Source organism: Adiantum capillus-veneris, chromosome 8, assembly GCF_014529385.1.
Source record: "Adiantum capillus-veneris isolate H3 chromosome 8, ASM1452938v2, whole genome shotgun sequence".
Lineage (NCBI taxonomy): Eukaryota > Viridiplantae > Streptophyta > Polypodiopsida > Polypodiales > Pteridaceae > Adiantum > Adiantum capillus-veneris.
In genome coordinates this window covers 137,394,268-137,465,901 of record NC_140938.1, presented here as the reverse complement: position 1 = coordinate 137,465,901, position 71,634 = coordinate 137,394,268, and the positions used below count along the sequence as shown (strand labels likewise).

At 41.4% G+C, this 71,634-nt stretch overlaps 3 protein-coding genes and 1 pseudogene across 8 annotated transcripts; all 4 read right to left on the bottom strand.

Annotated features, from left to right (window-relative positions):
* Positions 1-20,645: 20,645 nt before the first annotated feature.
* Positions 20,646-24,484, bottom strand: LOC147453031 (SEC14 cytosolic factor-like). 5 transcript variants are annotated; one of them, XM_086518551.1, is made up of 7 exons: positions 24,268-24,471; positions 23,934-24,192; positions 23,801-23,819; positions 23,597-23,702; positions 23,415-23,525; positions 22,473-22,673; positions 20,646-20,938 (listed from the first exon to the last, which is right to left on the bottom strand). In XM_086518551.1, the coding sequence occupies exons 1-6, from the start codon at positions 24,355-24,357 to the stop codon at positions 22,509-22,511; spliced, it is 750 nt and encodes a 249-aa protein (XP_086374677.1). In that variant the 5' UTR covers positions 24,358-24,471; the 3' UTR covers positions 20,646-20,938; positions 22,473-22,508. The 5 variants fall into 5 exon arrangements, with proteins under 5 accessions (XP_086374677.1, XP_086374675.1, XP_086374676.1 ...); XM_086518549.1 differs by having other exon boundaries at positions 23,801-23,837; positions 24,268-24,469; XM_086518550.1 differs by having other exon boundaries at positions 22,481-22,673; positions 23,801-23,837; positions 24,268-24,469.
* Positions 24,485-26,431: 1,947 nt separating this feature from the next.
* LOC147453030 (uncharacterized) lies at positions 26,432-32,359 on the bottom strand. The gene is made up of 5 exons (XM_086519068.1): positions 32,213-32,359; positions 31,384-31,448; positions 31,036-31,108; positions 26,566-26,596; positions 26,432-26,487 (listed from the first exon to the last, which is right to left on the bottom strand). The coding sequence occupies exons 1-5, from the start codon at positions 32,357-32,359 to the stop codon at positions 26,432-26,434; spliced, it is 372 nt and encodes a 123-aa protein (XP_086375194.1).
* Positions 32,360-48,854: 16,495 nt separating this feature from the next.
* On the bottom strand, positions 48,855-50,563 carry LOC147453029 (uncharacterized). Of its 2 annotated transcripts, none has more exons than XM_086519066.1 (6): positions 50,407-50,563; positions 50,080-50,341; positions 49,963-49,999; positions 49,756-49,861; positions 49,567-49,677; positions 48,855-49,229 (listed from the first exon to the last, which is right to left on the bottom strand). In XM_086519066.1, the coding sequence occupies exons 1-6, from the start codon at positions 50,476-50,478 to the stop codon at positions 49,077-49,079; spliced, it is 741 nt and encodes a 246-aa protein (XP_086375192.1). In that variant the 5' UTR covers positions 50,479-50,563; the 3' UTR covers positions 48,855-49,076. The 2 variants fall into 2 exon arrangements, with proteins under 2 accessions (XP_086375192.1, XP_086375193.1); XM_086519067.1 differs by having other exon boundaries at positions 50,080-50,334; positions 50,407-50,561.
* Positions 50,564-54,850: 4,287 nt separating this feature from the next.
* On the bottom strand, positions 54,851-56,181 carry LOC147453028 (uncharacterized; annotated as a pseudogene).
* Positions 56,182-71,634: the final 15,453 nt, after the last annotated feature.

Sequence of the window (71,634 nt, the reverse complement as noted above, 5' to 3'; positions counted from 1 at the left end):
GAGCTTAACATAAACTTTGCAAAAATCATTAACTATCACAAGCCTCAGTCCCAAGGCCTCAAACACCTTCCAAGGTGGAGAGAGCTAGCGAGGAATGAGGGTAGGAAAGAGGAGGAAGAAAAATTTCATACGAGAAAGAAATAGTTACTCACTTATCATTACTCTTCTTGCTTAGCATAGCATAATAGTATAGTAACGAAGATGAAGAAGATGGCAAGCTTAAGCACTGAAGCATGGCTCTTGGTTGGATTTACATTCCATAGCCAAGAGTGTTGGTGTAGGCTCTCCACTTCTCAACAAACTTGGAGAAGGAGATGGAGCTCTTGTATTTTGCACTCCATAGAATGAGAGAATATGTGTGTGTGTGTGTGTGTGTGTGTGTGTGTGTGTGTGTGTGTGGGAGAGTATACCCCCCCCCCCCCCCCCCCCCCCCCCCGCCCCATGCTTGGTCCATCTCTCTCTCTCTCTCTCTCTCTCTCTCTCTCTCTCTCTCTCTCATTATTTTATTATTTCCTTTGGACATGTGCCCTCTTTTCTCTCTTTTGAGAGAAAGAACTTAATTATTTATTTTTATGTATGTAAATTCTCATTGGACCCCTTTAAAACCTAACCAATAGCATTCAAGCACATCATGAGGACCACATGTGGAGGATCATTTGAACATGTGTCTTTTATGTTTATTAAGTCATTTGGTTAAATGGAATACTTCAAGGACTTTTTCAATCACGCAAGCATGTGTCTTTTATGCTTATTAAGTCATTTGGTTGAATGGAATACTTCAAGGACTTATTCAATCAAGCAAGCATATGTCTTTTATGCTTATTAAGTCATTTGGTTGAATGGAATACTTCAAGGACTTATCCAATCAAGTTGGACTTTCATGCCTCTTGAGAACTTTTCTTTGAATTTAACATGTCAAAAACCTTAGTCATTTAAGCATAAAAATCACCTCAAGCTTTGGGCAAGGTTCCAACAACCACTTTAAGCATCTTAGCACCTCATGCTTGGGTATGATTCCCACCTTGAGGTTAGCCCTAGCTTGCCTAAGGTTGAAGGACTTTTTAACACTAAATTTTGGAGGTTTTTAATGAATTTAACACTAAGGTCTTTTAAGCTCCATTAGGTAGCATTGCTCTTTGACAGACCATCTCTCATTTGGACCCCTTTACCATTGGCCCCGTGTTGAGATAGATCCGTAAGCACATATCTATATTCTAGCCCTTGTTCCCCGTTATTATCCCACATTAAATGATCATTTTAATATGAGAAAATCATTTGGGTTGGCTAGATATTAGATTTGATAACATAGAGACCTATAAAGAAAATCATTTTGGTTGACAACACCTCGGCAGTGGGCTACATGGGTGATTGTGGTGAGACTTGTGGAGCAAGGTGGCCTCAAGATTATTAACCCTAGCACTCATGTGGAGGCCCAATATGTCAACTTTGTGCATTTGGCAAAATTTGGACTCACAACGGGGTCCTTTAAGGAGTTTGACTTAACCTCTCTCTACCAAAACGGGTGCATGGATAAATTTTGGCAAACAAACTCCAAAGTTGGCAGAGGTTTGACAATTAGAATGTCCTCTTCAAGCTCTATCTACTGATATATAGCACGCCATGAGATTCCTCATATTTTAAACGATTCTTTTTTTGATTCACCTATGATGTGACAACTCTGTCGGAATCTAAGTGAATCAAAAAAAGGATCTTCTAAAATATGAAGAATCTCATGGCGTGCTATATATCAATAGATAGAGCTTGAAGAGGACAATCTAACTATCAAACCTCTGCCAACTTTGGAGCTTGTTTGCAAAAATTTATCCATGCGCCCGTTTTGGTAGAGAGAGGCAAAGTCAAACTCCTTAAAGTGCCCCTTTGTGAGTCCAAATTTTGCCTAATGGTAGCTCTCATAAATCAAGGCCAGGCTTGGGCCGTTATGACTAGAATATGATGGACAGCTCCAGAGTATGCTAAGAAGGAGGCCAGTGGAAAGGGCTCGAGGTGCATGACAAGTTGATGGTCCCTCAATAAGAAATCATGAAACTCAGAGGTATGACTGGCGAGCTCACTCAAAAATGTAACAGAGAAATGGAGTCCTTGGAATGAGGAGATTTATCAAGGTACTTCCACAATTCTATATCTTGCTAGTCCCGTTGGCTCTCCAAGGATGGGGGCATCCTTCTTACCCCTTTTTGGAGGAAAGTTGCTAGAAATCTTAATAACAAGGGAATTGGACATATAGAACAACTTTGAGACTACATGAGAAGCTTCTGGAAAGGAGTGTATCAATTGGCTCTCCAATTTAACCTTAGTGGTATAGAAAAATTAGTGATTATCAAAACCCTTAAACGGCTTAACAGGTGGATTTTGCTGAGCGGTGAACTCAAATTTGAGTGTAAAGCTTGGTAGTGGCCTATAATAGGCATTTACTCAAACCACAAACTAAAGATGTATACTTCAACCTTATGGCTTCAAAGGATTGGTTCTTCCCGCTTAACAAGTAGTGGGGCATAAATTGTCTAGAGTCAAGATGGAAGTCAGTTTTGACAAAGTAGGTAGAGAATGACCATAAACAATTTCAAATGGAGATTTATATGTGGCACTATGAGTGGTGTTGTTACATGCAAACTGTAGAATATGCAAGTAATCATCCCATTTCTTGGGTTGAGAAGAAACATAAGCTTTTAATAAGTCAATGATGGTGCGATTAGTGACTTTGGTTTGACCATTAGACTCAGGATGGAATGCAGAAGTATAATCAAGTGCGGTTCCAAGATTTTCAAAAACAGTAGTCCAAAAAGCACTACAAAATCTGGAATCTCGATCAGGTATTATAACTTTAGGAAAATCATGATGTGGAAAGATAGCTTTAAGAAATAGAAGTGCAGCTTGATGTGCGATGAGTGTTTTTTTACAAGGAATGAAGTATGATTGTTTAGAAAAATGATCAATGACAGTCCAAATCATATCATGCTTGTGAACAGTGAGTGGAAATCCAGTGATAAAATTCATTGAAATATGTTCCCAAGGTTTTTCAGGAATAGGGAGAGGGTGTAAAAGTCCCCATTTTTTAACTGTAGTCCAAATCATATCATGCTTGTGAACAGTGAGTGGAAATCCAGTGATAAAATTCATTGAAATATGTTCCCGAGGTTTTTCAGGAATAGGGAGAGGGTGTAAAAGTCCCAATTTCTTACATGTTGCTGCTTTGACCTTTTGAAAAATTAAACAAGTTGAAACATATTGTTTAACATCAGTTTTCATAGTAGGCCAAAAGAAATCACGACATAAGTTTTGAAAAGTAGCAGCAAATCCTCTATGTCCAGCATAGGGTGATTTGTGCAACTCTTCAATGATCAATGTACGAAAAGGTTTAATTACACACAGTTTTTGTTTGAAATAAAGAAATTTTTCTTGAATAGTGTATTCCAAAAATGTGTGCACAAAGTACTCAATCATATTCAACCATGTGGTTTTGAAATCATCATCTTGTGCATAAGCGTCAGACATTAAATAAAATGAAGTACCCGTAACGGTTGATAGACTATTAAGAGAGGGTCTTTGGCTCAAAGCATCAACTACTACATTCTCCTTAGTAGGTTGGTATTGAATTTGGGTTGAAAACTTTAAATGAAGGCAGTCCACTTAATATGTCTATCATCTATTAAGGGTTGAGACAGTAAATACTTGATACTTTGTTGATTAGTTTTGATGATTAAATCAGCACCCATTAAATAATGTTTCCAAATTTTCAAAGCATGTACAATGACAGTCAATTCTTTTTCATATGTGCAAAATTTTCTTCAGATGCTTTAAACTTACTACTTTCAAATGTGAGTGGATGGTTATCTTGCATAAGAATTGCACCCAATATCTTTTCCACTAGCATCAGCGACTACGACAAAGAATGGTCTATCAAAATCAGGAAATTGGAGTACTGGTGCATTTATCAAAGCATTTTTTAGTGCATTCAAGGAATTTTCTTGCAAATCAGTCCATACATACAGAGAACTTTTCTTTAACAGGAGAGTGAGGTAATGAGATTTCTACGCAAAGTTACGTACAAACTGCCTATAATAACTGCATAGACCAATAAAAGAATGGAGTTCATGCAAATTTTTGGGTCTAGGCCATGATTGAATGGCTTCAATTTTCTTAGGGTCTACATAATTCCCTTGCCCGATACAATGTGTTCTAAATATTCAATTTTAGATTGGAAAAATTATCTCTTTTTAGGATTCAGATACAAGTGGTTGTGTGCAAGCAATTCAAATACACGTGATAGATGCTCTTTATGTTCTTGTTCTGATTTATTGAATACAAGAATGTCGTCAAAGAATACAATCACAAAATCTTGATGATCAATAAAAATTTTGTTCATCATGCGTGTGAATGTTGCTGGTGCATTTGTTAAACCAAATGGCATAACAAGAAATTCATAATGTCCTGTTTGTGTTCTGAAAGCAGTTTTGTAGACATCTTGATCAATCATTTTGACTTGGTGATACCCTGATTTGAGGTCAATTTTGCTAAAGATGTTTGCCCCTTTTAGTTTGTTTAATAGATCATCCACTCTAGGAATAGGAAACCAATTTTTTGTGGTGATCTTGTTTAACACTAGAATGGTAACAGGACACCTTGGACACTTTTGTGTCCTATTAAGTGACCATTTTTCTTGAATTATTTGAAGAGTATGAAAATGAATTTCTAGGTGTTATATATCCACAAAGTTGCCTTATGAGCTGAAACAAACTTAGCATTTTTCTTGGAGTATCGATCTCACCATTAACCTTACTCTTACACAACATTTTTGAACCTAAACTATGTGAAAAAACGGGTCCTGTTTTTTGTTTTTTTTCAATTTTTGGCAACTATACCACTCTAAACTTCATGTTTGTGAGGTTTATATGGCTAGAGGTTAGGCCTTCATAGTTCTCAACATGTTTTGATGCTTGTAGGGAGAGCTAAGTGTTAAAATTGAAAGTTATGACCAATTTACAAGAATTGCATAATCCTGTTTTTTGGCCAAAATTAGCACTTTTCTGATTTTTTTGGTGGCTTTCTTGACATCCAAATTCAATTTTGATTGTGTAAGTGTAATGTATAATATAAATCTAATCTTCCTTGAGTTTTGGGGGACCTAATATGCTATATAGCATAGTATATGATGATGGTTGAGTTTTTTGATTGCTGAAGAATACGATACATTTTAGAGTAGCAAGTATAACTTTCTCAATATTGCTAGTTTCTTAGGCCAATTGTGTGTATTTTGTAGGTAGTAACCATATCTAATCATAGACTACAAACTTGGCTAGATATTGAGTAGTTTCTATGGGTTTCTAGAGGTCATAATGCTAAACCCAGTTTTTCATGTTTGCTGTATCTAGCACTTAATCATTGCCCCCAAGGTTCCAATTGTAAGAGATCCATTATCCTTTTGACATGCTCCATGGCTCCTTTTGAATCCAAAGGCCCAAAGGGAACTAAGAAAACATGTATATAGTATCTGTATTGAGCGTGACTATAGAAACTTTGATGATAGGTCCGCAGAATGGCAAAAATGCAGCTTTTTTGTACCTATTTTTTTTCCCAAAAAAAAATTAGTGAGGTAAAAGAAACCATATGTTTTGGTCACCAACCCATTGAAGTTAACGGGGCATTTTATCTCATGTCCTACAAAAATCCCCACTCTTATTTATATGCAATCAACTGTAAGAAATTACTGTTTTGGGCAAAATGCATTGGTCCATCAAATTTGGAGGCTTGTAGCGACCAAGGGATGAGAAAAATTACAAGTTTCTCATTTTTTCCATATGTAGTAGTTATTGAACTATAAGCTCATGAAAGGATTTTTCAAAATGAGTGGATCTACTATGGTTTTGGAAATTTTTCCCAAAACCCTGAAAGGACACTTTTATGTCCTGTTAGGTTACCATTCTAGTGTTAAAGCCATGTAGTCAATACACATATGAAAAGTCCCATTTTTCTACTTAACAAAAAGTACTCGAGCTTCGTATGGTGAACTACTAGGTCTGATAAGGCCTCGATCAAGCAAGTCATTGATTTGTGTTTGTATCTCCCTATTGTGTGTAGTTGGATTTACACGATAAGGTGCTTTAGAAGGAGGTTCACTGCTCGGTATAATTTCTATTTTGTGGTCTTTTAGACGTGAAGGTGGTATTCCGGGTGGTAGATGATGCATGAAACAATTCTAAAATTGTGAGAGAAAATCATAATATGAAGAGTTATGTGAGGTTTCAATTTCAATGGAAATTTGATTTTTCCAGATATGTTTTCCCTTGTTTTTGAATGCTCTTTTGGCTTGAGTATGAGAGGGAAAGTGGAAATTTTTTATGAGCTAGTGTTGCTTGGATGGAGAAATTTTTATTATTATGAGTGAGAGACATGGTACATGTTCTATAATTAATCAACAAATCAAATTCATGACGAAATGGCATTCCTAAGATCATATCAAGACCATACAATGGTGCTACCAAAAATGTACGTGCTTGTGTAAATTCACCAATGCAAACTTCAACAGTGACTTGGGTTTGCAATTAAAATGTTGATTATTAAAAATAGTTTTGACTTTGTGAAGTAAAAAAATACAGAGAGAGAGAGTTGTTGTGCCAATTGTGCAGAAATAAAATCATGGCTACTGCCATCATCTAAAAGAATGGTAACACTTTCACCCATAATTGTGTCTTGCACTTTAAACAAAGTGTGAGGGTACATGAAGATGGGTTGTCATTGTGATCATACTCATGATCATATCCCTCACCGTAATTAGCTTCCACTTCATTGTCGTCGAGAGGTTAACAGTAGCACCATTGGGACAATTGTTGTTGAAGGGTTTTTGGCTTGGATTTTGGGTGACTCCATTGGATTGATCATTGCTCTTAGCATGACTTTTTGGGCACTTATCTGCATAATGACCATATTGAAAACATTTGAAACACTTCACCTTTTTATTACCATTAGATTTTTTAGGAAGACATTGGTTGAAAGACTTTTGGTTGCCTTGTTGCTACGTGTTGTTGCTGTTGCTGCTATGAGGTTGAAAAGAGTAGCAAAATTGTCACATCAGCGTCTCTTGAAAAAGGTACATCTTTGATGTTTGTTCCTGTCAAAGTTAGGAGAGAAAGAAGCTCTCTTGTTACGGTTAGTAGTAGTAGTTTGTTCGATGTGAGAGGTTGTCCACCTTTCTTCTTCTCCGCATTAAGCGCCAAATTAATAGCCTATGACAGTGAATCCGGTTCAAACGTATCTACCTCAGCACCAATTTGTAGTGATAAGCCAGCTATATATTTACGCTTAAATTTCCGGCGACTAACATGTTCAATAGCTTGCAATTGAATTAAATAGTTCCAAAAACGATCAGTATAGCCTTGGACATCTTCATTTTGACCCTGATAAATTAAATCCCACTGGCGTCGTGCTTTAGCTTTATATTGTGTGGGTAAAAATTAAGGCAAAAACAGCTTTTTAAATGCATGTCAGGTACTCTTTTTCATGATGTTTGGTGGTGTTCCACCACAATGCAGCACTACTAGTGAGATGATTTGATGCACATTTTACCATTTCACATTCGAGAAAATATTCATCGTGAAAATAGTCATCTAATTGACTATCCTATGATAGAACGTGCTAGCAAAATCCTTGAAAGTGAAGGCTTTTCTGCTAATTTTATTTTTCTTGGGTGCTAGTGCAGATTCTATGCATGCAGAATGCAATAATTTATCTTCAACCTCTTGCCTTCGCATGCATTCATACATGAGAGATTGTTGCAAATTGGCAAGATACTCAGCAATTGTGGGTGCCTGTTAAAGGTGTGCCACGATTGCGTGCTTTTGTTTTCTTTTCTCTTTTTTTGGTGTGCATTTTTACATTTAAAATGGCTATTTGGAGATATTTACAAATGCAGTATGCAAAATAAGTGAGAGAGAGCAACGGTAGAAATAAAATGTACTTAGCTTAAAGATCGTGTTGGCATCAAGTCTAGCATGGTGATGTGCAAGAAAATTGCCGAAAAGGTGAGAAGTCAGAAGGTTGGTCTGCAAGCGATCGAGTTCGCAGTGTCCAATCTCCCATATCCCAAAAACAAGGGCAATACAATCGGCAATTTATGTTATTGTTCATCGTAAAGTTGAATTGGCAGGGACGGCGGTAGTTGCAAACGGCATAGCTTGAGCAAGCTTTGAAGTGGTATGGTGGACGGCAGTAGTTGCAAACGGCGATAGTTGCAAACGGCGGTAGTTGCAAACGGCATAGCTTGAGCAAGCTTTGAAGTGGTATGGTGGTTGGTGAGAGTGCTGCTGATGATGGGCCAATTAAGGGATGAACATGAGTGGTTTAGTTATCAATGGGCAGCCAAATTTCTCTTGGAACAGCAAAGATTTTTTTTTTGATGTTAAGCGGCCAAAAAGGGGCTCAAGACTAGCTGTTGTTGATTGTGTCGTCGATCGTCCAAAGAAAAATTGAATAGAGTGAACACCCTCTTAAAAGGGAATGGCCTTTAGTTACTCTATGGATGGTTGGTCATGACGTTTTTTTAACCTTCACCTTTTTATCAACTATCACACACACACACACACACACACACACACACACACACACACACACTAAGAGCATAGAATTGACAGAGACAAGTTGTAAGAGGGTGTAAGAACATGGAAGAGAAGACGTAGACTTAATTAGGGAGTACACAGCAAACATAGGATATCTTTATAAGAGAGGGGAGATGGAAAATTGAGAGCATCTACACAAGAAAGGCCTAAAACCATAGCCCCAAACTCCACGGCAACTCTCTTGTGGAGTTTGGTATTTGATATTTTCATTTATAATTGGTGCTGAAATTGGAGGCCCCTCTTTTACAGTTTAGTCGCACTTTCATTATGAGTGGTACACACTACTTATTGCATGACCCTCTTAGGGTGGGTTCTCATTGTCCTATTTACAAAGGATCCATAGTGGCTTATTACTAAAATACTGTGCTATGATAAAATGACTAAGAGAATTATTATTTGTCGGCGCCTCCTCCTCAACTTCCAAAGTTCCATCTTACAAACCATCATGCACTCATTGTTAGTAAAATTCTAATAGACATCACATAATTAATCATTTAAGCCAGCTATCCCAATTGCAGTTAACCACATGCAACAGGAGGGTGCCTAGTCTCGTAACAAAGATTTCATTGGGTTCTTGACAAATTCAAAACAAAAATGAGAAGGTGAGAGTATGCTCATTTCCCATTTTGAGCCGGATTAAAGTGATAAATTCATTTATGCTCCTTGTATTGCCTTCACCAACCCACTTCTCAAGATGGATGTGTCATTGGAAAGAGTTCTTAAAACCTGTAAACAATTTTTTATGGAAAAATAACACAAAAACTTGCAGACCGTGGAAGTGGCCTAAATGGGAGTCAATCGCTCACAGAATGGAACAAGGAGGTCTCAAAATTCTTAACCCAGTTTCCCATGATGAGGCCATGTGCACCAAATTTATGGTCTCATGGGCTAAACAAGACCAAGCTTGGGCTATCATGACCAAAGATATATTAGACGCACCTAAAATTGGTTCGAAAGGTGGTAAGTGAAAAAGGGTAGAGTTTCACGACAAACTTTTAGTGCCTACATGGCTAGCCTAAGTCAAGGTGGCATGTCATGGGAATTGGTGAGGAAGTTTGGAATTAACACTAGTTCTGTAATTGGACATTCAAAGTGTCCTAAGACCTATTTATCTAGTAACTTGTCATAATTATTTGGTGAAGCTAGAAACAAAATTTATAGGTCATGGCCATGCCTTAGGTCAATTATGAGGTGAAGAATATAGTCACTTTTTAATTTTTTATAAAATTAATACCATATTAGATTATAGCGTTAAGTTCTAAGATGAAAAAATCATAAAATTTAATGTAGTTTAAATAAAATTTCCATAGATTGAATATAATTTCTCATCAAAATTTGATGCTGCATAGATTTGAAAGTTTATGGATAGGAAAAAGATTATTATAATAAGAACTTGAGCTTTATAACTCAATTCGAAGACCATTTTTTGTTATAATTAAAAATCTTAAATCTTGAAAACACTAACAAAGAGAAAATATAAGTCTTTCAATGTCTCTTTCATTAACATCATGAAATTATGGAAAACAAAAATTAGGTCTAAAGTGTATCTATAAGCCAACACCCATCAACTAAACATTTTTCACAAGTTCAAACTCATAAAAATCTTGTAGTTTAAGCTTATTTTTCATAGGTTCAAACTCATAGGAATCTTGTAATATAAGCTCATTTAAGAAATATTGTAGTTCATAATTTCTTGCAAACAAACATTCCTATGAAAAAACAATCAGAAAGTTCCCAATTTTGTCCATAGGAGGTATCTATATACAAATAGCTGAGATGATTTGAACAAATCCAAAGGTGAACTTTATTCTAAGGTTAATTTTTTTATAAATAAAAACTAAGAATTTCAATATGTGTAGGTTTTGGGATTGACATAAATCACCAACTATGACTTGCATAACCATGACATAGTATCACCTTAAGTAATGGAGTGGTAGTCTAGTATATATACCCCGCATAAGACTATGCAAGTTTATGTGAACTAAATGTTTTATGTGGTCATTAATTGAATTCACAAATGTTGCATATTTGACCCACACGAATTTCTATATTTCATTTTAGTCTCAAAGAGACTTTTTTCACATGAGAGTCATAAAAATACACCTATTTAAGTAGTTACCATGGATTATTGCATGCATCCTGTTCATTTTTTTTTTCTTAAATTAGGGTACCTGTTCTAGTGAAACATCAATTGTTGTTTTGCATAGATGCTTTTCATGAGTGTAGTTACTATTGAGGTTGTCTACAAAAGTGAGGGATTATAATTTTTATGAGCACTTTTGGTAACATTTTATAAGTTTACAAAAGCATTTCTTCATATCTTTTCTATATCTCATGTACCATTTTATTCAAACTTATAAAAAAAGACACTAAAGCGTTCTTTTTCGTACCAAACTAGTGTTATAAACCCCAAGATATATAGATGCCGCTCAAGTGGCAAAAGATCCACTTGACTTCCTGTCGATTCTTAAATCCTCGGCTATGCATAAATACGCTCACTTGTAAATGATCCATCATTTGGATCAAAAACCCCAAGATGTATAGATCCCAGTTAAGTGGTAAAAAATCCACTTAACTTCCTTACAAAGCTGACAGCATCGACATGCATAAATAGGCTCGCGAGATGGAACTCCGAACATTTGACTCCATTGCATACATAAATCATGAAACCAAATAGCTTCTAATAGAGGGTGACATCAAAGTAAACTCTCCCAACCTAAACTTGAAGCTTCAAAACTATCTCATAGGGGTACCATTAGGCTTGCAATCCATACAACAATGTTGCACAATACTTTATATACCACAAGGCATCACACTGCTTAAAGTATATGCTCAAATAATGATGCAACAACTTAAAATATCGTCATAGGCTTTCAAATGGTTCCCAATTGCATCATGTATGTGCATCCAATTTGACCTCATAAGACAACATCAAAAATCATCATTGTTGTCAACCAAGGCTAGTGACTGCACTTGAGGCAAGAGTTTTCATGTGCAAACAACAAACCAATGTTTTATTGATAGCAAAAACCATAAAATACTAAAAAGTGGATGGTTTGCAAAAGAAACTTCACTATCAAGAAGCCAACATAAAAGGAAAGTATGTATGCCATACTTCCAAAATAAGAAACAAAGGAAAGTATGTATGCCATACTTCCAAAATAAGAAACAAAGGATAAAGTATGTCTGATTTAAAATTCTAATTATTCAAGCTTTACAATTGCTTGCAAATGATATGCACCCAATATCATCTTGATCTACGAAATTAAGCTAAGATTCAAGGGGAGTTGGACTAGCAATAAAGGAGAGAGGTTTTACCTACCATCACTAGGGTTCAACCCCTACAACATGTGGATGCGGGTGTGTGAGCACAATCCTGTAAAACAAGCCAATGCAAAGCATCATATTACTTTTCAAAAAAAGAGGAAAGATAAAAGCTAAGAGGGTGCTAGAAATGTTGCATGAGATGCCAAAGTTTGCACTAATATCAATTGTCAGAAATAAGGCTCCAAGATACATGTGAAAATGGAGAACAAGAATCAGAAGCTCAAGGCCACACAACAAAGAAAGTGGTATTACTAAGTATGCTACTTTTGATACAAAGATAAGGCTTTGCCTTAAAATGATGGACATATATACAAGTTAGGGAAACAAAACCTCCTAATGACTTACTCTAATTCATTCTTCACTAGTTTGCTCATCTATATAAGGTGCAATCTATAAGGGCCTAAATGTATTCACACATATCACTACATTAATATGATAACAACATATCACTACATTAATATGATAACAACATGTGTCCCTTCATTTCAATGTATCTAATTCTCAACCTATACTTCCTTGATGTCTAAAACGTTTCCTTTGTCAATTTTCAATCTACATCATTAAAAAAGAACAAGTGAAGTCTCTTATGGCCTACAAACAAGAAAGGCTCATACAAGAACATAAAATATAAGAAAACTATTGAGATTGTGAAGATTTTTTATTTATTTTAAAGGCTGTGTACACCTATCGTTTTCTTCTCTTTTTTTTCCAAAGTCACAATGGTGAGTGAATTATATTAGCAGATACAATAAATTACAAACCTTGGTCATGCTCGTGACAAGCTATGACGTCTACTAGCAACCCTAGATACATTCGCTTACAAGGGAGGCACCCCAAGACACTAAGAAGGGCTTCAAAAAGAGCCTTAGCTGACCACGCCTCGACTTGAACAAGAATTCATTAACTAACCAGTTGTTGTGGCACCAATTGTCTTGTTGCATTCATCAGAGTTCATACGTTTCCTAATGGCAACGATCACTTCCCTCCTTTCTTGTATGATCTCTAAGAAGCTAGTTGTTTTCAAGGCATTCCTTTTTTGCCTTCCACACGTGTTTGAAGTAGCAATATCTAACAATCTATGTTCCAATAAGTAATGCTTGACTCTTGAATACCTTCCCACCCAAGAAGAGATCGTTCTTGAGGAACCCTATCTTTCAGGTCTTTTGAACCCACTTGCAAATCTTCCATGCCAATCTACAAATAGTCGTGCACTCCTTGGATAAGTGAGCGAAGTCCTCACTGGTAGATCTGCACTGCAAGCACCTATCTGGTCCAATACCTCTCTGGCTAGGATCTTCACATCGGTAGGCAAGGCTCCCCACAAGACCTTCCACAAAAAAACCTTCATCCCAGGAGGCCATTGGGAGTTCCAGATGCTATCAGGATTGACCTTCGTTTGACCATTTCTTGCCCCACTATTTGTTCAGGGGAAGAAACCAATCCGATGATACCATTAGGGTGTTATAAACATCCTCGATTTTCGGTTTTAGGAAATGTGTGTTCATGGGCCACCACGATGCTTTCCACTTGAATTTGAGTTCGTAGTTAGGTGTGTATCTAAGGCATGTACACCTATCGTCTTCTCTTGCATGGTTTGCTTTAGCAAGCCAAAAGAGAAAATACAGTGTCACCTTTGTTGAAGAAAACAAGCAAAGTTTTCTTTTTTCAAACTCACAATAGTGAGTAGATCTGGTGGTTCTACTACTTCTTGGTGGGTGTGGCTACGGACTCTAGATTGTGGTGGTCGGTGATCTTGGCGAGGTGTTGGAACTAGCTTGCTTCCCCACTGTCAAATCCATCTTAGTTTAATAGTTTTAGTAGAATGCAAAGTTAATATTACTTTAAGCAGTTTGAGTTTTTAATTAAAATAGTATAGTGTAGAGTCCAAACACAAAATGAGGCATCCGCTAATATTCGTAACCTATTGATTGAGCCATTCTATTGTAGTGATTGTGATGGAGCTTATGGATTGAAAAGTCCTCATTAGAGGAATCTTTGCTAGACCTATACACAATTATCAAGTCGATAATGCAGTTTAATTTTTAAAAATTTGCTAATGCACTCTATGAATTTTTACGCGATATTAGTAACCAGCGTCGACACAGTGAAGATGACATGAGGCGGAGGTCGAAGTCGACTTTGCAAATGCTACCGATTACTTATACTGTGGTAGAAAAGGCAAGGACAGGCATTGGCCACAGCGGAGAGGAAGATGGAGATGGGGAAGATGACGAAGTTGAACCAAGGGTGGTAAGGTGACGATCGAGAAGTGCTAATACCGCAGGTGCAGACAAACACGCGGGCAACGAGGCTACAACAGAGTGGGCCTTCGATGAGGACCGACATAAATGCCGATAGGGCCTTAAGGCAGCATGCGCAGATCTTGAGACAGAAATGAAGCAAAAGAGAGGGCAGCTTGCCAATGTGAACTGGAGCAGGTTCGATGCAAACTTACCAAGACCAAATTCAGGGTTTTTCTTAAACTTGGTAAGCTAATACCACAAGAAGTTTTGGACACATTCTCACAATAATTCCCACATTGTGACTTACCTCAACATCATGAGCTTCTGCTCAAGAGGCACCGCATACCTAGCTAGGTACGATTGGGGGCAGTGGACCATCGGCCCCCACACCGGGCCTGCGGTCCCCCGCCCCCAATCGTACCTAGCTAGGTTTGCGGTGCCTCCCTCACAGAAGCTCATGATGTTATGCATTGTATGAAAAACATTGAATAAGATTTTGTTTTCCTACATGAGAAAATCTCTAAATCTTCTTGTGTACTGCCTTTTTGGTTCTTTGAGCCCAAAATCGGCCACCTAACATCATCTAGGCCACTCTTGCACGGGTAATGAAAATCTCCCAGCATTGAAAAGCTTGCAACATAAAGCTCCTTTTATGCTTTATCTCGGGGAGGTCACCTCATAAAAATGTAACCTATCACGTGAGTTCAACAGAAGGGTATTTAAAGTTTTTGAAACTTACAAAAATATATATACAGGAGGGCATTATTTTTTCAAATTTGAAAAGAACTTATAGATTTTAAAAGAAAAACGTACATTATATTCCTCACAAAATTCACAGATAAAGGGTTTTACAAACATGTGTTGAACGCACGTGATATGGTAGTTTTACACATAATGAACCCCCCGAGTGCTTTATAAACAAAACCACTTGCTTTACACCATACCAACAGACAAAACAAGAACGTGATGGGCCATTATGATGATAATTATGATCATGATGATGCCAATAAGATGATGATGATGACTCCAATGATGATATTGCTATTGTGTTCAAGAATATAAAGGATTGAATGCCTAAATCACAGTGCAAGAACCACGATGTCCAGTACCATAGGGATACACACGTCTTCAATTGTGGTGCTTTTCATGATAGACTGTCTACATTGGATATGAAGAGGAGGTAGAAAGCAGAGCTGAACCGGGAATCAAGCATAGATAGAGTCCCCTTCACATTTGACTTCCCCGCCAAGGCTTTCACAATCCTTTCAACTTAACTTTCACGCAAGTCAACCTCAAGTCAGTTGCATAATTTGTAGAGCAGGGAGTGTTGGATTCAAGAGACTTGATTACCACTTTGGAGAAGCATCGTCTTGGAAGAGGCATCGGGTCTTGTTATCAGTTCAACACCTGTAGCATTCATGTTGTTCTTAACTTCTTCCCCCTAAAAGCAAGACTACAATGTTGGCTACGATAATACCTCAAGTTGTATGGATTTTGTGCTCAGTCTGTACACCATTCATAATTGCATGGGCAGTAGGACTAGGAGGGGGCCCACAATGCAATAGTTTAGGATTGAACCATTAGGATTCCCACAAAGTGTACTTAGCAAAATTCCTCATGTATCTCGCCCAAAAGAGTGAGAAGCAGGAAACAGTTTTTGAAAGAGAGTGGTGATGAGCTTCTTGAGCACTTCATCGAATGTTTGCTCATTGGTATTCATCTTGTTCTTGTCCCTAAAAGCAAGATCACAAACAAGGAAAAACCCAAAAGGAAGCATTCAAATTTATCCTTCCCTAGGCTTTCTGATGATGATAACGTAGGGAAACTCAAAGACCTACAAAAGGAGCTTGACCATGAGGATAAATTGAAAGCACAAAAGAGTGGTGGTGGTAGACATGATATCAAACGAGAATGCTATAGTCAGCACGGTGGCAAAAGACGTAGAAGAGATGCTGATGCAGATTGTAGTGGGTATGATCTACATAATGATGGATGTTGTAGTAGACATGATTGACAAAAGAGAAGGTATGAAAGACAAAGAGAGCATGAGAGAATATAGAAGAAATTATATCCACATGGATGATGATTGAAACACTCACAAAGATCACGATGATTGTAGAGATAGATGCAATGTATATGTTGGTAGTGATGATGATGATGAATGCAGAGATGGGAGCAAGAGGCCTTTAGAGGAATGTAACTCATGCATGCTTTTTGACACGCAAAAGGGTGACTATGGGTTGAAACCTTAAGAGTACTTTTCCCTCGTTTTGAAGGTCTTCACAGAGCCAACATTGCTTGCTCTGACGTAGGAGTGATGATGGAAAGTTTTGATGTAGTGACCCCTACATAGGCAAAGCTACCTAGAAGCAAGTGTATAGAGAGAGAGAGAGAGAGAGAGAGAGAGAGAGAGAGAGAGAGATTTGGAGCCATTTCTCACGGTTACAGAGAGCAAGAGATGGTAACTCAAAAATAGTGAGAAGCAAGAAAGGTTTGTTGGAAGCATGGCAATAATGAGCACAAAAAACGAAGCAAGAGCAATTGAGATGCAACCACGACTCCAGCTCAACAACACTGCAAGGTACGTTATTTGCATCCGATTTTTCATCCTATGCATTTTCTTGGTCCAACACAAGGTCTACAGAGCAAAGCACAACTTTCATTTCTTATAATTTTTGGAGAGACCATACGGCACTTCTGCATGATTTTCATTATACAATTATAATTTTCACTCTGTGACACTTCATCGCAAGACGAAATGTTTAACAATTTACATTGGTTTTATGTAGCTTGACACAAACATTGTCCTCTGGCTTGGACAATTGATGACACGCGTACACGATTATCAGGTCGGTAGTGTAGCTTAATTTTTATTTGCATTGATGCTTTTTATTGATTTTTAGTTTTTCAATGCTTCCTTAAGTTTAGTTTAGCTACATGTTTTCGTCAGTATTACATGCTCAATCTTGATCATCATATCTATATATCAAATAGACACACACTTTTTTACTCATAGTTAAGAAATTCAACTTATATATTGTAGTACTCAATGCACTATGTACATGTTTATTTTATTCTTAGGTGGTTGATATCAAACTACGTATGTCCTTATTTGGCAATGCATTTCCTATATTGTAACCCAACGTTCTCTTCTACAAAATCATTGTTTAACACAAGGAAAACCCTTTATCCCAACGTTTCCCTCCTCAGATATGTTTTGCATGATCGACAACCAACACAACACATAACTCTCTCTCTCTCTCTCTCTCTCTCTCTCTCTCTCTCTCTCTCTCTCATAAATAAGAAAAAATTGGCTACTCTTGATTTAGAGTAAGATGGGTCTCCAGTTTAAAGATTGACTAGACGATATTACCAAGCTGAATGACAATCTATAAACAACTACCAAAGTAGGTTAAACAGTAGGGTTTAAGTAAATTGATTAAGCTGCAACCCTTTGCTCGATTTAATTGTCTCTTTTAGTAGCCCTTTTGTTGTATACTCAGCTCTATGACACACAACTTGCTTCTTTCCAATGCTCATAAACCTAAGCCGAGCTATATTTTTCGCCTATCAATTGGTCCTACTCATCCCCTCGTGTTTCACAACAAAAGTCGATGTGATAGCAATCACAACCAACTAAGCAAGTAACTAATGTAATAAACATCTACGTATGTCCTATTATGTTCCACAGATGTTCTATAGCAACATCCACCAAGCAAGAATAGTAACTTCAATACTAGACGTTTGATGTCAATTACGTATGTCATGTTCTATAGCAATGTCCACCAAGAAAGACTAGTTTTCTTTTTTAGGCATGTTAAAGGCCTTAGTATTCATGTGGATGAAGAGCGTATCTCTAGTTGTTTGACATGTGTCCTTCAAAGGGGCCTTAAAAGTCTTGAAGAGAAAGATATGATATCCTTTTAAATGCTATTTTCCAAAAGGTGTATTCACTTCTTTTGACATATGAAAGAGATTTTAGAGAAAAAAGAATTAAAGAGTGTATTCATTCATAGGAGTTTGATCCCATGATGTGAAGTATTAGCTCAATGAGTTGTTTTTTTAATATTTTAATTCGCAATGAGTCCTTCATTTAAGGAATTTATATTGGCTCAATGAACTTTTTTAAAAATATTTTGATTTGCAAAGAGCCCCTTCATTTACGGAGTTTATAAAGATTCATTTTATTAAATTATTTTATTATTTCTTATGCTTATTAAATTTATCTTATTTATGATAGCATTTTTTTAAAAAAAAGTTTTTCAATGTGTCTTTTTACTTTATTGTTTTTATTTTTCTTTATTTTAATTTTTTTTTCAAAATATTAATGTGCAATGTGCACCTTTCACCTTATCATTCAAGTGGGACCCTTGACAATATAAATTATTTGTGATTGATAATACAAGTTTACATTATAACAACAAAAATCCCATGTAATTGCAAGCATTTATTTAAACGTACTTTCCATAACTCTCATGCCTTAGTACCGTCTCGCCTTGTTAAGGTGGAGTACACTTGTTAATGTCTTCTCTTGTATGGTTGGTTTTAGCAAAGCCAAAAGAGAAAATATATGTCACTTTCGTTGAAGAAAACTAGCAAAGTTTTACACAAACAACTAACCTTAAAAGAAAAGTTGAAGCATTAAAAATGGAATCGACGAATTTGTTCTGGAAAATTGTTTTGATGTCACAAAGGTATACGTGGTGGGGTGTGATCAAGACACTTGTGTGTCGTAAGGAGCCTTTTCTTTGGTTGGGACCCAAAGGCATCACAAAGATTTAGAAATTTTCTCATGTAGGAAAACGGAGTCTTTTCCAATGTTTTTCATATAATGAATAACATCATGAGCTTCTGCTCGAGAGGCTCCGCATACCTAGCTAAGTACGATTGGGGACAGAGGACCGTCGGCTCGTCCCCTGCCCCCAATCGTACCTAGCTAGGTATGCGGTGCCTCTTTCACAGAAGCTCATGATGTTGAGGTAAGTCACAATGTGGGAATTATTGTGAGAATTTGCCCAAAACTTCTTGTGTTGGGACCCAAAGGCATCACAACAGTACAAGAGTCAACAACAAAAAGTTCCTCACTTAGACGTGAATCTTGTTGAAATTTTTGCATCAAGTGCGTGAAGTGTCAACATGACTACCTACACACAACCCTCATTTTATCGTATGCATCTTTCTCTTCAATGAACTCCATCAATGTTTAAAGACATATATTTCCTTACCTTGCACCTATTTTGTCTTGTTTACTCAGAACTTATCCATCCATTTCAGTAACATGCCTCCTAATCCGTGCTAGGGAAAAATCACTTTTCCAAACATACAAAAATCCTTTCCTTGATTTTGCCAAGAGGAAATTTTAGAAAATTAGGTTATTTATTCACATTTTTACACTATTTTGGGGCAGAATTTCTTCTTTTCCCCTTGCCCTCAACTGACATTTTTGAAATTGAAAACGGCACAATATTAAGCTGAGACATATTTTTCCTTAACATTGTTCCTAATTTGGGGTTTGATTTTACAAGGCAAATTTAAAAGTTTATTGGTGGGATAAAACCAAACTTGTATAGCCAAAGTTGTACTATGATAGTTACAGGATTTTACAAAACCTAGACCCTTGATTGATTTTTGAACTACATAAGTAGTCATGGGTAAAGGGTGGATTTTTGGGTGCAAATCTAAACCATTGGAAAAAGCTTTCCAACTAATGCCACATGGCAACTTAATAGTAATAAATTTTATTTTAAATTATTTCTTTTAAGAACTTGTGAGAGGGTGTTGACATTTGTGTGCCTCTCTTTAAAGAGGGGCTTTTGTAATATATTGTAAACTAAAAAGTTGATTGTTGTCACACCTTTTTCCAAAAAAAGTAACCTTTTATTTCTCTAACAAAGAAGCCTTATGCTAAAAAAAAAGAATTTGTTTTGGATTCTTGCTTTGAGAAAATTAAAGAGAGAGAAAATAATCAACGGTCAGCATTCAATTGAGGAGAGTTGTGTAATTGAATTTTCTTTTTAATGGTAGTGCTTGGTAATAGAGTTATTAGGAAGTTGCCATGATTTTAACTAATTTAAGAGGAAAGATTGTGAAATAGTGGTGACTAATACACTTGACTACTGAGGATGGATGATGATTGAATGCGATTCAAACAATGATTAAGAGGTGGGCAACTTGATTAATCAAAGAAGAGAGAGTAGAATGTGTGATGCTAATGAGCTTCTGATACACGAGGGTTGACATCAAATGTAGACATGATCTGTCAATTGCCTCAATCAAAGCATCGAGTCAAAAAAATTTAGACAGTACACTAGAAAAATGAGGCCCGGCAATCTTTGCAACACCCAATGACCAAATGGTGTTTATCTAGCTTACAAAAGCACATAATATATATTATCATAGACTATATTTGATATTACCCAAACGCTTATGCTAACGCGATGCTTAGTATTGGAACTAGCATTAATGCTTTGCAACATTGATTCAAATAATAAGTCATCTTATAGAAGAAACCTGTTCAGCATTTATTTGCATATCCAATACTAACAAGGTAAGTGCTTGCTATATGAAAGTGGCTTCTTAGGGGGGGGGGGGGGTAACCATTATGGGTCACCCCTCCCCTCCCTTCACTAACTGCACCCTTCCAAGGTGCAATTAGCGAGGGGGGTCTCCTCTTGCATGAGTAACTGCACCTTTTGGGCTGCGACTGGATTACCTTTAAAGTAGCCTGCCTCCTCTTGCCTGTGTAAGCATGAAAGTTATCAAGTTAAAGGCAAAAAGACTCAAAAGTCACATCAAAGTTTTCATGTACAAGGAAAAATTTACACAAAGAATGGCCTACCTAACCATATCCACAAGGACAATGCCACGATGCAAGTAATGAACAACAAAAGGTGGCAATAGCTCCACCTTTGTGTGCACAAAAGTGAGAGAAAGGACTGAGGACTCAAATTAATGTGAGAATGCTTTTCCCTTGACCAAAGGCTAGTGCAAGAAAGGAAACTATGGATCAGGCTGAGACCTAAAGGCAGAAGCCCTTGGTTATGAGCAAATTTTATATATTTTAATGTAAATGCTTCAAATTTTGACCTAAAAACTGTAAGTGTTTTTGTCGGATAAGAAAAATGTTTTTGGCAAGCCCTGTTATGGTCATAGCATCTCGAGCTTTGATCCAAAGAGGTGGACAATAGGCCAATAGCCTCTCATTGTCCCCCTTATTGATTACTGCGAAACTAGCACCATTTCACATTGCAAATTGACTTTCATGAAATTTATTTAGATTTTTCTGAAATGAGAAAGACTAAATAAGGCTCCGAATGAGCCATAGAAAGTCATTGCAGCCTGCTTAGGCAAGATTTTGATTCTATTATAGATCCTAGTGTAATTCTACATATTTATCCACTAAATATCGATGGTATTTTAAACTGCTTGAAGTAACCCCTAATATGCAGGCTTTTCATGATCATAACAAACCCTTTTCCTATTCGATCTGTGTATCTCCCTTTTGATTGGTACCAATCTGTACGCTTAAAATGTGTCTAAAATGGGACTAAATAAACCCTTCCGATGGAACTCCATTCCGATGGAACTCCAGTGTATTGATTACAAAGTCGCAAGTGAGCCCCCCGAGGAAGTAGTGCAAAACATTTTTTCTGCCTTTCAACCTTCATAACCATTCTACTGAGAGGATGTTGATAGGTATCTGGTTCACAAAATCATAGCTATTCATCTTTGTGAAATATTAAGTCTTGCTTGCCAAAAAGCCACTTGATAAAGGACTCTTTTGTTAGACATAGCAATTCCTTACACCAAGGCATAATGGACTCTTTCCCTGTCAATTTTATGTACCCACAAACCAAAGCAACAATTTCTCTCCCTCAAAGCTCTCCTTACAAATTCCCTCCAAAACATCTTCCTAGGACATCTTCATGGCAAGGTATAAGAACAACTTCCTAGGTTTGGATTTGACTTCTCTCCCAAAGGGGACATGCCTCTCGGGCAATGATGAATTTCAAGCGCTTCTGCCTATGTGGCAAAAGCGCAGGCCTTTAAAAATTTCAAGATGAAAAAAAAAATCAATTCCTTTCGATAGTGCCACGTAGGCTCTAGTGCTCGAAATTTAACCGAGGGGAGAAAGTAGAGCTATTACCCTTTAGGAAGAAGCATTGATCTGCTCTATAGCATGCAAATAATGAGACATCGAATGCTCAAGTCAATGACTGCCATGAACCAGAGCCTAAAATCGTAGCATTCAGAAACCTTAACAAACACTTACCATCGTACCTTTGGCATCACTGGCTCCTTTGTGCCATCATGACATAATGGAGCCAGAAGCGTCTGCTGGGGGCCAATTGGGGACGACCGCATCTTGAATTGAAATCATCTCTGTCTTACCTCCATACACTTTAGGAATTTGGTCGGCACCAAACTCCTCGATGAGGGCGTCACTTGCCTTGTTGCCATCCAGGAAAAAAATCTAGGTCAAAAAAAAGGGTAGCAATCATGCATACTTCTGGTTTGGAAGCAAAAAAAAAAAAAGGTAAAAATCAAAGTTTGAGAGAGGCCAAAACTACATACTACCCCTATGTTTCTCAGTTTCATGGCTCCCAAATTCTCTAGAGGGTTTTGTCACAGCGCTTCGAAACTAGCAGTGCTCGCTGGATCCCTAGAGACGAAAGGATACGCAGCCAAAGCACATGATTTCTTGAGCTCTCTCAAACAACAATTGGCGCATGCCGCGCACGTTCCATTCAGAAGGCCAGAAGAAGATTCCTTAAGCTCTGTTAAACAACAATTGGCATATGTTTCACATTCCATTAAGAAGACCATCACAAGAAGTAGAAGGCATCGGCTGGGTACAACAAGTCTAGAGTCCGACACACCTGATTGCCCCTTTTGTGGCACATCCCTTTTTGATGTTCAAAAGGTATGCTAGTTTTAGCAAACTCAGATCTTAGAGGGCCTTAACTATCAAACCTGCCACCTGCTTTGAAAGGCCAGACATTTCAACAACTTCTACCAGCTTTTATGCTTTCTATTCCCCTACAAAGCTCTAAAGGAGAATTCTTGGGCACTACATGTTTTACTTCCCTCTACCTCAATTAAAGTCGAACGTTAAGACTTTGTCAGACCGCATACATATATTTAAGTTTCCGAAACACCTGTGTGTGAGTGTGTGAGTGTGTGTGTGTGTGTGTGTGGATATAGAAGCCAATACCTTTTCTCGTGTCACTTTGTCAATAAAAGGTGACACCATTTTCCAGAAAGATGTGAATATTGAGGGCACCTTCACAAAATACAGCCTCGCCATTCGCTCTGGGTAATAGTTCTGGAACGAAAACGAAGCTACACACTTAAAAATCAAGGCTCACATGGAACAAGGAGAGAGAATCAGAGTACCTGCAAGAGATGGAGGCTTGAGAAAAGAGACTTGATGTCCATGTTCTTGTATCCAATTCCTTCCAAATCCACAATCGTGACATACTTTTCAGCACCGGCCTGAGCACTGAAGAGCAACCATGCACAAGAAATATCAGTTCATGAAAGCCGCATACGGCTTGTGATGTCATGTTACATGCATGCCTTACTCAATCAAACCTGTACCTGGCTATGGTTTTGTCCGCTGCGTACACCACAAATCCTAACTCAACAGGCAAGATCAAAAGAAAGATATCATAAATGCATGGTGTGCATATGCCTATAACATGTGCAGCCTCATGAAAAGCATACATCTTACTCTTGAACTCTTGGAAGTCGGTACTCCTGTAATGATGGCGAGCAATCATGAAAAGAAGAGGGTGGCCCGTCTTCTTGCAGACGCCTTGCAGAAAGGCCTTGCCCTGGGCCAGCTCACTCTCTATTTGGCTCTCTGAGATGAATCCGCTAGGTACAAAGGAAGCTCTCCATGTCTGGTGCTCCGCCAGCATCTTTGCAGCACGAGGCACGTGCATTGCGCGCGCACGCAAGAACCTCAACAGCATGGGGTCGTCGATTCCCTGCATATGTTGAGCGATTTGAATGCCTGCGCAGGAATATGAGTAGGAGCAGAAGGGGAAAGCTGTAATTAGTACCTGCATGGAGACGCCTTGCGCGAGGAGAGAGGTGCGCATCTCGGCGAGCTTCGTCTGCATGCCATCGTCCTCCAGCGGCCGGACGTCCATGCTGCTTGCTACTGCTCCTCGTCTACCTACGAAGGCAGCAGCTTGCAACCCTGGGTACAACTTTTCAACTAGAGTGCTTCGTCAGCCTGTATAAGCGGAAGTGGATAACAAACTGAAGGCGATTTCAATTAGAGAGAGCAAGCACTCAACAAGAGTATACATCCGAAAAGAAGATTGTCGAAATGAAAGGTGAGAGAGAGAGATAGAAAGCACGTATTATTTGTTTTGCACAAACTTTCTTGCGCCAAGTGAGTGTAAGTGATTGAAACGATTTGATGAAAATAGTATGCCAAAAAATTGAAGAATTATGAACGGAACATTGTATGTAGCATGCAATGATTTCTTTACAATGAAATGGACAAATCTTATGTGGAGAAGAGGAGGAGGACTATATTGATAAGATGCTCTTCAGAGTGACGCGTGTGGGGAACTCGTTGATAGAGAAATAGCGCGAAACGAATTGTTTAGCTGAGTGAAGGTGGTTGGGGACTACGTTAGAGTAATTTAATTCTATAGTTTCGAGTAGACCGAGCACGTCTGCAATCTACACGAACAACATACAATGGTGTTTTGTGGAGCAACTAGCCAGCACGGCGATGTCGATGGTGATTTGTCGAATGAGTGTATCCCAAGTGATGTAATGTGGATGCCATGGGGTAGGTGGTTGAACTGGCCATGGAATGAACTCGCTCCATTTATGCATGTAGTGTTTGAGTACCCGCTCTTGCAAATGTGGGTAAAGACAGTATTGGAACTTGTACATTGCAGTTTCAAATTCTGGTTGTTGCTCAATCAGATCAGCTAGAATTGGCCTACCCATTCTAAACTGAAAAGAAAAGGCATTTAAATCAAAACAGTTGATAAGTTGTCATGCCTGTCATAGTTTGAATGGAAACAGAAAGAGATTGTTGTAGGCAATGATCAAAATTATGTGACAAAGACAGTGAACAAAACAATGAAATAAAGACAGCAGAAGTTTACAGCTATACCTTCGTGTTTTTTTTCAAAAAATAATATTTTCTCAACCTTGGTGGATGTCCAGAACAAACGTTATAACCTAATGCAGTTGTTGTCTTGTGTTGTTTAATATAAAAAAATTCTAAGTTTCTAGCTTTATGAATATTGGTACTGGTTGCTAAAGTGGTAATTTCAAAATTGTTCTCGAAAGGAATGTGTGTCTGAATGTCCGCTCGCATTCTCTTCGAAGGATTGCGCTTGTGCTGGCCAATGCGTTTATGGATGTTATTTGTGACTCCGATATATCTCCTATCGTTCTTCGTGCAGCGTATACTGTAGACTATGTATTCTTCCCGCGACGCTGTTTTTTCTGGGGTGGAAGGCCGATGCTTGTCTCTAGTTGTTGATGAGTGTCTAAATCTGCAGTACATCCAGATTGGTTAGGTCAATAAAAAAATGACATTGCTGCGGAGAAGTGAATAGAAGCTAGTGATACTTGTTATCCATACTTGCCTTGGTCTGTTGCAACTGGCTCGTATGGGGAGGCTGGTTGTCCATAATTTATTGCCTTGTGTTCGCTGTAGTGCCATGCTACCTTCTGGATTGTGATAGGTGGATTAGTTGCGTCATGCGTGTGGTTTGCCGAAGTCATGAAATTTGTCAAGATACCGGCACATTTTTCTTGAGTGGCTTTTGAAAGTTCAGCCAAGTCAATGTTGTAACCAAACCGCAGATGCTCCATCGCGTACAATGTAATTCCTTCAGTTTTTGTGTCGAGGAGTTGTTGTGCTTCAACATTACGCAACATACTCTCATCATCCTCGTACTGGATATCAAGCTCTTCAAGTATTTTCTTCATGAGACCTACAGGATGCAGGAGCAAGCTTGTTAGCACTACACATAGAAGGCATTATATTTTCCTTTTCTAATAGTACCTATTGTCATCCTTTCTGTGTTTGGTGTGGCCATTGTTTGGTCTAGAGCTTTATATCTTGCGTCGCACTTGTTCATGAAGTTGCGACGTTCTTGAAAAGTATGGAGCCCCTCAATATACGCATGGGGTTTCTCGCCTGCTGAGTTTGCCAATCTCATCTTCTTAGTCGTGAGGTAAAATCTCTTAGGTTGTATCGCTGATTGCGTTTCCTTTGCGTTGTTCGTATATTGCTTGAAGAGCTGCACAGTAAAATGAGTGATTGATTTGCATGTGTCCACACAGGCAGATGCAAGATCAAAGAAGCGTGCAAAATGTACCGTGTTGTGATCCATTGTTTGATTCAGTTTCCTGCGCGTAAAAAAATTTATTTTGATGACCTCTTGTAGTATTTCTGAAGCATAAGATCTGACAAACGTTTAAACAAAAATGAATGAAGTGAAAAAGGGAAGAGCAGTAAATTTACAAAAGGTGGATCAGAGTGAGCAGGGGTGATAGGGAAGGTGTCTCAGCAATGCAACATATTGAACATGAGAAGTCCATAGAAGAGAAGACAAGCAGTTAAACAAAAATTCCTGCTTTATATAGAAGGCAGTTACAAGGCGATTTCATCTGTTTAAAAGAAACAGGAATTGATACTGAAGAGGGCGTAGGAAACATTCTCGGCTAGAAGTTCAAAAATCTAGATGGTGTGAACATCTCTGGTGTAGGTAGCTCTAGTAAATGTAGTCGGGTTCGCTCAGTGACGCGTGATAGCATCACGTATAGAAGACCAGGGGCGAAAATTTCTTTTACAATGAGCAAGACGTTGGAGTTGATCGTTGCGCCTTGGGACTTGTGTCCAATCATAGCATAGGCGAGAGCTAGTGGGAAAGTGGATTTATGGTACCAGTGCCCATTGAATGTCCGTCTGCTATGCTTTGACCGTCGAAGTGTAAGTTCCTGTTTGGATGTGTCGCTTTGATGCCTCCTTCTTCATCTTGGAGGATTTCGTCTACGCGACAAAGTGATCCATTGGCTGCTCCAATTGTTAAGTCTATGTTCTCTATTATCAGCGCCTTTGCTCCTTCTGCTATTCTGTCAATTGCGTGGAAGTCGGGATCTTCAAGCCATGCTTGGAGCTCAGGGACGTTGTGTGCGTTTGTCTTGAGGCCGATTTGGATGATGTGACTATGCCGATGGAAGCGTTCCAAGAGAAGGTTATTATAATATCGAGCGTCACTCTTGTGTGTGCAAATGATTGTCATATTCCTATCCATGTGTTGATCTATTTGATCCTGTGTTATGATGCGGTCACCGAGCGAATCGTGGATCTCTTTCTTTGTGGGGAGCCTGACTCTTATTGTATTGAGGAACTCTATGAAAGAGATATCTTTTGCATGGCGCACTGAGCAAGGCATAATGTACGTAGTAGCAGTGAACCAATAAGTGGAGCTTGTGATGTGGCATGAGTAGCAATGATCATTTTGATGCTTGCATACCGGCGGCAACTGTGCGAAATCACCGAACAAGAAGAGCTTTTTATCTTTGAATGGGTCTAGCAGTGTGTCGTTGGTGACATTCACAATTTGTTGTACTATGAGATCAAAAGTTTGCTTTGTCAACATAGAAATCTCGTCTATGATAATCGTGTCTGCTTATTTGATACTGACGTATCTATCATCAATTTCGGAGATTGACAAGGGATACTGCTGTGTGCACACCGGTATCTTGAATTGGTAATGGATAGTTGTTGCGATGCTGCTTAACCTCGTGGCCACTACACCAGTCGAAGCAGCGAGTGTGACAGTTTCCCCTTGCATTATGAGTTGGCTTGTGATATATCTTATGAGGAAGCTTTTGCCACTGCCAGGAGTGCCTGTGATCACATGCAGACCACCCTTTGCTGCTGTGAGCTTCTTGTAGATCTCTGCTTGTTCAGATGTCAGTGACGCGTTCTGGATGTTTTGAAGCTTGTTTAGAAGGGCAGAGATACGAGAAGTCGTGTCCTGTTGCTCGTAGTCTGTTTGCACATCTGGAGATTGAAATGAGGTAGCCTTTGTTGAGGATGTCTTCTGTAGTATCATGTTGTGAAATTGGTGTGTTTGATCTGTCGCGAGCATATTTCGTTGTGTATACTCTGTGATGTACATCTCAAGGTCCTCATCTGTCAGTATCAAATTTCTAAGTTTGCACTCAAGATAGTATGACTTGGACGTGTTCTCCGGTGACAGGAGCTGGGATTCGTTTCTAAAGGTGATGCTCTTTAGCAGCACGTTGTAAAAGAAAGCCTCTGGATGATGCCCTGGGTGGAAGTCTGTGAAACGGACTAGTCGGTGTTGCCGCTCCAGCGATTGGCCGTAGGTGTTCGCCTCCGAAATATTTTTTTTTCTTTTTTTCCCTTTGTCACTATGTAATTCTTGTGGAAGTTGTAGAACGTAAGATTCTCCAGACTTTGTGGTCGTGCGCAATACAGATCGACAGGGTGCAGCACGACATCATTGTTGTGAGAAATGATTCGTTGTCATAGTGCCGGGGGTGATGAGTCAACGTATTGGACGGTGTCACTCTTTGAAATGATTGGGATTTGCAAACAATTTAATGCCACTTCTGTTGCTGAGATAGGCTTCGACAGTAAAGAGGCTGAGATCAGCTTAAATTTCACAGTGTCAAGGCCACCTAGGCCTAAGCGCTCTGCATCTTCTGAGCGGATGTTGAGATGACCCATTGGTTCAGTTTTGAGTGTATACTTCAGGAGGTAATAGGACAATGATGAATTGGTGACCCACTGTATATTCATATGTGCACCCCATAGCAGAAGCAGTGTAGGGTGGTACGGTACGGCATTTCTGTCTTCATGCTAGGGCCTGAAGTATTGCCATCTGTGATTTTGTTCGTTGAAGACTGGGTTTGGATTTGGCTGTGCATGAAATGGAAAACCGTGTTTACATACTCCATCTCTTTGACCGTGGTAACAACTTGTACGGCACTTGTGAAGTTGTTTCCTGAGCACTAGTTGTCGGAGGCGGCTCACTTCTGGCAAAACCACAGTGCTGGTTTCTGGCGGGATGTATGCAGTTATCTCAGCAGATAGTTGCTCTTTGTCTTCTTCATGCATCCACAGTATGACATGAGCATGCAGTGATCCTCTATTTTGGACCTCATATCTAACCAAGTGGTGTTGCACACGGCCCAACACACCTTTCGCAAGTATATATTTGGACATAAGCATTTGGAATTTAGTGTGGAAGGTGAGGGCGCATTCGACCGGGCAGTTTGTCCAAGTGAAGGAGGCGTTCAAATGACGTGCAATTAGCTCGATCGTGTCAATCTCAGGCCATCTTGTGTCTGTGACCTCATCGGCAGTGAAAGTCAAGAAGAAATCAGGCATTCCCCATTCGTCCACCATTGCTATCAAGTCCTTTAGGTTCTTGCGGTGCCACGAGCAAGAGCCTGGCATGCTGGAAGGGGTGCTGTACCGAAGCACATGTCTCACAGTGTCCTCGTCAGTTGCTATACGATTGGCCTTCTTGTAGTTGTCAATGTCCCTTTGCAACAAGCTTGTGTGTGTATTGTTAGCCAACATAAGAGCCTGCTTTACTTGGTACATTATGAGAAGGTATGGCTTGTACAGGGTGTAAACGGAGAACAAAGTCGATGCACGTACCTTTACATATACACTGAAGTTGATTTTACCATCATATTGGCCTTTCCCGAAAGGAAACAGGAATGGAAACACTGCCGTCTCTATTGTGATGTCCTTCACGGAGCTTGCTGCAGCAGGCATGCCGTTGGGCTTGAAAGTAACTGTTCTCTCAAGAAATTGTTGACGGCCACGGAGCTGCAGAGAAGCAAATTCGTAAGTATCGCTAGCGGTGAATGCTCTTCTCCTGGCTGGTTCAACGATGTTTTCGATGATACCAAACATCAAACTCGTGTCAAGCTGCGCCATTAGTGCAAACGGTGCGTTGTCTTGTTGGTGCTGAATGATCTTGCTCACACTATCTTGACTTAGTATGTAGAGGCCAAGCTTCTTATTCGGTCGTTCAGCCATCGACATGTACTTCTGTAGTACGAAGTTGTTCTCAAGATTGAATGCAAGTATGTCTGCCACTTGTGATGTAGCTAGGTCTTGCTCTGTGAAGGTTGTTCTATGCTCTTTACTCCATGATAGCAGAGGGTTATCTAATATTGAACGTCTGTCTAGTGTACCACGTGCTATTGTTGTCACTGTTGAGATGGCGTTGATAGATATGTCAATGACGCTCAGTAGTTGTATGTGAAGTTGATTCCCGTTCAGTATTCTTCTTGTGTAGTCTGGAAGTAACGGCACACAATTTCTGCGACGTGCATTGAGTTCTCACAAGCGGAGCACTGCACCCATTGTGTTTCTATTTGTGTAGCCTATAAACTGGATACCAGTAGACTGCTAGCAAACATTGCAACCGATGTCTCATCTGGAGCTTGAGTACAATGAAAAGAGGCACTTCTTTGGATGAAAACTACACCACAAACAAAGCATATGCTTAAAGGTCTGAATGTCATTGCTATTTTTGAACTCCATCGGTGTACTAAATTGACGATATCAATCCATGATTGTGAGCATGGTAGAAATCTAGCCTACTTCTTCATTGAAGTGCGATGTCTGGCTTTCGATCTGCTGAGGTGTATCCTACGCTTTCGGTGATGGTCCATTGACGGCTTCAGTCAGACTCAATCTTAATGGTTCAATGCGATCAGAACCTTGTGATATTTAGTTACTAGTCACGGCTAAGCAACGGATAGTTCAAGCGTTTGAAACAACTATGTACCTGGTGCTGGATTGCGCTCTTGTGGGGTTTCAGACTGAGAAGAGGCAAGCAGTAGCTGAGTTCTTGAATGTCCCTTGCAAAGAATAAGTACGAAGTGTTAGAAAAGTAATAGCACAATGTTTAAGGTTCTGAGAGTAATCTCATTATTTGTATGTGTTCTTTATCTCTTATGTTATAGAAAAAAAAGAAAACGTGCTGGTGTCCCTGCATGGGGGATTTTGCACAGTCCTCCCCAATTTTTATAATACGAGGGAACGTGCCATTCCCACGGCAGCATGCAATTTTCGGTGTGTTCCTTTTTACGGTGTCCTCAGCGTTCAAGATTAAAATGTGGCACTTTGTACTCACCGCACGTTGGAATATGTCGCCGTTGCAAATGTAGAGGAGTCGCGTCCAAGTTTCTCTTGATCTGTCTGCAATGAAACACGGTAGAGTTAGGCCATAATTAGTTGCGCCTGCAGAAACGAGCTAAGTAAGGTAGTTGAAGGTGGACATACACACATAGCTTCTATAATTGCTAGTGAGACCCCTTTATCCTCAGCATGGACACCCCCTACCCGTGCATAATAACTCTACCCTCCTAGACGTTGCACAAGGTGGACATGGTCTCAAAACATCAAATTAGTTATCCATGCAAGATGCACTAGCAAGTAATGAAGATCTAAAGGACAATTGGCAGCATTGTGAAACGAGGAATCACCAACCAAACAATTAGAGTTGATAAGAGGGATTTGGTAGAAGTGTTGTGCGCTGTGACTAGCCTTGGTCTGCTAACGCCATCTGTGTACTCCATGGCCCTCAAGGTCCTCCAAATACTCTTACAGACAACATGCAGTATATCGTATTGCCCCAACGCTACTACCACACCCTGCATCATCGCCACAAACCCTAGAGCATTGAGTTTTAGGGTACCATGGCTCTGTCTAGTGGGTATAGTGGGCGAAGGTGGGCTCGGCAAAGAGACGGTCTTGGCTCACATTTTAGAAGAGATGCAACAATCTCAATGTGCATTGAATCATGTGTCACATGTGGAATTTGTGAATGAAAGCCCTCATAGTATGGGGATCAGAGAGACGCAATCATCCCTGTTGTGGCAATTAGGAGGTCAAGCCACATACTTCCAAAGTGTGCTGGCGGGGAAAGGAAAATTGAAAGAAAGGTTGGAAACTCTACAAACATCAGGAGCATATGTATGCATCGCCATCGACAATGTCTGTAGAGCATAAGACTTGGAAGATCTGCTCCCTGCAAGATTTTCAACTCTTCTGCCATCACTCCATATTTGCATCATAATCACATCATGAGCGACGAGTACAGTGGACATGCTGAGTTCTCACTGAGGGGAAATCCTCAGGTTCTAACATTCAAGCACCATATCTGCAGAGCCACGTGCACTCAAAAAAGAGGCGATTCACCTCTGGCTGCATCGTATCAATAGAGGTATTTTCCATGTACGTGGCAACGAGATCAGCAAACATCTTTCATTTGATATATGATGATTGCCTCAGACAAACAAATTACCCATAGCTGCTGAGAAAATCGATCTCGCAAATGTATAGCAGCACACTGGGAGTTCATGTTAAGGCCGATCAGAGTCACCCACGAGCATAAGTGAAGTGGTGTGACTTAACTTTCCACATGTGAGCAACAGAGACCAACATTACATCTCAGAAAAGCAACACACATACATAATTTGGAACTTGCATACATATACGTTATTGTATGCATAAAGACTCACAACCATCCGGCCATACCCAAACTTGTCAAAAACGACGAGGTCTTGTGATGAATCAGATGTATCTAATGCAAAATTGCTCAAGAGATTTTACAACAGACTTGTAGGCAGTCAATTTCGCAACCTTACAGATCTTTACAACCTTACAAAATTATGACTAAAACCAAGAAAAGAGGCCTTAATAGCTAAGCAGCAGATCGATATGCATAGATCTTGCCTACAGCGTGGAGGAGTGCGACAGCTACAATGAAGAAGACCATGCCGAGGACGAAGTTGGGGTTCATCTTGAAGCCAGGGACGTCGTCTGTGTAGAAACGCAGCATGTTGCTGCCGCCGACGCTTCCATTGCCAAGGGACGTGCTCCCGGCACCGCTTCCCCCAACCTTTCTCTTGCGAGCTCCCACGGTTCAAGTAGATGTCTAGGTTCTAGTAGATGTCTAGGTTCTTGCAGGCTTGGCATGAAAGTGTAGAGTGCGCAGGTGATGGAGAAGGTAGAAAAGAAGACTACACACACACACCAACACACATCGAGACACACACACACAATCGTTACCCTGTAGCAGCCATTCAACGAGCTGCTCTTCTCTTCTTCTTTTTTTGAACTATTATCCAAAGTATATTTACAACATAGTATAGTCAGTGTCCAGCCGCCCATAGCACAATGGGCATATTCTTTAACATCATATTCTTTAACACTCCCCCTCAAGCTGAGAGTGAGCTTGCATATGATGGATTCCCAATGCTTCACGAAAGTAGCAAAACTTCTCCTTTCCAAGAGCTTTTGTGAATATATCCGCAACTTGATCATTTGTCTTCACATACACCAAATCAATCTCATTTGCCAAAACTTTTTCTCTAATGAAGTGATAATGTACCTCAATGTGTTTAGTGCGAGCATGGTAGACTGGATTCTTTGCCAACATGATGCTGCTAATATTGTCACAATATATAATGACACTGTCAAGATAGTCAAAACCAAATTCTACCATAAGTACTCTCAACCATGACTCTTCACATGCTGCCAAAGCTGCTCCACGATATTCAGCTTCTGTACTTGATAATGCTACAGTTGATTGCTTCTTGCTACTCCAACTTATCATACCATTGCCAATGGAAAATGCATAACCACTTGTAGATCTTCTATCCATAAAATCTCCTGCCCAATCTGCATCTGTGTAACCATAAAGACAAAGTTTCCCATTCTTTTCATAAAACATTCCATAACTGACAGTGGCTTTCACATATCTCATAATCCGTCTCACTGCATCAAGATGACTTTTACATGGCTTTTGCATGAATTGACTCACAACACCCACTGCATAACTCAAATCTGGCCTTGTTATTGTCAAGTAAATAAGGCTTCCAACCATCTTGCGATACATAGTGACATCCTCAATGTAATGTCCATCATCAAACAACTTCACATTTTGATCAAGAGGTGTATCAACCGGTTTGCATGCTATCATTCCATACTTCTCAAGCATATCCAACGCGTATTGTCTTTGTATCATCCAAATTCCTGATAAAGTATTGACAATTTCAATTCCCAAGAAATATCTCAACTCACCAAGGTCCTTCATGTTGAATTCTCTCAACAAACTCTTCTTGACATGCAAAATTTGCTCAGCATGACTTCCAGTGAGAATCAAGTCATCAACATAGATAACAATAACGACGATCTCTCCATCAACATGCTTCAAAAATAATGAGTGATCAGCAATAGATTGTTTAAATCCAATCTTCTTCAAGAATCTGGTTATCTTTTCACACCAAGCTCTAGATGCTTGCTTCAAACCATACAATGCTTTCTTCAACTTACACACATAATATGGAAAGTCTGGATGTTGATAACCCTCTGGCTGTATCATATAAACTTCTTCTTCCAAGTCACCATTCAAGAATGCATTATCCACATCCATTTGCCGTAACTTCCAACCGAACATACTTGCCATTGCTATCACCAATCTGACTGTTGTCATCTTTGCAACTGGACTAAATGTCTCATCATAATCAAGACCTTTTGTTTGTGCATAACCTTTACCAACAAGCCTCGCTTTGTATCTTTCCACACTACCATCTGACTTGCACTTGACTTTGTATACCCATTTTGAACCAATTGCTTTCTTTCCACTTGGCAAGCGAACCAAATCCCAAGTGTCATTCTTCACAAGAGCATCCATCTCATCATCCATAGCTGACTCCCATTCTGATTTTCCAATTGCCTCTTGAAAACATGTAGGCTCTTTATGTTGCACACGTGAAACCATGTATGCATAATGTGTACGCATGTAACCGTTGTATGTCAATCTATCAACTGGATAACGTACCCTCTCTGATCTTCTCAACTGTGGTGCACTCTTCTCTTCAACTCTTGCATATGGGGGTACATATTTCTCAATATGCTTACTTCCAGGTGTCCTCAAATGTGGTAAATCATGCTCTTCATCGAGGCTTTCATCTCCAGAACTCTCTTCAACCACTTTCTTCTTGCCTTTCTCGTCTTGCTTCTTATCTCGCAAACGACCGCTCCATGGGTTGACACTTCCTGTACTCTCCTCTGCCATATGTGGTCCTGAAATAGTTCTTGTTGATGGTCCTGGCTTATCAACAACATGACGCACATTCTCTTGCTCTTCATACTCATCTTCTATCATCACTGGCTTTGGTTTATACCATGGTTCATGCTCACAAAATCTGACATCTCTACTGACATAAACTTGTCTTGTCGTAGGATCATAGCACTTGTAACCTTTCTTTTCAACTGGGTAGCCCAAGAATATACACTTCACTGCCTTTGGCTCCATCTTCTTTCTTGCTTCATTTGGTACATGAACATAGCAAACACATCCAAAAACTTTCATGTAGGAAACTGTTGGCTTGATCCCATAAAGTCTCTCATAAGGTGAAATTTCATGAATGGCAGCTGTTGGTGTTCGATTCATAATGTGTACTGCTGTATGAACTGCTTCAGCCCAATATGTTAATGGCATATTCATCTCATTCATCATGGCTCTTGCAATCTCTGCTATGACTCTATTCTTTCTCTCAGCAACTCCATTTTGTTGTGGTGTGTATCTGCAAGTAATCTGTCTTCTTATGCCTTGTTCACGTAAGTAATCATCAAAACTGTGTGACATGTACTCTCCCCCTCCATCTGTACGTAGACATTTAATTTGACAACCATTCTCTTTCTCAACCATAACTTTGAACTCCAAAAATACTTCAAATGCCTCTGACTTTGCCTTGAGAAAGTAAACCCATGTCATTCTGCTGTAATCATCCGTAAATGTGATAAAGTATCGACAACCATTTGGTGTAGCATGATCACAAGGTCCCCAAATATCTGAATGAACAATTTCCAAAGGACTCTGGCTAATTCTCCCCCTCTTTGGAAATGGTAAACGAGATTGCTTTCCAAATTGACAAGCTTCACAAACATGATCAAAATTCAATCTGCCAAACTTTGGTAATCCACGTACAATTTGATTTGATTGCATATGCTTTAATCTTCTAAAATTGACATGACCGATTCTCTTATGCCATAAATTTGCCCAATCATCTTGAGTGGCTGATTTGTTTGCATACATACCACTGTGTAAACATGGATCTCCAGCTTCCAATGAGAACAAGCGGCCTTTCTTTCTTCCACGTGCCAATATCTTGCCTGGTCTGCCGTTGTGAAACTCCTCTATGAAGCAGCCATAACGATTAAAACGGACTTGCAACCCTTGATCTGTCATCTGTCCAACTGATGCTAAATTCTTTGTGATTGAAGGCACATATAGAACATCTCCCAATGTGTTGTATGTCCCGTCTTTTTCTAGCAATGGAACTGAACCAACATGTGTAATCCGATGCATAGTATCATCACCTGTAGCGACAAACTCATCCTCTTCTAACTTCTCTTTTCTGTCAAACCATTCACCATGATATGTCATATGATTTGTGGCACCACTATCTAAATACCAATCATCTGTATGATGTGGCTCCACCATGCTTCCAACAACATGCTCCATAGGAAATAAATGTCCACTCGATCTATTGTCATATATATTTTGATCATGAGGATTGTATCCAGCAAAGTTTCCTCCATGTCTGCCATAACCTCGGCCTCTTCCACCACGATCACGATTTTGATTTAGCCTTGTGTAACATTCTCTTTCAAAGTGACCATAAATGCCACATCTGTTACAATATCCATCTCTTTGAGGATGTACAAATCGTCCACCTCCACGTCCACGAGTTCGGGCTCTCCCCCTGCCTCTTTGGCTATAATCGTTGTAACTTTGACTTTGTTGGTTTTGCCATTGACCTCTTCCAACATTGTTTCCACGACCATAGTTTCCTCTTCCACCTCTATTGTTTCCACGACCTCTAGAGTAAAAAACCTGATCTCTGGAATTGTTATTTGATGTAGAAGGACCTGACTTGCCTAACTTCACCTCTTCTTGCAAACAAAGGTTTACTAACTCTTCAAAATCAGGCATGTGTCCTCGAACAGATATAGATGTATCCAATGACTTGTATTCCGGTCCCAAACCATTCAATGTCACTGAAACTAAGTCATCATCTGGAACTTCAACATTAATGCTCGCAAGATCTTCCTGTATTTGCTTTATCTCTGTCACATAATCTGATATGGATCTATTTCCTCGCCATACACAATGTAACCTTTGCTTCAAGTGAACTTTTCGTGGTTCTGTATTGGAGCTGTTCATTCTTGCTAGTATCTCCCATGCTTCCTTTGGAGATTGAGCCTTCTTCACATGTGGTATAAAGAAGTCACTAATGCATAGTGAAATCCAATGCATCACTTTCCTTGAATTCTCGATCCACTTCTTGTAAGCTTCTACTCCTGCTTGCCATGTTTTATGTGCTTCAACATTCTCTCTATTTGGTTCCAAACCAACCTCTGGACACTCTTGTTCACCTGTAACATAATCCCATAAACCTTTGCCCATGATAAAGTTCTCCATCCTGTAAGACCATATGCTGTAGTTCTCTCTGGTCAGCTTCTCTCCAACAATCTGTGTGACTTGAGTTGAACTTTCTGCCATCTTCACTCTCTCAATTTCTTTCAAAGGATTTTGACAAAATTTCGGCAGAGTTTCGTTTGTATTTGGACAATATCTCAAGTGACAATCTCAACCAAAGTTCTCATAAACACTGACATAAAATCTCTCACTGCCAAGGGAAAATCCACTGACTCACTTTGCCACAGACTGACTTAGTACTATGCATAAATACTCTAAAACAATGTCCACATGGACCTGTATGCAAATGCAATCCATACGCTGTCCTGTACCACATATCCATACATCCACCTTCTTCCCATAGTCGTAAACGACATATGAGGTCTTTCGCGGGGCCAGTCGGGGGTTCGCTCCAGTACCTAATCCACCTTGCCAAGGTACCAAAGCTCCCAAGGCAAGGCTTCAAAAAACCTCACTCGACCCTCACAAAGGCTGCAGTTTTCCAAAATACATTGACCGCATATCCATACATAACCACAAAGTACTCAATCTGACAATATAACCGCCTCAACTTCTTCCCACAACCTTTCTTACATAGGCGGCTGTCCATAACGGACCCACAACAACCAAACATAATCTTTGATAACACAATATCATGATGCAGAAGCTCTATGTCGCTCTCCAAAACCTGTGTAAATGCTGAATTCTTCACCTGTAACCTGTAAATCTACTGCTGAGTGCAAAACTCGACATCTCCTATGCTTGTGTGAACTGGCTGTTTGCTGCAGAAAATTGCAGATTTTGGCAAATCTGAGTATGCCAATGCGTCCGGAACGCCCAAAAACATAAAGATAGACTCCTGGATCACTGTATTCCGAGTTCGGGTGAGGGAGTTATGACCAAAAAACCTCTCTTTTTTGCTGTTTTCCAGAGCTGCGGAAACCTGTGTGTTGACTGTAGCTCCTCAAACTGAGCTCTGATACCACTTTGTAGAGTGCGCAGGTGATGGAGAAGGTAGAAAAGAAGACTACACACACACACCAACACACATCGAGACACACACACACAATCGTTACCCTGTAGCAGCCATTCAACGAGCTGCTCTTCTCTTCTTCTTTTTTTGAACTATTATCCAAAGTATATTTACAACATAGTATAGTCAGTGTCCAGCCGCCCATAGCACAATGGGCATATTCTTTAACATCATATTCTTTAACAGAAAGATGCTTCAAGTAGATGTCTAGGTTCTAGCAGGCTCGGCATGAAAGATGCTTCGCGCAAGAAAAGCAACATACATACATACTTTGGAACTTGCATACATATACGCTATTGTATGCACAAAGACTCACAACCATCCGGTCAAACCCAAACTTGTAAAAAATGACGACGTCTCGTGATGAATCAGATGTATCCAATGCAAAATTGCTCAAGAGATTTTACAACAGACTTGTAGGCAGTCAATTTCGCAACCTTACAGATCCTTACAACCTGACAAAATTATGACTAAAACCAAGAAAAGAGGCCTTAATAGCTAAGAAGTAGATCAATATGCATAGATCTTGCCTACAGCGTGGAGGAGTGCGACAGCTGCAATGAAGAAGACGCTCATGCCGAGGACGAAGGTGGGGTTCATCTTGAAGCCAGGGACGTCGTCTGTGTAGAAACGTAGCATGTTGCTGCCACCGGCGCTTCCATTGCCAAGGACTTGCTGCCGGCACCGCTTCCCCCAAACCTTCTCCTGCGAGCTCCCACGGCTCAAGTAGATGTCTAGGTTCTAGTAGATGTCTAGGTTCTTGCACGCTCGGCATGAAAGATGCTTCAAGTAGATGTCTAGGTTCTAGCAGGCTCGGCACGAAAGATGCTTCGCGCAAGAAAAGCAACACACATACATACTTTGAAACTTGCATACATATACGTTATTGTATGCACAAAGACTCACAACCATCCGGCCATACCCAAACTTGTCAAAAATGACGACGTCTTGTGATGAATCAGATGTATCCAATGCAAAATTGCTCAAGAGATTTTACAACAGACTTGTAGGCAATCAATTTCGCAACCTTACAAATCCTTACAACCTTACAAAATTATGACTAAAACCAAGAAAAGAGGCCTTAATAGCTAAGCAGCAGATCGATATGCATAGATCTTGCCTACAGCGTGGAGGAGTGTGACAGCTGCAATGAAGAAGACGCTCATGCCGAGGACAAAGGTGGGGTTCATCTTGAAGCCAGGGGTGTCATCTGTGTAGAAACGCAGCATGTTGCTGCCGCCGGCGCTTCCATTGCCAAGGGACGTGCTGCCGGCACCGCTTCCCCCAACCCTTCTCCCTGCGAGCTCCCACGGTTCAAGTAGATGTCTAGGTTCTAGTAGATGTCTAGGTTCTAGCAGGTCGACATGAAAGATGCTTCAAGTAGATGTCTAGGTTCTAGCAGGCTCGACATGAAAGATGCTTCGCGCAGCCAAGACAAAGTTGGGAGGCAACTATATATATATATATATATATATATATATATATATATATAGAGAGAGAGAGAGAGAGAGAGAGAGAGAGAGAGAGAGAGAGAGAGAACCTGAGGCCTTTTCAACCGATTGAACACAAGGAATAAAGTGATGAGTAAACAAACGCCATTAGACAAAGCAGGTAGCAAAAAGAACCAGAGACCCATGCTACTCTGTAAAACTGTGGATAAGGGGGGGAGAGAGAGAGAGAGAGAGAGAGAGAGAGAGAGAGAGAGAGAGAGAGAGAGAGAGAGAGAGAACATGAAGCTGAGAGAGAACCTGAGCCTGGCTGTGAACTCTGAAGGGACCTGCGCACTGTGGAGAGCGTACTCGACGTAACTGCGCACTGTGGAGAGCGTTATTAGCTTTTGAGAACCTGAAGCTGAGAGAGAACCGAACTGTGGAGAGAGTTATTACTTCGTTATTAGCTTTTCACGGCGCAGAGCTTTTGTTTTAGCGCTGGAAATAGCTGCCAGCTTCACGGCGCAGAGCTTTTGTTTTAGCGTTGGAAATAGCTGCCAGCTTTTGACGGCGCAGCTTTTTTTTAAGCGTTGGAATAACTGCCACGTGGGTGAATGGGAGGGGAGAGATCTGAAAATCTCCACTATGCTAACGAAGTAACAAGCTTTGCATTATTATTATGAAGGCAGCGGTCACACGACCTCACCCGAGGCACAATTAGGCATAGTTATCGCGTCGCTTTTGTGATAATTGTGCCTTATCCATCATTGCACAAGACGGCCCCGGGGCCTCCACTGTGGTGTCTTTACCTCTCCTTTGGGCGAAGTAGCTCACACGAAGCTTTGAACAAATTCTCACAATAATTCCCACATTGTGACTTACCTCAACATCATGAGCGGATGAAGCTGCTTCTACCACATGTTTTTGGGGGGGGGGGGGAAGGGGGTCCCTCCACCTTTTACAATAGTATATATATAAATCAATATTATGAGGTTATTACAATGTGTGTTTGTTTTTGTCTTGCCCACGCAAGTGCAAAGGCCATGTTGATGTAGACTATGTTTGGCCTACATAAGGTCTGTGTATACTCTTCAAACTCTTGGGGACCATTGAATAAAGCTGGTTGTGAGCCATTGTGAACCATTGGATTAAGCATGTTGAACAACCTTGGCAAAGTTGATGTAGTGTTAAAGCAGGCACATATTGTGCATGAGAGCGGTCTGTATATTTTTTAATTTATTAATCCAATCTCAACTCACCTTCCATGAGCACTGCTCAAAAAAAGAGGGAATTACATAGGGTGGGTGAATCAACTTTGGCCTGCGTAAGCCTTAGGAATGCTCCAATTGTGAATAGTTGGATAAAGCTTGTACATTAACTGTGAATAGTTGGATAAAGCTTGTACATTAATGCCACACATGGAAAGTTAATAATGGCAAACTTTTTTGGTTTGTAAAGGGGGCATCAACTAGCCAGTGTCTCTCATGCAGGCCGATGTGACATCTATACTACTCTATTAAGGAGAAAAGAATTCAGGCAGACCTCTAAGCAAAAGAAAAAGCAGCATGTTGTACAAGCGAGGCCAGGGAGGAGAGAGCACCAGGGGCGAACCCTTTTCAGGCGTCCACGTGTCCAAGGCCACATCAGACAATAGATTGGATCTGCGGTGGGGGTCCAAAGAGGGAATCTCGAGGCGAATGGATGGCAGAAAAAAAGGGGCGCCGATCGTCACAGGCACAGGGATTCAAACCCTCGCCACCAACATGAGAGCCCAATGCACTAACTGCTATGCCCGCGATGGCCACGTTGACAAGTGGGCAAACCATAAAATGATAAATAAACTTGGACAAGCTTCCCGCATGTCCAAGTTTACTATACTTTGTCCTAGTTTACCCCTGAAATCAAGGGCTACGCGCGTCTTGTTCCTCGTGTCCTAGTTTCGTTGTCGTAGATCCTAGCGTTGGAGCTTCATTAAAGTGCCTGTGCCCTTTAGTGCTGAGAGGGGGGAGCCTTGAGGTAGAGCTACCTCAAAAAGACCGAGGAATGACAAACTCACCTTGAAACGGAGCCACCTTAGTGAGACGTGGGGATTACAAAGTCTCTCTCTCTCTCTCTCTCTCTCTCTCTCTCTCTCTCTCTCTCTCTCTCCATATCACACAGATGAGAAATAGTGCGATGAAAATCTCCCTCCACAATTAGAGCATAGACAAATGGCAAGTCCACCTAAGTGTAAGCTTAAGCTACAGGTCCCAAGCCGTTCACTCAATGTTTTTGTGCATGAAGTTGACGTGGAAAACAAATTCATGTTATCAAGAAATTGTGGGAAAAAAAAAACTTTTGTCATGCTTTGGGCAACATGTAGACCAATTGTGGTGTTGCTAATGATTTCCTAACTAGAATATAGGCCAACAAGAGAGGTCGAAGAAGCTTTGAGTTGTAATTTTTAGAAGAGGTGAAGTGATAGCTTTCTCCACAATGGACATGCAATCACCTATGCTTGCAACTTGAAGGCATGTGAAATTATACAACAGGTTGACACGAGTAAGAAAGTAAGAAAATTTATAATGAGATGGTTAGTGAGGGGCTCTTGGAAAAAAAGCATCGTGCTTCAAATGTTCTAGCTGATATGTTCTATTCAAATGTAGTCTCTTGGGAGACCCTCTAGAAATATATGTTCTAGTTGAATGTAAGCGAAATGTGTAGGGAGGGTTTCTATCCAAATGTAGTCTCTTGGGAGACCCTCTAGAAGTACATGTCTAGCAAGATGTGGTCAATACCTAGGATTTTTTAGGCAGAAGAAAGAGGAAGGCATCACAATAGATACAATCACATTTGTTCAACGTGCTTCATGCTTGTGGTCACTTAGGTCTAAACTTGCACTGAAAACGTGAGGGAAAAATATGGCATTGCACCAAACAACGAACACTACACTTGCATTGTTAATTGTGTGAGAGCACTACTCGAAGTGATGCCAGTAGTAGTTGCTATGTAGGAGAGACCTTTGAGAGTCTAATCATTGATTGCCAGAGAGCCAAAGAGGCAAGTCGTTGCACCTAAGAGGGGTGGACTCTAAGCATGGAAAAAAACTTTAGGCTATTTTCCAAGGATGCAAAGTGAGGGATTCTCTCCAAATGATTGTACAACACGTAAAGAGGCTTCCCAAGAAGGAGAGAGTTGTTGTGGCTAAAGAAGAAGAACAAGTTCAAGCAATGGTAGGCAAGATGTATTGGATGCTCATCAAAGGGAAGAGCAGCTGCAGTTACCTATGGATTGCACTGGAGAGTTCCTTGGATACGGGTCCTTTTGAGCAGGTATGCTTGGATGCTGAGGTTGATTGGGGGTTTGATAACTCGGTGGGTGAGATAAATAAAGAATCACAAGTACTTGGTGAGAAGGCTTTAGCTAGGATACATGTTAAAGGTAGTTGTGTGCTTTGTCCTCCACTAGATAAGGAAAATTTGGAAGAGCAGGTACATGCGGTTGATCTACGATAAGTAATGGTAGACCCCTATGAGCAGGTGGTGCTAGTAGATCTTTAAGGGCCAGTTGAAGATGGCAAGATCGATGATGCTGGAAATGGGTGCTTTGCAAGTGAGAAGACAAGCATGGAGCCAAAGATGAAAGTGCGTCATGTGCTGCAAATGCGCTCTATAGCAACTGATAAAAATTCCCAACTTGGGGCCAAGATTTCAAGGAGTTTTGTGTGTGGTGGTTGAAGGGGATGCTGATAAGTGCAGCTGTGAAGTGGGTTGTCGAGCAGGTGCATGATTTTCTTGAGGAGGATCTCACTTTATATGGTTGGGAGGGAGGGCATGGTATGTTCAGTGTGAATGATGATGTGCACTCGGTGAGTGACAGTGTGTTTGGTGGTGTTTTTATGGAAGTGGACAGTATGCCTATCGATGCTCGGAGCGGTGGAGATATGCTATGGATATATTATGTAGATGATGGTTGTGCGATGGGATGCAGCATTATGAGTGGCTGTTGTAGGTGGACGGGTGAGACCAAATACAGGTGTTCGCCCAGGTGGTAACCATGTTGTAATACAGGGGATTGGGCAACCTGCTTGAGCAAGTGCGATGGGTGTTAGAAGATAGCTTTTATACATATCGTTGTGGTTTTGGTTGCCAATTTGGTGTTGCAATTTTTTAAGGTGCAGTAAACATGTCTGTGATTGAACATAAATGTTCTACTAGGGTGTGGTCAATGATGGTGCATCCAAAGTTGGTATGTGCTGGAAAGTGTGCTATGCAGTGATGTGTATGGTGACATGTGCATGGTAAAGGGCTAAAGATAGTTTAGGAGACCAAGACAGTGGCAACAAAAATGTATGCTTAAAGTGGTTTTTAGGCCAGGGGGGACTCCAAATTGGGATAATCGGGATGGAAGTTCAAGGTGTCCAAAATGCAGGGAATCTGTCTTGGAATGTAGCACTTAGATGCTCTAGAAGTTGGTCCAGACAACTCATCAAACGGGGCCATGGTGGGAAAGTTATGCCAGTCCAAAGTTAGAAGGCTTTGCAGATCCCCGCCGGATAGGGAAGATCAGGACACATGGCCAAGGACACATGGATAGAGCTGTCAGCAGATAGAATTCAAAAGCTTGAGTTGTGGAGCATGCTTGTTCTTTTGGCTCGCCAATCAGAGCTCATATGGGCAAGTTATGGACCGACGAATTTTGCATGGGGCAAGTTCTAAGATATTTTTTTTGTCTCGGTAGGCATGTCGACACGGATCTTTTTTTATTTACCTAAGTTCTAGAAGGTTGCATGCCATGGGTGGAGTTGGTCAAAATTCATGGCTTGTCGATCGGAGTCATGGGCACCAAGATACGCCTAGTTTAAGTTGGCGAGCAATCACGACGAAAAAGAATCGGGTGTTTTTTCTCATTTTTTGAAAGTGTCATTCGAGGGCATGAGATGGTCAAATTATGGTAAAGTTCTCAAGATCTAGAATCAGCAAGATGAAGTTATGGTAGGGCTGAATGGGAACCTGAGAAATACATGTAGTTTGCGAGCACCGATGGTGTGGGGGAACATGTGCTGAAAATACCCCCTTGGTTATAAATGAAAAGGAGACGTGGCTGGAGTTTGCAAGAAAAGGGCAGGTCCAATACTGAAGGGGAGGTGAGAAAGGGAAAAAGAAGGGGTTTGTGAAGTTAAAAGGGAACAACGCTATTGCTTGCAGGAGGCGCATGTGTTGCACGACAAGAGCTTCTTTTGCTTTGGCTCTATCGAGGGTGAAGCAAGCCCAAGGAGGGGTTTTTCAAGGAAGTGTTTTCGAGCGATGGGAGCTCAAGGGAAGAGGGAGCTCGTGTGTGTGTGCTTCTGCAACAAAGGCAGGAGGAGGGAATCTCCATCGCAAGTCAAATTCTCATGCATGTCGAAGTTGTGCCAACATAACCGGTTGTACTCGACTGTCTTAAGTAATAAAAAGCAATCATTGTCCGCGTTTTGGCATCTTTCCCATCTCTATTCTGCTACTCTTGTGCTTGTGTATGCGGTTTCAAGTGTGTGTTTGTAGGCAAGTGTGCCCCCATCGAATCGTCGGTGTCTTGTGACAAAGAGAGAGAAAGAAGATCTTGGTGTGTGTGGGTGTGTGTGTGTGTGTGTGTGTGTGTGTGTGGGAAGCTGTGGATTGTGCAGTGCGGAGCGTGTGTATTGAATTGTGGTTCGATACAGTGTGGTTGAGTTGAGATGCATACAGGCGGTGGTCTGCTAGTAGGAATGTGCTTTTTGAATATGTTTTTCAAGAGGGCAGGGGTGTTGGGAATACCCTGAGCTATATAGGGGCATTTGTTTGTGTGTTGGACATGTTCCTCATTCCCCCTCTTCAACGGTTTGAGAGATACAACCAAAGCACTGTTCCTACCACCTACATGACGTGAAACAAAAAGCACTTTTTATACACATACGTGATCATAAATACATTGTGTGCATAAATCAGCATGCTAAACATGATGAAACAATCATGGAGCATCCTTGTACACATCCGACAAGTCCATACATGGCCTTTTATGTGAAAAAGAGAGCATCGAGAGGGTAGTTACTCATGATGTCATATGGTACTTTCCCTTGATAACACCCCTACACGCGTAGGTAACCTTATATAGGAAACGATTAATAACTCGAGCGTGGGTCCAAAATAATGTACAATGGGCAGCAAGTTGTATTTTGGCCATAACTCATTGCTTGTGCGGAAATTTCACATGACACCCAAGAGAGAAAATGTTATAAAAAATGATATGTTTAATCTTTGGTTTAAATGTTTTGACCTGATTCATAGCGGTTTGAGAGATATGGCCAAAACAGTGTTCCTAACGTCTACATGATATGAAACAAAAGATGCTTTTTATGATGCACATAAGCGACCATAAATAAACCCTGTGTATAAATCCACGTGCTAAACATGATGAAATAATCACGAATTATCCTTGTACATATCCAACAAGTCCATTCATGCCCTTGTATGTGAAAAAGCAACCATCCAGAGGGTAGTTACTCAGAAAACAAAGTAGAGAGAGAAAGAGATGATGGCTATGGAGTTTAAAGCTTCCTACCGTGCTTTAGAAGTAATTACCAACTGTCAAATGGCTTCTTGCTTTGCCGAAAGAGAGCAGTGATGAGAGATTTGTAAAGGTTTTTGCAACGAAGTCGTTGAAGAACGCGTATACCATGAAAAGAGAAGAGAAGATAATAAGAAAGTAGAGAGAGAATTTTTTCCTTTTGCTTCTATCCGCAAACAAGAGAGAAGACCTTATGGAGATAGTGATGGAGAGCTTGCACCACTATGTATAATACATATGTATTTCCATGCAATAGTAGACGCAATTGTCGACACTGAAAACTGAGCACTCTTGACCAATTTGTAACTTCCCTGCTAGGCTAGTGCTGCCCAAGCTGAGACAGGTGCCCCCTCTTTCGCTTGGATTAGCTGCAATCTTTTGGAGATTTTTCTAAAAACACGACACTGCTTTTGGTGGTCAACTCTCAACCCTTTCCCTTCAATTTTGACAACAAAAATAAATCAATTGGATAGTGCCTGGACATCTAATGTGACCATGACTAAACTATGATGCACACTGATGGCCCGATATAATTATGACTTTTTCGTACTGCCCCAACGTATTTACAATGCCGTTTTTTATAGAAATAATTCTCGCATAAATTTTGTTTAATCTTGTTTTTTTATTGGATGGTTGTTTTTCTATCCAATGGTGAATAAAAATAATATTTTATTTTTAGATCATCCTAAAAAATATGTTGCTTTTTTAAAAACGCCAAAAAGTGCAAAAAGCTAAAAATAGTGTTTAAAAAAAGGTAAAATTTTCTAAGTTTGAACCACAGGTTTTCCTTGTCCACTTGACCAAGGAAGTGGACTTACTTTTCACTAAAAAGCATCATAGCATCCTCGAATTCCTAGATTAAGGATCCATCCCTACGTTTACAAAAAAGCACCAAAAGGCTTTAAAAAGCAAATTGTCCTAAAACCAAACCGAACATTCCTCTAACCTATTAGAACATGAAAACAACCTTGCTGTTAATTTTAAAACCTCTTTTGGAAACCACATTCTAAAGGCATTTACCATGCATTAATGCACGATGCTAATTGGTATAGCTCACTCAACAAACTATGAAAGAGGCACTGGACGGAAAAACGGTGGGAGGGTCATAGAGAAGATCTGGAAGCCAAGGTCGCCTCAATATATGAAGAAAATTCTATAGAAAGTGACGTAGTGAGCTCTGCCGACGGGCGTAAAGATAAAAGAAAGAGAAATCGGGTCCGATCGTTGCTCGGGGTGTAGAATAGCTAGTGAAGACCTAGCCCACCTTTTCATAGGATGTCGGGCAATCAGTGGCATGGTTGGGAAAATATGCAAGTGGATTCAAAGGACATGGCAAATTAAGTTCTTCAAGACTGATCTGTTCTTTGGTAGTAACAGGTTGGGAAGTCCTGCTCTTCTTGTCTGCAATCAAATAATCAGGTACTACTTCTTTCACCATATTTGGAAAGCAAGGAACCGCCGCGTGTTTGAGGGGGTTCTGGTTGTGGCAAGCTTTTGTGACATCATACAAGAGAGCAGAGTAACGATCCACAAGATCGGAGGCAAACAAGCCTTAGAGGACTCAAACAAGCCTCAGAGGACTGGTCTAGACCAATACATGTCATGATGACATCTTGTAATAAGTAAAGCCTAGGAGTGGTTTCTATGTCAAGCAAAAACTTTGTAATCCTTTGACTCTCAAGGCTCGGTCTGAGCTCGAGGTTGGTGTATATATATATATATATATGATGTTCTTAATACTATCCACTCGCAATTGTGAGTTTTGCCAAAAAAAAAAAAGACAATTTTACTTTTTCATGTAAGAATGACTTAAAAGGCTATGAAGGACCGAATTAAGCAATTTTTCATGTGAGAATGACTAAACAAGGCTACGAATGACCGAATTAAGCAAGGTCTTAATCGTATTTAATCATAGATGCTAGTGTAATTCAACATTTTTATCAAGTACATGCCGTTGGTATTATAAATTGTTTGAAATAGTTCATCGTCTTTGTGAAATATTTAGAAGATTATTCTTCCTGTCGTGCATACCTCCACAAGGCATAATGGACCGTCTCTGCGTCATTGTTATGTATCCACCAACCAAAGCAACAATTGCTCTTATGATTTGATTGACCCTTAAAGAAAGCATGCGGTGTACTTTTACTTCCATAAACAAGGGAGGGCTTTGATAATTGGCCAATACATTGAGGATTATTGAAAAGGACCTTGTCGTGGAAGTGCATCAAAGCTCTCCTTACTACTGGCACCTTTATGCCATCATGACATATATAGGTGCCACAAGTGTTTGGAACATGCTTTGCATCTCAAGATGCAGAGTTTGTGGGGGGCCAATCGGGGACGAGTGCATCTTGAATCAAAGTCATCTCTGCCTTACCTCCATACACTTTGGGAATGTTGTCGGCACCGAACTCCTCGATGAGGGAGTCACTCGTTCCATTGCCATCGAGAAAATAAATCTAGATTCAGGAAAAAAAAGGGGCAGCAATTATTTTAGTCTTGAAGGGGGCAAAACATAAGTAAAGTAAAGCTTTGAGAGAAGCCAAACTACACATTCCCCTAATTTGCCAAAGAACAAGACTTCTAAGTTCTCTCACACAATAGGGATTTTCCGTGTAACATCTTGTTAAGAGGTTCAGAAGGCCAGCAAAAGAAGTATGAGGCAATCAAATGTCTCGGAATCAGGTGGGTACATGAGAGGCCGAGAAACCTGATTGCCCCAAAAGAAATGTGTGTGTGTGTGTGTGTGTGTGTGTGTGTGTGTGTGTGTGTGTGTGTGTGTGTAGAAGCCAGTACCTTTTCTCGCGTCACTTTGTCAATAAACGGTGATGCCATTTTCCAGAAAGATGTGAAAATTGAGGGCACCTTCACGAAATACATCCTCGACAATCTCTCCGGGTAATACTTCTGAATTGACAATGAAGCCACACACTTCAAATCTAAGCTCACAGCTGACAAAATGAAACAAGCCCAGAAGCAAGGTACCTGCCAGAGCTGGAGGCTCGAGAGAAGAGACTTAATATCCATGTTTTTGTATCCAATTCCTTCCAAATCCACAATCACTGTGTACTTTTCAACGCCGGCTGGAGCACTGAAGAGAACCCGTGCAAACAAGATTCAGGTCATAGAAGCTGCATATGGCTCATGATCTAATGTTACACTACTGGCTTACACTGTCAAATATGTATGTACCTGGCTATGGTTTTGTCCAATGTATACACCACAAACCCTGGTTCAACAAGCAAGATTGAAAGACAAACATCAAGAGTATGATGCCTATGTGCATGTGTGCCTGCATGAATGTCTTACTCTTGAATTCTTGGAAATCGGTCCTGTTGCCGAGATGATGGCGAGCAATCATGAAGAGAAGAGGGTGGCCCGTCTTCTTGGAGACGCCCTGCAGAAAGGCCTTGCCCTGGGCCAGCTCACTCTCTATTTGGCTCTCAGGGATGAATCCGAGAGGTACAAAGGAAGCCCTCCATGTCTGCTGCTCGGCCAGCATTTTGGCTGCGCGAGGGACATGCATTGCACGCGCACGCAAGAATCTCAGAAGCATGGCGTTATCTATTCCCTGCATACAGTTGAGCGATTTCATGCCTGCGCAGGATAGGGAGGGACGGCGGGGGCGGGACTAACCTGCATGGAGATGCCTTGCGCGAGGAGAGAGGTGCGCATCTCGGAGAGCTTCGTCTTCACGCCATCGGCCATGCTCCTTGGAGCTTGCTGCTCCTGGTCTACTGCAAAGGTAGCAACGCCGCACCGACTACTACGGACATTTTAGGAGAATCTAAGTTGTTCATTTTCAAGGCAGTGGTCACGCGAGGCAGTTATCAGTTACTTTCGTAATGGATGGCCATAGTAGAGAGTAGAGACCTCTAGATTCTAGAAGTAGTAGTAGTAGGTGATTTGACTTCTATATGTCACATCTCTTGTTATGCATGGGCTTTAGCCCATCCACATTTACATTACATGACATGACATTTCATTACAATGAACTTGAAACCCTGCATGGATTCACGGTGCATGCACATTTGCACAGCTTTTATCCATTTGCCATACCACATGGCTTTTGGCCTCTTCCATGAGATGCTGCCTACACCATTGCATTTAACCATTTTCACTTATTCATATGTCAAGCTCTATGCTATAATTTGAGCTCTTTTGCATGGTTTTTCTCTTATTTAGTAATCATCATTCTATTGTGGAGTTGCTCATGATTATCTTCATTATGAACGGGTCTTTGCTTAATCCCCCATAGCTCTATACTCAAATCATCTCTCACACTCACGTAGTATGTTTTGCAAAATGGATGCAACTATTCGCTAGAAGGGAAGGGGGGGGAGACTAAATCAAAATAGTTATCCCCTTTCGTTTGGGTGCTCCCTTTCTTGCACCTAAACCAATATTGGCACAATTACACAAGTGGGTTGTAATGCAATGCAGTTACTTCATGCCGCCCTCAACACCAATAGTGTACGAAGAGCTCTCTCTCTCTCTCTCTCTCTCTCTCTCTCTCAATAGGAGCATATATAGTGTTTTTGTCTTCACTTGGGAAAATTTTGTAACATAATGCTTTTGAACATTCACAAACTCTTTTAAAGTAAACTTTGAGATGCTCTTGGCCCACACCCTCCCCACATTTCAACTCCATACAGAAGAACCGGTGTCACTAACATTCACAATCATCCCCATATATAGTATATCACATGTATCTTTGGTCCATAGGTCATATTTGAATTGTGAAGACTTGGGGACTCTCAACCCCTTAATACTATCTACAATGTAGACTTTAATGACAACCCCAACATGTGGGCAACTTGATGTGCAAGTTTCAAGGTGTCACACACTACTAGATGCCCAATTTGTAAGCTCCAACCATGATAGTAAACTCAAATACGGTTGACACGTCTGAGTTTAACTTTAGACATATATATTGTTGTTGTAGCATTTTGATGAATTGTGTGCGGGTGTAGAGAAGATAGAGCATTGACCTCTTTGAGCTTGGGTGACGCTTTAAGTCATATGTTGGCATCTTGGTGCCCCTTTTATGGTTCGTTGGTGTTGGGAAGTGGGGAAGCATGCTCCTTAATCACCAATAGTTTAGCATTAGGCTATGGAGAATGGAGCCTTATCTTGACTATAGTATTAGGGTTAGGGTTGAAGAGATGGAGATTGGAGTTGGGCTATGCCAAGTGCAAGAGCATAAGGAGAGAGAGTAAAGACACAATGATCATGCTCAAAGTTCAAATGACTCATTAGAGAATAGCCTCTTAAGTAGGCTTACAGCACTCCCCCATAGCTCCAATGTGGAGGCGCGTCCAGTAGGCATCCTCTTTTTCCTTGGAGGGCCCTCCAATGGTAAACGGAACCCCATAAAGCGAGCTAACTCCAGGCACCGCCAGTCAAATTTTTTATATAGCCCGTCAACCTGAGGCGTGACAAGCGAGTTCCAACCTCATCGACACTATGGCAACCCTACTACACAGATTCCAGTGATCTGGCTCGTGTGCCTACTGCAACCAGCCATGCTCCATTCTGCCACTCTCTCTCTCTCTCTCTCTCTCTCTCTCTCTCTCTCTCTCTCACACACACACACACACACACACACACACACACACACACACACATGCGCACGCTGAAGCTCCTCTCTATCTCTCCTGCGCTCAATACACATCTCGGCTACGTTAGTTGCAGAAACTGAAGTCACTCTCTCTATCTCTCCCTCTCTCTCTCTCTCAGATCACTCTCGCTCATCCCCAGCTCAAGGGCATGCTTCCTATTTGTCACAATAAATCCTCTCTTTCATGTTCGCCTTCACCATAGCGATTGTGCACACACAGAAGGCCCCCCACTCCGTTTGCGGTGATCCATTTTGAAGTATGGACACCTTGCATGAAGTTCTTGGCGGCGCGATAATGGCAATTTCTTTAGCTCTGCACTTTTGGGTGTCAAGCATCGGCACACATGGTCTTCCCCCAATCGACAGTTGGTCTGCTCTTTGCGATGACGACGACCCGATCATTGAAGCTACAATTTCAACAATCAATTGCATCATCGCCTTTGCGGTGTCCTACCGGCAACGAAAGAGTTCTGTTGTCGCTGTATGGTACGTCAAACCTCGAAGCCGACATTTCTGGCATACCTTCTTCGACTACACAGAGGGTGACGACATTCGCTTCGAAGAAAACTTGCGAATTCCACGACACTGCTTCGACTTTGTTTGTGCTTTGGTGCAGGCGACCTTCAATAAAAACCGATTCCTCGACAAATAGTAGCTGCAGTGCCCACAAGGGTGCTTACTGTGCAGAGGAAGGTTGCTTTGTCTCTACACATGCTCGGCATTGGAGGGCCGGTCCATAACATTGCTAATGTGTATGGTCTTGGGAGATCCACTGTTAGTAGAGTTTTAGGCAGTTCATTGAGGCCATGATGTGACGTAGGAGCACATTCATTCGTTGGCCAACCACACCACAAGAAAAGCAATTGGTGAAAGAGGGCTTCAAAGCAAAGCAGGGCTTCCCCAATTGTTGCGGTGCAATAGATGCAACGCACATCAACATGGAATTGCCAGCTGGTGAGCTACATGCACATTGGTTCGATAGGAACCGTAATTACTCTATGATATTGCAGGCGGTGGTTTATAGCAGTTTGCGTTTCCTCGATGTCATGTGTGGTATGCCCGGTGTCTACAATGACATCCGTGTGCTACGGAATTCATCATTGTACAGGAAAGCACAAACAAATGTGATTCTCGATGGCCCAACAATTACGGTGGAGCGGCATCGAATTCGAGAATACATTCTAGGAGATGGTGGTTACCTGAGCCTGCCATGGCTTGTCATACCGTTTCCTGCGCTGCGGAGCGCGATGATATCTTGCAACAATTCAACTACAAACTATCAAGTACATGAATTGTTGTGGAGCGAGCATTTGGTAGGTTGAAACAAATGTGGGGTTATCTACAACAACGGGTGAGACAACCTGACGTGGAGCTCTTGCCAAAATTCATTGCCACCTGCTGCATTCTACACAACATATGGGTGGACTTTGGTGTACCGTTTGATGATGATACCATTGTCGACGTGGAGCAAGCTCCACAACCTTTAGGAGTTGCAGTCAGGGGATTAACTACCAAAGATGTCCTGATCGTTTACATGCGAGATGGTCACATGGACTAGTTTGTAGCACTCTGTAATCTATAATTTGATATGGACATTGTTTTGTAGTCTATACATTGCTTTACTGTCTATAATTTGATCTATACATTGTTGATAATTTATAATCCGAATGCATCATTGAGTTGGGGAGGGGAGAGAGGGGCGGGGGGGGGGCTTAGTGCTCTGAATACGTCATTGAGTCGAATTGTTAGAGAGAGAGAGAGAGAGAGAGGGAGACAATGCCAGGTTCATAATGTGTATCCATATTTGTCAACGCTGCACCTTCATCTTGGGAAAGGAAGGGGGGGGGGGGGGTGGGGGGGGAAGAGAGAGAGAGAGAGAGAGAGAGAGAGAGAGAGAGAGAGAGAGTGAGAGAGGGGGGGGGCCATAGTAAAAAATGCTTCATTAAGTTGTGTGTTGGGAGAGAAAGGGGGGAGAGAGAGAGAGAGAGAGAGAGAGAGAGAGAGACACAATGCAGGGTGCACACAGTGTGTGGGAATCAAGTTAGACACAAACAATATTTGGCATTTGGCTGTCACACAAAAAATCCAATTCAGTATGGTTGATGATCCAAAAACACACTATTAAGTATTTAAAGAACCAAACAACAAACTAAAAGCTTTCCTGTCCAATTCAAATAGTATCCCAACAGTGCAATTCAAATAGTATCCCAAGAGTGAAATATCACATCCACAGTCATGCAATACCAAAGATGTTTACCAAGTAACAACTACTCAATGCAGACAATGATAAATAAACAAACACCTAGGAATGCAACCCACAAGTATTACTCTCTCCGTATCGCTAGGGAGGCAATGGAGTCGGCCACTCGGTTCAAGGAGCCACAAATTGCATTTTCACTGTCACGAGTGGCTTCGTTTCTCGTCTCCTCGATTTCTAACAATCTCTTTCCCCTAACGTCTTCATGTGCGTCCTTCCAATCCTCTGAACTTTGCAACACCATTGCCAAGTTCTTCGTCGAGTCCACGAGCTCCTTGGTGTTGTTGCCATTCACCCGCGAGAGCGCCGCTTTCGCTTGATCCCTCCTGAGCTTCCTTTTGTTGATGCGTCACTGCGTCCACCACCATCGTTTGTGGCGAGAGGCGGTGTTTGTTTCTCGCCTATGTTGTCACCATCACCAGGCATGGTATGATTGTCCTCTTCGTTGACTACATGCGAAGAAGAAAAGAAATTAGGGTGAAAGCAACAAATAAAAACAGTAGCAAAAATAAATTTTTGGACCGAATTCCAATGGGACTTGTATACCTAGTGGCGTTGTGTCATCCTCCATAGAGTCAACCAACAATCTCCCGATGTCGGCATTGCAGTCCCCGCCAAAAAGCATCTGCATTTTATTGTACAGTTCGAATGGAAAGTCTTGTACAGGTAGTCCTTTTGTGCGCCGCTCGGTTTGAGTCATTTGCCAGGAGCTAGACCACCCTCAGGGAATCTTCCTCTCATAGTCATTGAGCCTATTGAATAGGGAGTGTACTTTCTCCCACTTCGTTTTGCATTGTGCCTTATTACGCATGATGCCTCGTGCCTGACAGGTCTCAACAACCATTTTCCAGCGGTCACGACGAGTACGCTCATAAACCCCTCCTTCACTCTGATGTACCTGTACTTCTTTCTTGGCCTCGACCAAAGTGATGATCTCGTGGAGCCTCCAATTAGTTTGTGCAGTCGTTTGTGGAGTTTGGGTCAATGAAGGCGTGGGTGCTCCCTCAACTGAGGTGTTGCTATCACTAAGGATAGCAATCGGAGCTAACCTGCTGCCTGGTGGTAGGCCTTGATGGGAGGCATGCTTGATTGGTGTTGGTAGAGCCGATGCTGGACATGCAGACAATGACAGTGACATTGTGGTCGGCAATGGACACGGTATTGAAAGCAAGGAAGGCCTTACCGGAACTGCCCGCACCCAAGGTAAGAGGATGGGTGGATCAGGGCGTAGTCCAATGTCTACGAAAGCCGATCGGGGTGGTGTTATTGAAGGCCCCCAAGCACATGAGCCGCCCACGCCTCCGATTGACGATCCAACTTGTCGTGGATGCAAGCTAGACCCCATTACCAAGGAGTTTTGTTGACGTGATCCCTTTTGTGGCACCATTGGACGGATTGCCGCAGACAGCTCTTCGATCGTCGGCATCGCTTCATCAAGTAGGGACTCTGTGGGCGGGATAGAAGAAGGCACATCCTTGCCATCGTCGCTCCATTCGTTGTTGAGATCCATCGACAAATTCTCTCGAGACGACATGGCTGCAGAAAAACCTAGAGAAACATTACAAAAAAATGGAGTGGATCATTATAAGTATCTCCCATGCACCAAACCGAAAAGAGTGGCAGAAGTAACTTAAGGTTGATTTCTTTATCAAATCATGGAAATAATTAACCACTTAGCATAGCAAAATAATTGCAGCAAAGTAGAAGCTCATTTTGGTTACATTTTTGAAATCACACAAATGATTACTCGCTCAGCAAAGCCAAATAATGGCATTTAATTATAAAAATTAAACCACAAACGCTTTTGAAACTGCCTGCAGAGGAGGCAGCGCCTTAAAAAATTTATGCCACTTTGGAGGAGATGAAGTCGACGCATGCTGCACACACACACACACACACACACACACACACACACACACACACACAGCAACAGTTAGCTGATGGGCTGAGGTAGGGAGCTGCAGACATGGCAGTTTGTGTCGTTCTCGCGGAGCTAGGGAGTTGCAGACAACCGTGTTTGGAGATGTAGAGCGCTGCAGGTTGCACATAGCAAGGGGAGAGAGAGAGAGAGAGAGAGAGAGAGAGAGAGAGAGAGAGAGAGAGAGAGAGAGAGAGAGAGAGAGAGAGAGAGAGAGAGAGAGAGAGAAATACCTTTGTTGGCTTGCAATCGTGTAGTTGTTGCAGACGCTATGGTGCACTTTCAGCAGCACAAAGCGGCGGGATGGATGAAGGTAAGCGTGCAATGGGAAGATCGCACTCCTCAATTTATTTCCTTCATGCATGGTTTCCAAATTTGTTTCCGGTGACAATGCAATCACCACTGCCACTTGGCAGTCTAGAGGGTGATAGAGTGGTGTGGAGGGTGGGTGAGGCATCCCCCAACGAAACTCCAGGTACCTCCTCCAATCTCGGTGGGGCAGGCTCTCCACAAACGCTATGGGACTCCCACACCATGCGGAGATGTCCCTCCACAACCGCCTCCAAGGCCCCTATGGGGGAGCACTCTTAGTGCTTTATGCTCATCGGCTAGAGAGGTTGCATAGATTTGCTATTGGACCATGTCATCATCTATCCTTTCCTAGGTGGCTAGAGGTCTTTTCCATATGGTTCCACGAGTTGGGATTACCCTAACAATTGCCCCTTTAAGCCAAACTTGTGGTTTTACAAAGACTTCATGTGATTTTGGATTTCTTCATGTGTTCATGTCATGGTGTACTCCTAGGCTAACATGAATCATCTACTTGATACATCATGACGGTTCAATTTGATTCATCACCATGGTTCAATGTCTCTTGATACATCATAGCGGTTCTCAATTGGATTCATCACTGTGTTCACAAGTGGGACTTAATTAGTAGGTTCACTAGTAATCCTAGGTAGTACAAAGTTGTCCAATTATCATTCATTCATATTGTGCGTGAAGAGGTCGTCATGTGTGTCCTCTTCAAAATTGTTTTCATCTTGTTGTTGTCATTTTTTCATCTTCATTTTGTTGGCTTTGTATGTTTTTGTCATGTCGTCGTCGTTTTGATCTTTGTCATGTATCTTCATTATGTTGTAATATTCATTGGTGTCTTTGGTCCAATGTGTTGAGGGTGCACCCTTCTTGGCTAATAGTGCAAAGCACACTACATTACAATGCTTATGATGTGTGTGCTCACCATGATGGGTAGTCTTACCACGAAGGACTCCTTTGACTAGTGTCTAGAACCCATGCTCGTGTGTGTACAAGTGCCTTCATGCACATGTGTGCCATACATTTTATAAAGAGCTTTGTGCATGAGATGCAAATGTGCTTTCAAATACATATTTTGTATACATTTTGTAGTAGGGCGACACGACTACACACGACTCAACTTGCATGGCCTGAAAGTAGCCTTCACTGCTGAGTCTCAACTTTTATTACTCCATGGGGAGTCTTCGTCTTCAAGTGCATGCCCTTTGGCTTGATGAATGCACCAGCTTCCTAGAACAAAATAGCTAGCATTGTGTCTGAGCCCTTCGTCAACAAGTTTTTTCAAATTTTCATGGACGACTTTTCTTGCTTCTCGGGCCAAGGTTATGCAAGTCTAGTGGAATGTTTCCAATGACACATGGAGAATTTGACCCTCATCTTTTCTCGTGTTGAGAGGTAAATATAAAACTCAACCCCAGTAAGTGTCATTTTATGGTCACCCAAGGTATTCTGTTGGGCCATATTGTATTAGCTAAAGGACTTTCCCATGACCCAAAAAAGGTTATAGCCATCTTGCGCATGCCTAGGTCAATCAATGCCAAAGGAGTGCATAGATTTGTAAGCTATCATTGGTGGTTTATTAGAATGTAAGTTGGTATTGCTAGGCCTCTGTCTCACCTAACTAGTCCAACCCAACCTTTTCAGTGGACCTCTATAGACGAACTAGCCTTCAATTATATGAAGAAACCCCTCACACATGCACTCATCTTAGTCATACCAGATTGGTCACTTATTTTTCATGTGCACATTGATGCGAGCATCACATATGTAGGTGCAGTCCTTACCCAACCTCGCAAGGAGTACAAGTTGGACCGGCCTATCTTCTATGCCAGTTGCACCTAAACCAATATTGGCACAATTACGCAAGTGGGTTGTAATGTAATGCAATTACTTCATGCGGCTCTCAAAACCAATAGTGTGCGAAGAGCTCTCTCTCTCTCTCTCTCTCTCTCTCTCTCTCTCTCTCTCTCTCTCTAGAAGCATATAAAGTGTTTTTGTCTTACTTGGAGAAATTTTGTAACATAATATTACCATATACATGTGGTAGTGATGTGTGTGAACACACTAGGACCGTCGGGGCATTTTTTCCCTCTTTAGGAGGTTTTTTTCCCGTGCATCGTATATACGCCCATCACTCTAGGGCTATCTATCTTTCCATTGCACACTAAGTAATACACTCTCAGTTGTGTGCCTTGAGCTTCCTTCGTCTTCTCCAAGTTGTGTGCGTTTCTTTGCAACCCTAATTCCAACAATTGGTATTAAATCAAGTTGCATCCTCCCGGTCTCAATCGCCCAGCAGCTCCAGCACATGCGTGCTCACTTTCTCTGATTTCTATGATCTTTGGCGAGCATTCGCAGGTCAAAAAAAATTTCGGGTAAGCTCGTAGAGCTTAGCCTGCTCAGATTTTTGATTCGGGCTCATTTCGGCCTTCGTTTCCACTACAGGCAGTACTGCACAGGCTATTTCATCATTTTATGTAGAGTTTTTGTCAGTGTCGTTTTCTACATAATATGTGCCTTACAGTCTTCTACGGTTTGTGCTACATAGCACATGTTGTTCCCACTTAGTTTCTCCTCTTTTTGGGCAGTTTTCACATCAAGTGCAACATTTACCATGGCTGACAACAACAAAGATGTGTTCAAGATGTTTGCTGCTGAGGATAGATTGGATGGGGACAATTACCCTACGTGGGCTTACATGATGCAACATGTTCTTGTGTCAAAGGGCGTCTAGAATATTGTGCAGGGCATTGATGTACGTCCTAGTTCTGAGGATGCAGGCGATGTTGAGGATGTTGCAAGTCTTGCTGCAAGAATTGCTGCTATTAGAGTTGTTTTGCCTATGGTAGAACAATCTCGTTGGGATGTAAAGGATGTGCAGGCTCATGCATTGATTGCGTTGTCTGTGAAGCACACCATTGTTCCTCACATTCGTTCAGTAAAATCAGCAAAGTAGGCTTGGGATATTTTGGCTGGCTTTATGCAAGTCGCAATGAGGCTAAAATTGCTTTGTTGCGTAAAGAGCTAGAAATGAAGATTATGCATGAGGAAGATGATATGGACACTTTCCTTGCTGGTGTCGAGGATATCAATGAGACAAGTGAAGTTATTTCAGACAATTCCCTTGTGCAGACTGTTATTGATGCCTTACCAGATTCTTACCAAATTTTTGCTAGTACTTGAGACTTATGACCCAAGGAAATCCTGAAGTTGTCAAGTTTGATGCATTATGCACATTGCTGCTGCAAGAGTCACTTTCTAGAAAAAAACAGGACTAGACAGCATGCAGTTAGGATTTTATTGCTTCTCAAAGAAAGGGTGGTAACAGCAATGCGGCCACTTCTTATGGTTCTACTGAGAGTGGAAAACTTCTGTTCGCAATGCTTCTGCTGGCAGCACTTTGTCTGGAAATTATGGTGATAAGAGCAAAAAGAAGATGCGTTGCCATTATTGTAAATCTAATGATCACTAGATCAAGCAGTGTCCTAAGTTGAAGGCCAAAGAGGCTAAGAAGAAAGAGGTGGTCCCACTGCAAATGTTGGTTCAACTTGCAATGCAGCCATTGTTGAGTCTTCTGTGAAAGGAGACTGTGTTGATGATGTTGATGCGGAATGGTCTTTTAGTACAGAGTGCACTTAGAATCCTGTTGTCCATGATGCATGCATGTGAGTTGCTGCAGATTCACATGTGTGGTATTACGCTAGTGGTGCTACAAAGCACATTACCTCACATCATGAATTGTTCACTCTCTCTCTTGTCTGTCCCTCATGGAAATTCAGTCACTTGTGCCAACAATGCCTCTTATCCGGTTCAGGGAGTTGGAAAGATTGTGCTTACGGCTGCAAATGGCAATTCTTTCACACTTGTTGATGCACTTTATGTACCTGGGATCATGAATAATCTTTTGTCTGTATCTGCACTTGCTAGACTTTGGCTTGTAGTCAAATTTGTGGATGATAGATGTACAGTTCATGATCTCAGTTTTGATGATGAAATTGTTGCATCTGGGCTTTTGTGTCGTGGGCTATATAAGCTCACTTTGTATGACAAGTGGGGACAAAATTTTGCTAATGCAGTTATAGATTCAAGGGCTATTTCAGATGCAAAACTTTGGCATGCACGTTTTGGTCATTTGAATTTTGCCAGTTTGCTGCGTTTGCAGAAATTTGATATGGTTGCTTCTTTGCCGGCTCTTGAAGCACCTGTCAAACATGTTTGTGAAGGCTGTATTTTGGGTAAGATGCAGCGTTCAAAGTTTCCAAAGGATGGTTCAGTTAGGGCCGCATGCAGGTTGCAGCTTGTGCATAGTGATGTTTGTGGGCCCAAGGACCATCCAAACTCCGTCCTTGGGCAATTACCTTTACTTCGTGACTTTCATTGATGATTACTCCATGCATGCATGGGTATTTCCGCTTAAAGCGAAGTTCGAAGTTTTTATGTGCTTCAAACAATTTCTGGCTATGGCTGAAAATGTATCGAAATGTACTATGGGCACCCTCCGTTTCGATCGAGGGGGGGAGTATATGTCTCATGAATTTAATGCATTTCTGGCTAGTTGTGGGATAAAACACCAATGTATAGTGCCTTATACACCTCAGCAAAATGGTATTGCTGAGAGGAAAAATAGGTCACTTACAAAAATGGCATGATGTATGGTCAAAAGTCAAGCTTTGCCGCATCCTTTTTGGCTTGAGGCCATCATGTGTGCCACTTATGTACTTAACAGGTGTCCTACGAAAGCTTTGCACTCTATTACTCCATATGAAGCATGGGATGATAGAAAGCCTTCTATTGAGCACATGCGTGTTTTTGGTTGTTTGGCATATGCTTTGGTGCCACAAACACAACGCAAAAAACTGGATGATAAGGCTGTCAAATGTATTTTTGTTGGTTATAGTGCTGAAAGCAAAGGTTACAGGTTGTATCATCCACAAACAAAGCGTATTATGGTTTCACGGGATGTAATGTTTGTGGAAGATTCTGTTCAACCCTTGTTGTCATGTACTAGAGACAGTAATGTAAGCTCATAGGACATTTATGACACTTTGTTGCCTCTTTTCAGTGGTGGAAATACAAATGTAAATTCACAAATGTACAGCCTATGGGGGTTTCTAAAAATGTTACAATTTAGCCTATTACTGATGCAGATGTACATGATGTACTTGATGGGGAAAGGGCTGAAAATGAGGAGGCTAGAGGTATGCCAAAATGGTTGGTGCATACATTGTGTGAAAGTAAATTGGATGCACCTTTGTCTAGTCGTACTCGTTCAGGCTCTCGCCATGCATCTTATGCATCAGATTGTTATGCTTTGGCTATGTCTAGCTTACATGATGTTGAGGAACCTCTCTCTTTTGATGAAGCACAAAATTCAAAAAATTGGATGGCTGCCATGCAATCAGAATATTTAGGGCTATTTCATCATTACTTGGGTATACAGTTTAAGCAGTGTGATGGTGGTATTGCCTTGTGTCAGAAAAGTTACTTAGAGACATTGCTATGTAAGTTTGGACTTGAGGATTGCAAACCTATTGCCACTCCCATGGGAACATGTTTGAAGTTGAGTCTACATGATGGTGATCCTGTTGATGTCACTCTTTACCAAACTGTTGTTAGCTGCCTCATTTATGTATGCAACACGAGGCCAGATATTCAGTTTGCAGTCTCACAGCTCAGCAAATTTCTGCATAGCCCAGGGTCTAAGCATTGGCAGGCTATCAAGAGTATTTTCCGCTACCTTAGTGGCACTTTACATCTTGGCTTTTTTTATCCCAAGGGGGGATCATTGCCACCAGACTTGCATGCTTTTTCAAACTCAAATTGGGCAGGTTGTTTTGACACGAGAGTGTCTACTAGTGGTTTTTGTTTCATGCTTGGCAGTTCATGTATATCATGGTTGAGCAAGAAGCAACCTACTGTGGCCACTTCTAGTTGTGATGGTGAGTACAGGGCAGTCTTCACAGCTACGGTTGAGTGTGTATGGCTGAGATGCCTTATGGCTGATTTGGGTGTTGGACAGGACACTCCCAACACTATCTACACTGACAGTCAGAGCACATTGGTAGTTGTGAGGAACCCAGTTTTTCATGCTTGTACAAAGATCATTGAGGTGCATTACCACTATGTCAGGGAAAGGCTCTCAGCAGGAGAGATCAGCTTGGCTTATGTGCCAACACAGGACAACCTTGCAGATCTTTTCATAAAGGCATTCTCTCGTGAGAAGCTCGAAGCTGTCCGCAAAGCTTTGGGCTTGCTCCCCTTTGTGGACTGATCATGTCCTCAACTCTTTCTCTCTCTCTCTCTCTCTCTCTCTCTCTCGCTCTCTCTCTCTCTCTCTCTCTCTCTCTCTCTCTCTCTCTCTCTCACACACACACACACACACACACACACTCTCTCTCTCTAGAAGCATATATAGTGTTTCTGTCTTAACTTGAAGAAATTTTGTAACATAATGCTTTTGGACGTTCTCAAACTCTTTCCAAGTAAACTTTGAGATGCTCTTGGCCCACACCCTCCCCACACTTCAACTCCATACAGAAGAACCGGTGTCACCAATGTGTCAAAACGGAGAACCCAACATTTGACATCCCTTGCATTACACATGTTATCAGAAGCATAGTTCGGAGCTTTCAAATGATGCATGGCACATTCATGCCATTTGTGATTGGCAGGAACCTCAAGGCCAAGGTACTTAAAGCTCTCAAAAACTTCAAGGGTCTCATTGTTGTACACAATGCATGGCTTCTCCTTGTGGTTGGTTTTCACAAGCATGACCTTTGTTTTAGATTCATTCACAATCAGCCCCATACATAGTATATCACATGTATCTTTGGTCCCATAGGTCATATTTGACTTTCAACCCCTTAATACTATCTACAATGTAGACTTTACACACAACCCCAAAATGTGGGCAACTTGATGTACAAGTTTCAAGGTGTTGCACACTACTAGATGCCTAATTTGTAAGCTCCAACCATGATAGTAAATTCAAATAGGGTTGACATGTCTGAGTTTAACTTTAGACATCTATAATGTTGTAGCATTTTGATGAATTGTATGAGGGTGTAGAGAAGATAGAGCATTGACCTCTTTGAGCTTGGGTGAGGCTTTAAGAATCTTGGTGCCCCTTTTATGGTTCGTTGGTGTTGGGAAGTGGGGAGGCATGCTCCCCAATCACCAATGGTTTAGCATTAGGCTATGGAGGATGGAGTCTTATCCTGACTATAGTATTAGAGTTAGGGTTGAAGATATGGAGATTGGGGTTAGGCTATGCCAAGTGCAAGAGCATAAGGAGAGAGAGTAAAGACACAATGATCTTGCTCAAAGTGCAAATGACTCATTAGAGAATAGCCTCTTAAGTAGGCTTAGTGCTTTACGATAATCGGCTAGAGAGGTTGTTGCATCCTTTTGCTATTGGACCATGTCATCATCTATCCTTTCCTAGGTGGCTAGAGGTCTTTTCCATATGGTTCCACGAGTTGGGATTACGCTAACAATCGCCCCTTTAAGCCAAACTTATGGGTTTACAAAGACCATGTGATTTTGGATTTCTTCATGTGTTCATGTCATGGTGTACTCCTAGGCTAACATGATTCATCTACTTGATACACCATGGCGGTTCAATTTGATTCATTACCATGGTTCAATGTCTCATGATACATCATAGCGGTTCTCAATTGGATTCATCACTTTGGTTCACAAGTGAGACTTAATTAGTAGGTTCCCTAGTAATCCTAGGTAGTACAAAGTTGTCCAATATTCATTCATTCATTTTATGCGTGAAGAGGTCGTCATGTGTGTCCTCTTCAAAATTGTTTTCATCTTGTTGTTGTCATTTTTTCATCTTCATTTTGTTGGCTTTGTACGTTTTTGTCATGTCGTCGTGTTGATCTTTGTCATGTATCTTCATTATGTTGTAATATACATTGGTGTCTTTGGTCCGATGTGTTGAGGGTGCACCCTTCTTGGCTAATGGTGCAAAGCACGCATACATTACAATGCTTATGATGTGTGTGCTCACCATGATGGGTAGTCTTCGCACGAAGGACTCCTTTGACTAGTGTCTAGAACCCATGCTTGTGTGTGTACAAGTGCCTTCATGCACATGTGTGCCATACATTTTATAAAGAGCTTTGTGCATGAGATGCGCATGTGCTTTCAAATACATATTCTGTATACATTTTGTCGTAGGGCTACAGGACTACACACGGCTCAACTTGCATGGCCTGAAACTGGCCTTCACTGCTGAGTCTCAACTGTTATTACTCCATGGGGAGTCTTCGTCTTCAAGTGCATGCCCTTTGGCTTGATGAATGCACCAACTTTCTGGAACAGAATAACCCGCATTGTGTCTGAACCCTTCCTCAACAAGTTTCTGCAAATTTTCATGGACAACTTTTCTTGCTTCTCGGGCCAAGGTTATGCAAGTCTAGTGGAATGTTTCCAATGACACATGCGCTATAGCCATCTTGCGCATGCCTAGGCCAATCAATGCCAAAGGAGTGCATAGCTCTGTAACCTATCAGTGGTGGTTTATTAGAATGTAAGTTGGTATTGCTAGGCCTTGGTCTCGCCTAACTAGTCCAACCCAACCTTTTCAGTGGACCTCTACAGAAGTACTAGCCTTCAATTATCTGAAGAAACCCCTCACACATGCACCCATCTTAGTCATACCAGAATGGTCACTTATTTTTCATTTGCACATTGATGCGAACATCACATTTGTAGGTGCAGTCCTTACCCAACCTCGCAAGGAGTACAAGTTGGACCAGCCTATCTTCTATGCCAATTGGCTACTCACAAAGGCTAAAAGAAATTATAGCACCACTCAGAGGGAGGGCTTGGCCATTTTCTATGCTCTGGGAAAGTTTAGGCATTGCCTTTTGGGTGTACTCTTCATAGTCATAACCAACCAATAGGCTCCTAAGTATCTTCTCAACAAGCCTCAAGTTGTCGGGGCATGTTTGGAGGTGGTTATTTTTGTTTTAGGAATTTGACTTTGAGATTGTCCTTTGGTCCAGCAAGGAGCAACAGATGGCCGAACATCTGTCCAGATCCAATCAAGAGAGCCAGCATCAAACATAGAGGACAACCTCCCCGACAGATTTCTTGTTAATGTAGACATTGTCACAAAGTGGTATTCGGACGTTATGCATCTCTTGTCCACATGTTCTATTTATCAATCCTATAAAAGAGAAGACTTCTTATCAAAAGTAAGCCTTGCACTGTGATTGGAAACACGCTCTACAAAAGTGGTCCATATGTGTCCTTCGCCCCGCCATGTCGTGCCACATGAAGTCCAAGACATTTGGAAGATGCTCATTTGCATATCATAGGTGGCCACTACCCAGGGCACATAACTATGCATCGCATTTTACACACTTGATTGTGGTGGCCATACATGTTTTGAGATGCAGTGTAGTATGCTCAGTCCGATGATTCTTGCTTAACGGTGCATTCCTAAACCAACTCGCTAGTCTAACCGTCCCTTGAAAATATCTTTGACATGGCTTCCATTTGAAAGGTGGGGTATCATTTTTGTTAGTCCAATCAATCTGGCTGACCAACTAGGCAATAAAAGGTATCTTCTAGTATCCACAAAACATGCTACCAAATGGGCAAAGGTGGTGGAAACCCCTGACCAATCAATCTGGCTAACCAACTAGGCAATAAAAGGTATCTTCTAGTATCCACAAAACATGCTACCAAATGGGCAAAGGTGGAAACCCCTGACCGCATATGAACCACAGTTGAAAAGTTTTTATATGAGAACATTTTTTGCAAGTTTGGTTGCCCTTTAGAGATCACCAATGATCAAGGGACCCATTCTGTAAATGAGTTGTTGGCCAACCTTTTTGACATGTACAAAATCTTCCATAGAAAGTCTTTCTTTGACTATCTTTGGGCCAAGCTGAAAGCACCAACAAGGTCCTCATGTCCCTGTTTCGCAAACATGTCACCTTCACTGACCTCTTAGCCAATAGTAGTCTTGGGCACCACACAAGCATATAGAACTGCTTTTAAATCCACCACACAACATTCCCCATTTTAGTTAGCTTTTGGCGAGAAGTAGTGGCTCCATTTGAATTTCACTTTGGTTCCCCTCGGGTTACAACAGTAAAAGTAGACTATACTAGAGGTTAACACTTAGCAATGGCACGTTGACTCAACAAATTTGAAGAAGAGTGGGTATTAACAGCAAAGGCCTTAGAGATCGAGCATCAAAGAAGATAAGATTGGCACGATCGGCATATGAAGACAAGAACGTTTTGCCAAGGCTCCCTTGTTCTTTTATATCAGGCAAAGTATCTAAAGAAAGGGAAGAAACTGCTACCAGTCACGCAAGGGCCATTTGTGGTGATCAACCTTCTTCCTCAAGGAGTTGTCCAATTGCACACCTTATTCGGGGAGTCCCTTTCATTAGTCAATGGCTCTTGCCTCAAGCCATACCATACTTACACATATCCAGTTTGCACAAGCCTTACACTAATATCACGTTTGCATCAACATTCTCTAGCATCGAGGTTTATCTCGTTTGCATCCACTTTCAATTTTCACCAGCTTTCCCATGCCTCACCATCACACTTGCTTTCCCTAGCATCATACCTCTGCATTGGTTTCACTCTCCAGAGTCTGGATTCCTCTATGCATGATTGTCTTGCCTCTCTTCTTTTGGTCCCTTCGACAGACATTCTATCCTCATCTATCGGTTGTTGATTACCAGTTGTTCTTTCTTCTCTAAGGATTGTTGGCCAGATTCTACATTTACTCTAGGTGATGTATCTAATTTGTTTCTCTCTCTTCCCTACCTCCATTGATTGTATATTGGTTCATGTCTTGTTTATCATGACTTTATCTCTTCTCTATCATAGTTTGTTCTTGAGAAAAGGATTATATTATGGTGGTTGTTGTCAATCTCTGCCTCTCCTCAACCTCTCTATCCATGCTTGCCCTCGTCCCCTCACCTTCTTGCCCCACCCGGGCCCTCCCCCTATTGACTCACCCTAACCGCCCACCCAATCCCTCACTCTCTCACCTCGCCTTACCCTCTCTTCCTTGGCTCATCTGTGTGTCTTTAGCGGGTGTGTTCGCAGCAACAAGCCATTGATGTGGTATGAGTGGGTGGCTCTGGATCCCCACACATGCTCATGGACCCTCTGTTTACTGGCCATACTCACCCTTTTGTCCTAAGAGCTTACCCCCTACACCGACCCCTATTCACTCTCCCTCATGCCTCCTCTTCAACATGTTTCCCTACCCACCCCCTCACCCCCTTGCCTTACCCGCTAGCCCACCCACTAACCCTCGCGTCACCTCCCTTCCCTTCTCGACCCACCTCCTATTCACTTGCTCGTGCCTTATCCGCTAGCCCACTCCCTCGCCCTCACCTAGCCTCTCCTCCCCTCTTGTCGTGGCCCCTACTCACTCACCCTAGCCCCTTCACCTTATCTCCCTAGCCCCCTCACCCCCTAACTCACCCCCTCTCACCCTCACCCACCCTCGCTCACCTTGCTACGTACCTGGCACCTCAACTCGCCTACTCTCTCACCCCTTGACTCGCCTCACCTACCCGCCCCATAACCCCCCTCCCCTCACCTAGCCTACAACCCCACTTGCCTCCCTTACCCTCTCCCCGCCCTTACCCTCACCATGCCTCTCACTCTTGCCTTTTCCCCATCCTCCTCCATGCTCGCCCCTTGCCTTGTCCCTACCCTCCTCTCCATCCACTTGCCCTACCCAACCACTCACCCATGCCCTGCCTCACCCCCCTATCCCCGCCCATGCCCTCACCATCCCTCTCTCTCTCTCTCTCGCCCTTTCCCCCTCCTCCTCCCAACTCTCCCTCTCTTGGCCTCACTCGCCCAATCCACCCTCTTTGCCTCGTCCTGCTCTCTCTCTCTCTCTCTCTCTCTCTCTCTCTCTCTCTCTCTCTCTCTCTCTCTCTCTCTCTCTCTCTTTCTCTCTCTCTCTCTCTCTCTCTCTCTCTCTCTCTCTCTCTCTCTCTCTCTCTCTCTCTCTCTCACACACACACACACACACACTTCTCTCGTCTCGTTACCCCGACCAGCCTCTAGCTTTTGCCCTTGCCCTCCCCTCCTCTCGTCGTTTCCCCTCGCCTTCCCTTACCACACCCCTAGCTCTCATCTCGGTCCTCTTCCCTCTTTCATCCCCCCACACTCAACCCTCTTGCCTCTCTTTGTCACATGCTATCTTTTTCACTATCAGTTCCAAACAGCTTCATAGTCCAATTTATAGAGAGAGGAGGAGCTATCTTTTGATGATATGTACTTTCCACGCAGTTCTCTTTCTGATAGTTCCTCAAATGACATTGAGTATAGCAAGGATTCTGATCAATTGACCATTCTACACCTTCATAGCCCATAGTTGGTAAAAGACCCAAACACATTCAGTGGTCACCTTTAGCATGAAGAAGAAGCAAAAACGAAACCCGCCGGGGAGCACACGCCCAAGCATAGATCTCAAGACACCGATGACGACTCCCCATCGGCTAAGGTTTCATAGTCCATTTCAGATGCATAGCTCTCAAGGGGCACTACGACCGCTCCAAACCCCATCGTCATCTTCGACGCCGCCTAGCCATATCACCCCTTGGATACAATCTTTAGTAGCACCAACCTCACTGCGTTGGGACTCTCTACATTAGCTTTTGCAACATTTAGAGGTACTCACTATCCTCTCAAAAAATGTGCCAACTTTTATTCCTCTTTCGCTAGCAGCACGCCCTTATTAGAAATGATTGGCACTATCATTGGCTTGCATACCGCGTCTGCATCATTCTCTAATAAAAATAGGGTGGGGGACTCTATCATTGAAACTTGGGCTCCTTTGGGAAGGAGATGCATCCTTGATTAGTAGATCTTTGAGCCCTTCATACGGATCCTCTTCTTCTTCTCTTATCGGAGAGAGTCCTCTTCTGGAAGTCTCACTGGGAGGCTTCCTAGGTACTCTCTCTTTTTGGCGGGGAGTTTGGAGAATACCATGGGTGCACAATTGTTGTAGCACTTCACCTTGGAGTGATAGGTTGCTTAGGGCTTGTTGAAGCCTAGAAACAAGATAGTCTACAAGCATAGGGGAATCATTAGTTGCTCTTTCATTAGCAAAATCAAAGCTGTCAACATTCATTTCAATCTCTTTCCCTTTGTCAACCATACTAGCAAAGTTTAGGTGTAAAATTTTACTTGTACTTTGGCACTCAAGCCCTAGTTGCTATTCCTCTTTACCTTTGAAGATAAGCACTCAAGCATCTATACCCGTGGCTCAAATATTATTAATTTCAAGGAATAAAAGAGAGGGTTCAACAGAGCCAAGATAGCACCGATTCCTGTCAAGCTTAGAGGATTAACTATATAGCTCTAGGAGAGGCCTTACTGTTTTAGGACTTTTCAATTGATAAGAGAGGGGGGGGGGGGGGGGGGGGGGGGGATAACCTTAATTGGAAGGAAATTCCAACTTCCAAGGAAAAACCTCTTTTGATTAAGATTTTAAAACTTAACTCTCCTTGAGAGAATTTATATTAACTTATCTGTATCATTAACCAAATCTTATACACATGCTCTTTTTCTTTTTGAAAGAACAAAAATCATATTTCTTACATTTAAAGAAAAACTTGTGAACCTTTCATAAGAGCTTTCTTTTTAGAGTAAATTATAATGCCACTTTGAATAGAATGGTTAATTCCAAAAAAAATTCAATACTTAATTGTCCGTGTGATTATGGGGCAATTATCTCGTGCATCTTAAAAACAAAAAAAGATGTTTCTGGTGGGATTTTAGGATACGTTTAGATATTAATCATCATCCAACATGTACTTTCTATATGGTTAAAAAGAGTGCTTTTTACTCTCTATATGCCATATTAGTCCGGTAATCTAGAGAACGGAACTTGAAATAGAAGTATGATTTCCAGTCACCTATGGTCAAAGAGAGTGCTTTCTACTCTCTCTATGTCATATTAGTTTGGTAATCTAGAGAACTTGAAACAACGGAACTTGAAATAACATCGTAGTTAGTGGTTAGCAACGTCGTGACAAAGAAAAATTGGTAATTTGTCCTTCTAAGAAGACAAAATTTTTCTTATGTAAATGTGAGAGCTTAAGCACAAATTAATGTAGAATGAAGAGTAACCCAATATTTAAGGTGCGCAATGGCATGAAGATGACAAGAAAACATTACCTTGGTGTGTGTATGGTAAGAGTTTTCTCCTTGTTTTGGGTGATTGAAGAATCTTGTTGATGTAGTCAACTCTCCCCCTCTTCAAGACCACTGATTGCGTTACTTGAAAGGAGAGAATGGAAAGAGGCAAGAGAGATTCAAGATATGGAAATCTTTGGGGTTATGAGAGAGTGTAATAGGAAGAAGAAGTTCAAGTTATAGGAAGCATGGTTATGGTTTTTGGCCATGGCTTCTCTTGGAGAGGAGGTGTGTGTAGGAGATGTGTGTGTGTGTGTGTGTGTGTGTGTGTGTGTGTGTGTGTGTGTGTGTTGCAAGTGGCTTGGCTATGGCTTTGTCAAGCTTCTCTACAACTTACTCTCTAGTTGCATCCGAAAAATGGAGGAGAGAAGTCAAAAAAATGAGAAGAGAAACCCTCTTTTTATACACATTTTTTATATGTGCTTTCACTTATCTTAATAGCTTATCTTCTTTATCTTGATATCTTTTTTGGATAACTTATCTTACTTATCAAAACTTTCTCAACAAGTTACTTACTCACCTTATCCTTATCTTCTCTTTT

What these genes read in the sequence shown, in the direction of transcription:
- LOC147453031 (XM_086518549.1), bottom strand. Translation starts at nt 24,357, where the DNA reads ATGGACGTCCGGCCGCTGGAGGACGATGGCATGCAGACGAAGCTCGCC. An exon ending in CGACTTCCAAGAGTTCAAGA is followed by an intron (nt 23,838 to 23,933) that starts GTAAGATGTATG and finishes CTGTTGAGTTAG; the next exon opens with GATTTGTGGTGTACGCAGCG. An exon ending in ACAAAGTGACACGAGAAAAG is followed by an intron (nt 22,674 to 23,414) that starts GTATTGGCTTCT and finishes TTTTTGACCTAG; the next exon opens with ATTTTTTTCCTGGATGGCAA.
- LOC147453030 (XM_086519068.1), bottom strand. Translation starts at nt 32,359, where the DNA reads ATGTCCACTGTACTCGTCGCTCATGATGTGATTATGATGCAAATATGG. An exon ending in AGAGCGCAATCCAGCACCAG is followed by an intron (nt 26,597 to 31,035) that starts GTACATAGTTGT and finishes TTTTACGCGCAG; the next exon opens with GAAACTGAATCAAACAATGG. An exon ending in AAACAATGGATCACAACACG is followed by an intron (nt 26,488 to 26,565) that starts GTACATTTTGCA and finishes TTTACTGTGCAG; the next exon opens with CTCTTCAAGCAATATACGAA.
- LOC147453029 (XM_086519066.1), bottom strand. Translation starts at nt 50,478, where the DNA reads ATGGCCGATGGCGTGAAGACGAAGCTCTCCGAGATGCGCACCTCTCTC. An exon ending in CGATTTCCAAGAATTCAAGA is followed by an intron (nt 50,000 to 50,079) that starts GTAAGACATTCA and finishes TTGTTGAACCAG; the next exon opens with GGTTTGTGGTGTATACATTG. An exon ending in CGAGCCTCCAGCTCTGGCAG is followed by an intron (nt 49,678 to 49,755) that starts GTACCTTGCTTC and finishes TTGTCAATTCAG; the next exon opens with AAGTATTACCCGGAGAGATT.